The sequence below is a fragment of the Lathyrus oleraceus genome, chromosome 7 (assembly GCF_024323335.1).
Source record: "Lathyrus oleraceus cultivar Zhongwan6 chromosome 7, CAAS_Psat_ZW6_1.0, whole genome shotgun sequence".
In the NCBI taxonomy this organism is placed as follows: domain Eukaryota; kingdom Viridiplantae; phylum Streptophyta; class Magnoliopsida; order Fabales; family Fabaceae; genus Lathyrus; species Lathyrus oleraceus.
In genome coordinates this window covers 135,038,087-135,110,175 of record NC_066585.1, presented here as the reverse complement: position 1 = coordinate 135,110,175, position 72,089 = coordinate 135,038,087, and the positions used below count along the sequence as shown (strand labels likewise).

At 36.0% G+C, this 72,089-nt stretch overlaps 2 protein-coding genes and 1 non-coding gene across 4 annotated transcripts; 2 read left to right on the top strand and 1 right to left on the bottom strand.

Moving 5' to 3' along the window:
- The first annotated feature begins 39,085 nt into the window (after positions 1 to 39,085).
- LOC127109489 (small nucleolar RNA R71) lies at positions 39,086 to 39,192 on the top strand. Its single transcript, XR_007796767.1, has one exon. It is a non-coding gene; the product is annotated as a small nucleolar RNA R71 (small nucleolar RNA).
- A 5,401-nt stretch (positions 39,193 to 44,593) lies between these two features.
- Positions 44,594 to 46,367, top strand: LOC127101172 (uncharacterized). The gene is made up of 2 exons (XM_051038510.1): positions 44,594 to 44,769; positions 45,230 to 46,367. Exons 1-2 carry the CDS (start codon positions 44,743 to 44,745, stop codon positions 46,076 to 46,078), a joined length of 876 nt encoding a protein of 291 aa, XP_050894467.1. The 5' UTR covers positions 44,594 to 44,742; the 3' UTR covers positions 46,079 to 46,367.
- A 190-nt stretch (positions 46,368 to 46,557) lies between these two features.
- LOC127101171 (U-box domain-containing protein 6) lies at positions 46,558 to 51,981 on the bottom strand. 2 transcript variants are annotated; one of them, XM_051038508.1, is made up of 6 exons: positions 51,777 to 51,981; positions 50,839 to 50,963; positions 50,019 to 50,204; positions 49,773 to 49,880; positions 48,378 to 49,540; positions 46,558 to 47,571 (listed from the first exon to the last, which is right to left on the bottom strand). In XM_051038508.1, the coding sequence occupies exons 2-6, from the start codon at positions 50,893 to 50,895 to the stop codon at positions 46,782 to 46,784; spliced, it is 2,304 nt and encodes a 767-aa protein (XP_050894465.1). In that variant the 5' UTR covers positions 50,896 to 50,963; positions 51,777 to 51,981; the 3' UTR covers positions 46,558 to 46,781. The 2 variants fall into 2 exon arrangements, with proteins under 2 accessions (XP_050894465.1, XP_050894466.1); XM_051038509.1 differs by lacking the exon at positions 51,777 to 51,981 and adding an exon at positions 51,515 to 51,592.
- Positions 51,982 to 72,089: the final 20,108 nt, after the last annotated feature.

Here is a 72,089-nt window from a genome sequence, read left to right as displayed (position 1 = left end):
AACGAGAATCCAGCTCTCGTTCTTGTTTCTCCCTCACTCGACGATAAGAACTATCACACATGGTCTCGATCGATGCAGATTGCGTTAATCTCCAAGAACAAAGACAGATTCATCGACAGTACTCTTCCCAAACCTGCTGTTTCGGATATTCTATATGCGCCATGGATTCGATGCAACACGATGGTTCTTGCGTGGATTCAACGATCAATTTCTGAATCAATTGCGCGATCGGTACTATGGATTGAAAATGCCGCTGACGTGTGGAAGAATATGCAAATTAGGTTTTCACATAGCGACATTTTTCACATATCTAATATCCAAGAAGAATTGTATAAGTTTCGTCAAGGTACGTTAGATGTATCCAATTACTTTACTCATTTGAAGGTTCTGTGGGATGAATTAGAGAACTATCGTCCAATTCGATCTTGTTCATGTGCTATTACGTGTTCTTGCGGTGCTACTGCGTCCATACGTAGGTATAGGGAACAAGATTACGTAATTAGGTTTCTAAAAGGGTTGAATGAGAAATTTACACACTCCAAGAGCCAAATCATGATGATGAATCCCTTACCTAAGATTGATAAGGCATTTACTTTAGTGATTCAGCAAGAAAGAGAGATGAACAATATTGTTTCTGCTATTATGCCTGTTGTTGGCAAAGGTGAGGAAGGTGTGGCCTTGAGTGCTCAAGCATCTCCTGATGCTCAACCTAACATAAACAATCAGTATCGAGGAAAATATCAGGGTTATGGTGGTCAAAGAGGGCAGAACCGAGTTTGCACTCATTGTGGAAGAACGAACCATACCATTGACACTTGTTTCATCAAGCATGGTTATCCATCAGGCTTTAAGCATAGAAGCAAGGGGAATGTTTCTGGTCCTCAGCAATCTGCAACCATCAACAATGCCTCCGAGCAACTCTGCTAATGCTTCATATGGATTAACTCAAGAGCAATACAACAATATTCTTGCACTGCTTCAACATTCAAAAATCCCCTCAACAACCAACTCCGTCTCCACATCTCCCCTTGTGCTAAACTCTCTCTCTTCCACTGCCAATGGTAAGTCTCTCACTCTTTGGATTCTAGACACAGGAGCCACAAATCACATTTCCTTTAATCTTTTAGCTTTCACTAGTTATAAGTCTATAGTCCCTATTTCTGTGGCTTTGCCTGATGGTTCTCAACTGTCTGCATCCATATCTGGTTCTGTCCACCTTACACCATCTTTGGTTCTACATAATGTCCTCTATATTCCATCCTTCAATGTCAATCTCGTATCTATAGCCAAGCTGTCACAAAATAATAATTGTTCTGTATAATTCAATGCTAATTCATGTTCCATTATGCAGAACCCTTCCATGGAAACGATTGGTATAGCTGAATTGCAAAATGGATTGTATGTCATTAATTCAACTGGATCTCATTCTTCTTGTAATTTTGTATCTGATAATAATTGTAATGTTTGGCATATGAGATTAGGACATCCCTCTCATAAAGGCTTGCAGACCATTGCTAGAATTTTTCCTTTTATTTCATGTAAACACAATTATACACCATGTGATTCTTGTCATTTTGCTAAGCAAAGAAAACTCCCTTTTCCTAATAGTGTTACTTGTACTAATGATGTCTTTGATATTCTTCATGCTGATTTGTGGGGACCCTTTTCCACTATTTCTACATTAGGACACAAATACTTTCTCACTTTGGTAGATGACTATTCTAGGTTTACTTGGGTAATTTTTCTTAAAACCAAAGATCAAACCAGAGATAGCCTTATCCATTTTATATCCTTTATTGAGAAACAATTTAATAAATCTCTCAAATTCTTGAGGTCTGACAATGGCACTGAGTTTTTAACTCTACAAAACTTTCTCTCATCTAAGGGTATTATCCATCAAAAATCTTGTGTTGAAACCCCTCAACAAAATGGTGTTATTGAGAGGAAACACCAACATATACTCAATGTAGCTAGAGCTTTACATTTCCAGTCAAATATACCCTTAAACTTATGGAATTTTTGTGTTCAACATGCTATCCACCTTATAAATAGGCTTCCCACTCCTTTACTTCAATTAAAGAGTCCTCATGAAATTCTATACCAAGAGCCCCCGTCCCTCATTCACCTTAAGGTGTTTGGTTGTTTATGCTATGCTTCCACCATTATGGCTCATAGAACTAAGTTTGACCCTAGGGCAAGCAAAGCTATATTTTTAGGGTATAAGGAAGGCACCAAGGGTTACATACTATATGATTTGAATCACCACAATATATTTGTATCCAGAAATGTTATCTTTTATGAACATCTATTTCCTTTCAAAGACCATTATCATCCTCACACACTTTCTCTTGACATCTCACAATCTACTCTTTTAGGTGATGCCACTCCTTTAGATGATGTTACTACACATACTGAGTCTCCCCTTTTCCCTTCCCAAAATGACATGTCTACCCTCCCTCCTAGTACAGAAAACAGTTGTGCTAGTCCTGATAGTACAGCAGACAGTCCTATTACTCCTGCTAGTATAGAACACAGTCCTGTACCTTACTCCACCCTGGGTCCCTCCTCCTACTTGCTTACTCCTAATACCAATTCTGTCCCCTTGCCCACATCTTTATCTGACCTTGACCCCCTTCCTTTATCCATCAGTCCTACAACTGATATTTCTTCATCATCTCCTCCTCAATATCAACCTCAGTCAAGACAGTCCACACGAATTTCAAATCCCCCTAGCTATCTTGCTGATTATCACTGCTATTCCATTTCTGCTAAGTCTCAACCTTCAAAGGTTCTTTACCCTTTATCCTCTGTTCTCTCATATAGTCAATGTTCTCCTACATATCATCATTTTTGTTGTTCCATATCTACTAATCCTGAACCATCCACCTTTCAACAAGCTAACAAACTTGAATGTTGAAGACATGCTATGAATATTGAATTGCAGGCTCTTGCAGATAATCATACATGGACTTTAGTGGATTTACCACCTGGTAAGGTTCCTATTGGCTGCAGATGGGTCTATAAAGTCAAATACAAAGCAAATGGCTCTATTGAAAGACATAAAGCCAGGCTTGTTGCAAAGGGGTATACACAATTGGAGGGAGTAGACTATTTTGATACTTTTTCACCTGTGGCCAAGATAACCACCGTCAGAGTACTTTTATCCATTGCTGCTATCAAAGGTTGGCACCTAGAGCAACTGGATGTCAATAATGCTTTTTTGCATGGAGATTTACATGAAGAAGTTTACATGACTTTACCTCCTGGGCTAGCTGCTTCTAATTCTTCACAAGTTTGCAAGCTTCACAAGTCATTATATGGTTTGAAGCAAGCTAGTAGGCAATGGTATGCTAAACTTTCTTCTTTCTTGCTTTCTGTTGGTTATTCACAATCTCAGGCTGATTGTTCATTATATGTCAAATCCACACCTGCTAGCTTCACTGCTTTACTTGTTTATATGGATGACATAGTTTTGGCTGGAAATTCTCTTCATGAAATTCACTCTGTCAAGAAACTCTTGGATGACCAGTTCAGTATCAAAGACCTTGGTCAACTAAGGTATTTCTTAGGGTTTGAACAGGCACGATCTAGAAAAGGCATATTCATGAATCAACGGAAATATACTCTGGAATTGCTAGAAGATACAGGTTTTCTAGCTGCCAAACCTTCTTCTGTACCCTTTGATCATAATATCAAACTTTCCACCTCAGATGGCCAACCTCTTGATGATCCCTCCACATATCGTAGGCTTATTGGTAGGTTGATATACCTTACTAACAGTAGACCCGATATTTCTTATGTTGTGCAGCACTTAAGCCAATATGTGTCAAAGCCACTTGTTCCTCATTATCAGGCTGCAACAAGAATTTTAAGGTACCTAAAGTCTGCCCCAGCCAAAGTATCCTGTTTTCAGCTTCAAGCTCTCTCAAACTCTGTGGTTTTGCTGATTCTGACTGGGCCAGATGCTCTGAAACTAGAAAGTCAGTTACAGGATTTTGTGTCCTTCTTGGTTCCTCTCTTATTTGTTGGAAATCTAAGAAGCAAAATACGGTTTCTCGTTCTTCCACTGAAGCTGAATATCGCGCTTTGGCCTCCTTGTCTTGTGAACTTCAATGGCTCCAATATATATTTCATGATTTCCTAATTCAATTTCCTCAACCTGCTTCAGTTTATTGTGACAGCAAGTCAGCCATATACCTTGCCCACAATCCCACCTTCCATGAAAGAAGTAAACACATTGAATTGGATTGCCATGTTGTTCGTGAGAAAATTTTATCTAAGCTGCTACATCTCTTGCCTATTTCAACTGCTGCACAACTAGCAGATGTGTTTACAAAACCACTGCATTCTCCTGCCTTCAATTCCAATTTGTCCAAGCTGGGTCTTTGTAACATCCAAAGTCCACCTTGAGGGGGGATATTAGATATAGGCATTTGTTATAGTTAACATAGATATTATTATGTACATACTATACACTATAGCTTAGCATATACCATACTTGTATATAAATACTGATGTAACTATTATAAAGTTAAATGAAACAGTACTCAATTCATTTTAATCCTTCTTCTCTTCTTGAATACGTGTAACAAACTCTCTCTCTCTCTCTCTCTCTCTCTCTCGTTCTTGAACACGAGTTATCATCTTCATCTTCTTCAAGATGAGTTCCACTTGCTTCCTTGATAATTTTAAAATATACGAAGTTTTGTAAAATCTTTGTGTGTGTGAGAGCGCACGCGTTGCCTTAATATTTTGAAAGCTACTTTTACTTAATTTACACATTAACGATCCAGAAAAGATAAATAAAAATAAAGCACAAGATCATGAGAGCTTCCATGTTAATCTTTATATTTGATTATTTTGCTCTCAACAATAGAACTTCTTTAACGCCACTTTTTAAAAACATCTTTTCTATTAACACAACGTTTATGATTATTTTAACTTTGTTCTTTTATGATAATCAAAACCACAAAACCACACAATGGTGATTCCAAATCAATCATCAAACCTATAAAATATTAAGACGAATAAGCATGAAATAAAACATAAATAACTTGTAATGCATGCAAGAAGGCCACATAACTTATCAATATATGTAAAACATCCTTATTCAACTTATAAAAAAGAAAAAAGTTTACATGAAAATTTTGTTTGAAGGAATATCTCTATATTATTTTTTAAATGAACATCAACCTATGAGGTATATAGATCATTAATTGCCTTTAGAATATGCATACATCAATTATATTTAAGTTGTAATGGGAAAGCATAAACTTTACAATTTACAGGTAGCGTACAACACAAGTAAGTGTTACTTCATAAACAAATAACAAATTAACTAACTAACTGTATTAATCCAAAAAACTTCTCCCGTAAATAAATAAAATACCTAACACAACACACTTAGCAATATAGTTTAATACAAGAATCAAGCAAATTAGTCTAAACTAGACAATTTACGACATGTCCATTTTCTTACTTAGCTTGCAAAAGGTGGTATCTCTTATCTATAGGTTTTGTACCAGCCACATATAACTGATTTTTTGACAATTTTGTTGAGGAGGTGTTGTTGCAAAAGATCATAGTCTTCTTCTCTTCAAATTAAGAAATTTGATCAAGAACTTTTCTGGTGGAAAGTTTTCATAGATGTCATGGCATTCAAAGGAAGCTACTACAACAAATTCAACTTCACTAGTGGAAAGAGTGGCCATGGCTTGCGTCTTATATGACCAAAACATATAACTTGATCTAAACATGAACACAAATCCAAAATTATTTTTACTATCATCAATGTTTCATGAATAACCAGTTCTTATATGGTGCAAGGGACAAGATATTTATGATGGTGTCCCATCTAGAAATTTGGGAAATACTTTATTATAGTATATTCCATGATGTTAAGACTACCATTTTTCCACTAACTTGCTTTGAGCTTTTCAATTACTCCATTTTCGTTGTAAGTTTTTTTAATACTCATTGTACACCAATATTATTTACATTCTAATGTGTTAGCTCCCATATGATATTATAATCTATTGACTATATCTCTTCATCGATAGATTTCCTCTAAACTGCAAGTTTAGTAGCTTCTTCATATGTGTCTGCAGGGTTGTTAAAAAAAATCATGAACCAAACTGAATTTTCTGAATTGAATTGAATTGAGGTTAAAATAACTGAATCGTTATATTTGGTTAGTGAGTCAAATATATCATAAATAAATAGTTTTAGAACCAAATCATATGTCAAGTAAATTGAACCAAAATTGAAACTGAACCAAACTGAAATTGAAAATGAAAAATATTAGAAATAAGTTTTAATTTTTTTTAAAAATTTGAAAAATAGTTTAACGGTTCGATTCTTTAACAAATGGTTCGGTTTAGAAACAATTGTCTTCTAACGGTTCAGTGCGGTTCGGTACGGTTCAAAATTTTGAACCGATATTCAAACTAATAATTTAAATTCGATTCGATTCTTAATAAATTAAAACAATTCAGTTTAGTTTGAGTAAATTTTTAGCATGATTTGGTTCGGTTCAGTTCGATTATCTCATTGAACTTTACCATGAGCCTATGTGCTTGAAACATCACTTATTTATCCACACCAATATTGGTATCTTAATTCTTTGAATCAAGTGCATAAGTCTCATTGTTGCCTTCATTCATTCGTATATTCTTATCGTCCTTCAACGCTACTTTTTCTTCCATGTCTTTCTCAATTATGCCAACTTCAATTTTTTTTCTTTTGTTCATTCTATTTCTAGCTTTTGAATTTTTCGAACTTTACATCTATGCATGTCACAATCTTCACAGTGATTGGATCATATAAGTTTTTATGCCTTAAATTATTCATAGACACCAAGATGGACATACTTGATGCCTTTTTCTTTGATAATTTGTAAACACATGCAAAAATCACAAGCATCTTATTTTGGGACATTTTATGTTGACATAATCAACCCTTTATGTTCATAAAACACCTTGATAATATCAAAGTGGAACACAATGCTCAACTTTTTTTTCTTGCAACAATTTGCCAATGCTCAGAAGATTATTTCTCACACCTCAAGGTAGTAAACATCAATGATAGGTTTCCATCTTCCTCTGCATAAATTCAAGTTACCTCTTCACATGAGTGATACTTTTGGGTTAATTTTATTTTTTTACACCGTTATTTGGACGAGTTTTGATTTTTCTCCTGAAAATTTATTTTCACGATTTCATCCTTGTAATATAGTTTTGCACCATTATTGTAAATATTTGATGATGCGGCAGGGGAAAAATCAAAACCTAGCCCAAACGACATAGGACAAAAGTAGAACTCGCAAAAATGGAAGAGGAAATATTAGGCCCATCAGGGAGAGCTAAAAAAAATTATATAATTGATTGGAATCACACAAAAATTACAAGAGATAAAATAAAAAATCGCCTAAATAGTACAGGGAAAAAGTACCTTTAACCCTATATATTTTAATCATCTCCAAATTTGATTGATTCTTATACTTTCTAAAAGTACAAATGTGTGATAACCTCTAGGGATTAAGGATTGTCAGAGGCTTTAAGATTGTTGTGAGGTTGATAGCTAGCTCACATGGGGTGAAAAGCTATGTATATGTTTATGTCTGTGTCAATCAGTTCTCCCCCTTCTCTATTACGATGTTGGAGGATTATTAATCACTTTCGATAATCCGTCATTGCATGAATTCGATCGAAGAAACGGATCAAAACAAGTTAAGGAGGAGCAAAAATGAAGAACAAGGGCCAAAGAAAGAGGAAAACATAGCTAAGTGTGGGAAAATAGGGACTTAGTGAAAATCAGGTGAAAATAGAGCAAACGCGTGTAGCTACTGGAATAATCGCACGTAACATCATGTGCGATAGAGAAGTAACAACATCATCACGCCCGCGATGCAGATCATCACGCGTGCGATGACCCCTTTTTCTAGGCTTTTCTAACACGTTTTGATCCATTCTGAAGGCTTTTTAAGGGGAATGTTGGTACTTTTTTTAGGGTTACGAATTTCTGCACCAAAAGTGATGATTTGCAACACTAAAAGGCATATTTGGAGAGCATTTGAAGTCATTTGAGGTCAATTCTTTAGGGAATTCATGTAAACCTCTTATTTTTATTTTGGTATTGTAATTTGAACCATGAGTAGCTAATTCTCTCCATGTTAGGTTATGTTTGATGAACCTATTTTGAATTTGTTGGGACATCTGTTTGATTTGATATTGCATGAGTAATTTAATATATAATTCTATTCAATTTCACCTTGTTCTTAATGCTTTTTATGTGAAATACTCTTTTAACCTGATTTTGGGCACATTGGGAATATTGGCCATTAGTCTATGTGTTAGATTTAGGGCAGTTGTTGTGCTTACGCTGGTTGAAAACGGATAGGAGACCCCGAGTTATGGCTTAGGAATTAACTCATTGTGCATTGCCTAATCTTGCTTACGCTAGTGGACTAGGGCTAGAAAAATCTGAGTACTGATTAGTGAGTTATATCGCAAGGGATTGGGTATAACGACTTTGTTAATTCATTGTGGGATTATAGTGCCAATATCATTCATGTAATGCATAGAGCGTTACAATAGATAAATAGGGGATCCTATATACAACCTGACAACTTTCTTCTTATTGTCAAACAACTTTATTTTCTTTTCGCATTTGAACCTGAACCCCCCCCCCTTTTTACTCTTTTATATGCATGGGGACATTTATCTTGTTAAAAAGCAGTCCATATGCATTCGATCTTATTTTGTTATTGCAGTATTATCAGTACACTTATCGAAAAGTCATCGACCACCCAATGACCTAGATCTAAGACTTTCGTGGAAATAGAAACCACTCAGGGAATGGGTAGTTAATTCCCTCAGGAAGCGCAATTAACTTCGATGACTCCCTTAATATGATTGTTTGATCGACGATATGATACATACATGATCATGCCTTATGGACGGAGGGATGAAGGATTTGGGAGACATATCCTAGAAATGGGAGCCCTATCTAAAGGAAGGGTGGTCAAACCAACAAAAGGGAGATCTTGATGGAACGTCAAGCAAAGTATAATTTCTCGCCACACCCTTTTGGAAAATTGTAATTGCACCATTACACAGTCCCTCAAGCATGAGGGTACGCAGAGGCCGAAGTGCTTTTCTCCCTTACTCATCTTTGGGATTTCCAAACCTTAAATTCACGAGGCTTAGGTGATTCTTCCTTATTAGACTTAGTGATGTCCCTCGGGCAAGACTTAATTGAGTCTTGATGATGAGACTTAGTTGAGTTCCACAGAAGAGACTTAGTTGAGTCTTCCTAACGAGAATTAGTTGAGTCTTCCTAGCAAGACTTAGTTGAGTCTTCCTAGAAAGACTTAGTTAGGTCCCGGATGAGAAACTTAGTTGAGTCTTGATGAGACTTAGTTTACTCCCTCATATGACACTTAGTTTAGTCCCTTGGGCGAGACATAGTTGAGTCTTCTTGAAGAGACATAGTTGAGTCCTTCAAGAGAGATTTAGTTGAGTCTTCATCACGGTTTTTGAATACGACCGTGGTGAAATTGTTTACTCATATATAATATAAGTGAAATAGCTCTTGCTTCTTGACATTAACGCCATATCTCTCACAGCAAAACCCTATCACACCATTTCTTTCTTCTTCTTCGTCATTAGCTCTCACTTCATACATAAAGGTAATCTTCTTTTTCTTTCTTGTTCTTTCTTTTTCGTGTATGTTGTTGTTATATTTCACATGATTTTCTTCTCATTCGAGAGTTTATGGTTTTTGTTGTTGTATGTTGTTGTTGTTGTTTTATGTTGTTGTATGTTATTTTGAAAAAGGGTTTCTCTTCTTGTACTGATTTCAGATCCTTCTCTCAAATTTCAAATTCCTCTCTCAATATGAATAGTGGGAGCAACAAACTTATCCACGAGATTCAAGTTACAAATGAGGTTATTGATATGGCGGGGTTATGATTGAACAGAGCCAACGAAGTTGAATCTGTTAGGGATCACATTACTGTTGTTTAACCATTTGGTGGAACAGGTTATAAGAAGATTCTTTTCAAGAATCTTAACCCTGAAAAGATGAAGAAGATAGAGGCTATTATAAACGACCTAATGAATCTGGATGCAACTGATTCTGAATCAGATGAAGACCTTGAGATCTATGAAGATCTTGAGAACTGCACGAATTCAACTAGGCATGAAGATTGAAGATCCTGTTATATTTCACATGATTTATTGTTGGTTGTTGTTGTTGATAAATTTTTGTATGTTGTGGATGTTGTTGCTTGTTATGTTATAATGTACTGCTAGTTTATGTTAACATGCTGATTTTTGTTATGGCATGATTTACATCTTTTTTGGGTCATGTTTCCAGTTATGTTAATGCTAGTTTATGTTTTCAAAACAGTTTAACATTATGAAAGTTGTTTATATTTCGAAATCTGATTCAAGAGAACTCATATTATGAGTGTGATTCATAAATGGTTTGTTTTGCTATGGAGAAATAATATAAGAAGTATGAAGCTATTTTGGAAGTTTCATCTGCCTTGTATTTTTTCTTCATGGCAACACATAATAGATCAACTTCAGCTCATTCCACGAATTTTTTCAATAAAAGATATGTTGTTGTCGTTTTGTTGAGAAATGTTGATGTTATTGTTGTTGATAAATGTTGTTATTGTTGATGTATGTTATTGTTGAGTTTATTATAATGTATGTACATTATTTTTTTCACTAACCTTTCATTTAAAATGCATTCACTTAAAGTGATTTAGAAAATAATAATCTGAAAATTAAGTTATATTTGAAATTCAACTTAGATCAAACATATTTTTTGAATTGCATGCATCTCATAATTCATCTATATCACTCTTTAACATGTAGAAATTGGCTTATTTCCCCATGTTCTTCAAAGAAATGGTTCGTTCTCTATTAATTTACATTGCAACACATAAAAGTTGTTGAAAAATTGAATCATCTCCATCGTTGCCATCATAATAATCTCCATCATTGACTAAAATAATGATGATAATAGCGATGATGATGATTCTGAATTAGTCAACATATTGATCCTTTGTAAAATAAACTAGGAACGAATTGTTGCTTTGAATAACTCGGGACATTGAATCAAATACTACGTTTTAAGAAGAAAAAGATGAATTATGGTATGAATGCAATTTGAAAAACAATGGTTTGCTTAAGTTGTTTTTCAAGAATAATTTAATTTTTCAAATTATCATCTTATGCATCAGTTTTAATGGTTGTATATGTTTAGTGAGGTGTAAGAAAAAACAAGAAATCTACATGTTTTATAATAAACTCATGGTAATTTTCATAACAGTTATCTTTTTAAACTGTGGTGAAATGTTAATTATATTCCAAATGAATTGTTGTTGCTGCTGGATTTCGAACCCATGACCTAAATATATATCACAATGGTTGTTTAGTATAATCTTTGTGATAGGTATTGCTCTACCTAGCCTATAAACACGGTCACGTACCCGTTGTGGAAACCGTCATACATACAATCACACGCTACCTAACAACGGACATGAAACTGTCATTATATGTGTTTCATAACCATCATTATATGTGTTTTCCATAGTAGTGAATATTCATGTGTAAATCATATAATTTATCTACCCTATAAGGTGGAAAGGATCTTCTTATGGAAGTCCAACAAATTAATTACTTTGTAGCGCTACAAAGATCTTTATGTGGAAGTCCAACAAGTTAATTACCCCATAGGGCGACAATGATCTTCTCGTGGAAGTCCAACAATTTATTTTGACAACTAAACCATAATAATCATTTTCAAATATCAGAATCGTTTAAAAAGAGTTTTCATAAATAGGATACTCTCCTTCCCACCAATCAACTATAATAATATCTCAAATTGATTGAATTCCAAGTTTTGGGAATGAGTCTTCCGTCCAACTATTCAAGCTTGTAGGCTCCATAAGACAACTTTTAACATAATGGATACGGTCTCTCCCATTTAGATTATAGAATTCCCTATTAGGTAGGCACGACGGTCTGTCGTAACACTAAATTTCCTTTTTGCATCTCTCTTTGAACCACCTTGGAGTTATATCTTTCGGACGCTATTTGTTTAGAAGCGAACTCTCAAATGTGGGCGACATCTCTCGTCTCATGAATAAGCTCAGTGGCACGTCTCTACCCTACCTCATTTCCCCCTCCTTAAACTATTAGTATCACCATGATGGTTTGTTGATTTCGACAGGCAGCATTTCGTCTGCCTCATACACTAGTGTGAAATGAGTTTTCCTGGTGGTGGAGTGAAAGGTGGTGTGATATGACCACAACACTCTGTGTAGATGCTCGCACCATAATCCCTTAGCATCCTCCTTCTTCTTCTTGACCCCTTCAATATTACTTTATTTGTTAACTCTACTTGCCTATTCGCTTACGGGTGAACAACCTAAATGAATTTAGTTTATACTTCCAAGTCATTGCAAAAAATAGACAACAACAGCACTTGAGAAATGAGTTCCATTGTCTGAAATGATAATTCCTGGTAAACTAAACCTGCACATAATCCCATGTCAATAAAAGCAAAGGACCCTCTCGTTGTAATCTTGGATACATCTTCTTCATTTATCCATTTTGTGAAGTAGTCTAATCCCATAATTAAGAACTTTAGTTAGTTGAGAGCTATAGGAAAAGGTCCTAAAATGTCCACATCCCATTGATAAAATGGCGAGGCTGTTGTCAAATAATAAGTGATTTTAGTTGGTAAATGGTATAGGTTAGCATGCCTCTGGAATTTGTTGCATTTTTTTACAAAAACCATGTTGTACCTCATTAGTGAAGGCCATTAATACCATATTCTTAACAACTTGTGGGTCATGTCTAGCCAACCAATATGGCTGCCGCAAGCCACTTTATGAACTTAGGCTAAGACCATGGTGATTTCATGTTCACCCATTCAAATTAATATAATAGAGGCTCTTACAATTTTATAGAGCTTTCCTAACATCAAAATGTACTTCGTTGCACACTTGCGGGTCTTCTTCGCTTCTTATTCGTTTTGTGGTAGTTCGCCTAACTGTAGGTAATGGATTATATGCATCATCAAACTTCTCGTTAGGGTTTTATTGATAGTGTTTGTCTCCCCTCCATCTCTATGCTAGGGATGGCAAGTGTTTCTCATATTACAGTGTAGTTGAACCCTGTTTTCTTAAAATTGGCAAGTTTAGACAACATGTCGTCCTTGAAATTATGTTCCCTAAGTACATGCATTATCTCAAAAGTTTTGAATCGCTTGAAAAAGTCATGTACTTTATTGAAATATTTGATTAGTTGTGGTTCCTTTTCTTAATAATCATAGATGACATGCTTCGTCACCAGCTGAGAGTCGCTTTTGGCTTTCAAAGTTAACTCACCTACTTTAGGGTAAAGGACATGCCATCAATTAGAGCTTCGTACTTGGCCTGGTTATTGCTAGCCTTAAATTCAAACCTTAGTGATTTCTTGATCAATAGGTCATATGGTTCTTCTAGAACTATCTAAACACCGTTCCCTTTCACATTAGAGGCTTTGTCCATCGAAAGGATCTAGGTGGGAGAAATCTCCTCGCCAATTGGCGTGTTGAACACTGCTATGAAATCTGCCACTACCTGTGGTTTGATGATTCTTTTGGGAATGTACTATATGTCATATTCATACAACTTAACTTCCCAAGACCCAATTATTTTGGCTAGATCTAGATTCTTGAAGACTTGGCGTATAGGGTAGTCTATTTTTACCAATATCCAATGTCTCTAAAAATACGGCATGAGCTTTCTTGCAGTCACCACTACCCCCAGTGCAAGCCTTTTTTATCTTCTGATAACGAGCCTCAGTGCCCCTAAAATTTTTGCTCATGAAATAGACAAGTCATTCCCCTCTATCTCTTTCTTGGATAAATACTGAGCTCAATGTCTGGTCAGTAACATACAAGTAGAGATATAAAGGTGAACATGGTGTCGGGCATGTCATGATGGGTGATAATGCTAGTAACACCTTCAGCTTTGAGAAAGCCTCATCACATTCACCATTCCATTTAAATCTCTCTCTTCTTTTCAATGAGGCAAAGAAGTGGAAAGCCTTTCACCTGCACGGGAATGAGAACGAGAAAGGGAAGCTAAATATCTGGTTAGCTGTTGAACCTCCTTGAAGTTGGAGGGGCTCCTCATGTCTATGATGGATTGGAATTTGTATGGTTTTTCCTCTATGCCTCTTTTGGTGACCTTAAAACCTGTGAATTTTCCTGCTTGTAAACCAAATGAGCACTTGGCTGGATTCAAATGTATGTTGTAGTTCCTGACTGACCCCAAGATAATTTTAAGTCTTATACATATGTCTCGTCTTCTGACATTTTCACTATCATGTCATCAATTTAAACCTCCAAGTTAGGCCTTATTTTATTTTAGAACATCATGTCTATGAGCCTCTGACAAGGGGAGCCAAGGTTCTTAAGCCTAAAATCCATGACGTTGTAATAGTAGTTTCCATGGTTAGACATAAATGTTATCTTGGTGCATCTGTGGGGTCCATCTTAATCTGGGTGTACCTTGAATAGGCATCAACGAAACTCAATGTTTTATAATCCAAAGATCCTTTGACCAGGCGATCTATATTGGTAAGAGGATATGGATCATTGGGACATGCATCATTGAGGTCGGTGATATTAACACACATACACTATTTGTTTGATATTTTTCTCACCAAAACCATGTTATCAAACCAAGAAGGGTTTTGACCTTTTTTTATTAAACCAACACTTGTTAGCTTCTAAACCTATTCTTCGATGGTCGTTATATTCTCCTCTCCAACCTTGTGATTCCTCTTAGACACTTTCTTGACTGAGGGGTCTATGGTGAGACGATGACATGCCAATATGGTATCTATTCCAAAAATATCTAAGGGCGCTCAGGAGAACATGTTGATGTTCTTCCTGAGCAGGGGGGCCAAATCCTCTTCAGAATTAGATAATGAAGTGCCCAACTTAGTGACTTGGTGGTGCAAAAGCCCATTATGTACCTCTTTCAAACCTTCTGTTGGGATAAGTTTTTTACTTTTTTCCCTTAACTTGTGTCCCAGCTGGTTGTATCAACGTCATCTATTTCTGGATAAGGGATGGAACCCGAGGTGGGGGATTCCCTAGTTAAATCCAAGATACTCTGGTAACGTTCTTGGTCAATCGCCAGACCCCATTTGGTCGTACCAACGTGCTTGTCAAGCAGTGGATATTTGAGACTTAAATGAAGGGTGGACAAGACCGTCCTATAGGAGGTTGAGACAAGACCTTCATAGGATGAAGTTGTAGAGGGATGTGGTGTATACCACTAGATACTTCACTTTGATGGTTTCTAAATATTGTTTCAAGTGTAATGTGACCCTTGACCTGCACCTACTCGCCTGAAAGGACAACCATGGATCCTTGGAATGGTCCAATGTTTTTAGCATCAATATGGATCCCCTGGAAGACGCTCTATAACAGGATGTATGCTGAGCCGCCAGAGTTGATCAACACTTGCTTCATATCCCAATTGGCATATTGAACTATGGCGACAATGGGATTATTCTTGTGGGGGAGAACACTGATTTCATCTTCTCTTGAAAAGGTGGTTTTGGGTTCTTGGTCCCTTATTAAAGTTGTGAGAGCTTTTGTGGGTGCGTTGGTTGCTGTTAACACTTGTTGAGTGTACTTTCTTCAGGAGGAGATAGATTCCCCCCCCCCCCGGTGAAACCTCCAGTGATGGTGTTGGTGGTCTTCTCAGAACTTTACTCGAGCACCCTCGTGAAAAGATGGTGCAAGCAAAAGTGAGTAAATAATAATTATGGCCCAAGTTAGTTTTACCATGGCCCTTTGGTGGGCGCCAACCATACTTGTTAAAAGTACAAATGTGTGAATCTGTTGCTTTCACCATCTAGTGAAAAGTCTCAATTCATAGGTGAAAACCTTATATCCTGGGATAGTAAAAGACAAGCAACTATATTTTGTCTACAATAGAAGCATAATATATCTCAACTACAAGTTGTTGCACATAACTACTCTGGATAAAATGTCAGTTGGAAGACTATCAGATATGTGGAGGTAGTATTCCAATCTTTTGTAATGATACTGTTGTTATTTGTTTGACAAAGAATCTTATTCAACATTCAAGAACCAAGCACATAGAAATAAAACATCATTTTATTAGAGATTATCTTCAGAATGGTGTGGTACATATACAGTTCATTGATATTGATCATCAATAGGCTAATATATTTACCAAGCCTCTTACTATAGAAAGATTTGATTTTATTAAAAAGAATCTAAACATGCATTTTGTAAAAGAATAGTGCTTGCTTCTGAATGGAGGATCAGAGTCTGGTGATGATCGGAAGTTATTATGATCAGAAGCTCAGAGTTAGCTTCTAATGAATAGTAGCCTCTAAAGCATCTCAGCCTATGATGCTCAGAATATGATTAGTTTCCCATGACAACATATAAGTGGAAAAGTTTTTAACTGCTTTTTCTCACACATGTCCACTCATGTGTCACAAATCTGAAAGGTCTTCTGAGAAGTGGTTTTTGAACTATTGAGTATTAACCTTCAGAAAATTGTCATGATTATATTATATATCTTTAGGTTGTATAGCCTCTGGATATTTAATATGTGACTCTAGGATATTTGACTCTGAACTAGTTAGTCCTCTAAGTGGGAAGGTTCTCTGGATCAGAAGGTCCCAAGTCAGAATCCCTCTGGAAATTTTCTGTCTTCTGGACTCTTAGCTAGATTGATGGGTATAACCAAGCGTTTTTTGTTAACGAAAAGAAGTGTGACATATGTCATATATATTCTTACTACTGTAAAAAAAACATTGAGTAACCTTTGGGGGGTTGTTTTCTTGGGTAAAATAAAATCATGTTTTAGCACCCATATGTCATCATTACTTGTTTTTTTAAATGTTTGTGTGATTAAAACATTTTTCAAAACTCACTATGTCACTCTTTCCACACACAACACAACTCACACTTGAATCTTTTCAACCTTAGACCCTAAAGTTTTAATGGTTGTTCAACAAAATATGGATGAAATTGTTGAAAACTTCTATGTAACATCTCTACCATTACCTCATTCAAAGTATGTTAGTGGAAAGAGAATCATAAACAAATGCAATGAGAAAAGGATCAGTTATTATTGATCAAGAAATTATTACAAGTCCATAATCATTCACAAAAGCTAACAAATGCACTACAAAAGGTTACATCTTTCAGACTTGGACAATAGTCCAACCACCTGACCTGATGAAGGTCCTCTAGTCATCATCAGTGTCTGATCCATTGTCATCAATTAGATTATTCTTTTTCTTAAGATTCTTTATCATTGACACTAAAGTCCTTCCTATCACAGATGCTTCAGCAGATGTGTCAGCTTGTGTTCTCGCACCTTCAGAGGAATTGATCCTATCATATTTATGCCTCTCAATGGCCTTGCTGAATTCCTTGGAGGAGCCTCTCTTAGAATTCTCATATGATTTTCTCATATTGTCTTATATGAGAAGAGATAGATGGGATAAAGAGGAATGTGACCTTGCTAGTAACGAAACCCTGCTTATATAGAGAGTTTAGGATAAAGAAAGATCAGCTTTATTTATTATGCACCAATGGACATAGGAGAGTGATATATTATTAGTCTTCAAGCACACATCCCCAACTTTGACTTCTATTGTTTCTCTCAAATTCTTAGTTGTCAGATCAAGAATGGACCATCTCGAGAATTGAAGAGTTGTTCACAACCATTCTATCCAAATTACAACCACATTTCTAAAAAAAATGGATTGATTATGTATTCAAATGATTTCTATTCTTTGATGACAAAAGGAGAGTGATAACACTGAAACACACCATATATTTGGCTCGATTTGCACATATTTTACTGTTATTTTAATTTCATTTCTAGTATTATGGTGGTACTTTGTCTGGATTTCAGGTACTTAACCATTTGGAAGTCGTACATGAAGAAATGAGGCAAATCAAATGGAAAATGGAGAAAAATGCACATTTTGCACTCACGACGACCAGCATGGGGATCGCCATAGCGTTAGCCACAATGTGGATGACGTGTCATGTGACCCAACGGTCATAAACACCAATTTCTCTCATTTTGTGAAGGTGGCGTTCGCCACAGGGGGTATGGAGATCGCTAGTGAAGCGGTCAAAGGGCTGAAGCATTCTTCCCCCACTTTCTCCTTTTTTTCTCTCACACGATTTAGCCACATTGACTTGGTATCCAAGGTTTTATAACACTATAAATAGAGATTGGATTTCACATTTTAAGATATCCAAGCTTAGTACAACTTAAGCCATATATTCATATTTTAGAGAGCTTTACTTCTTCACATCGGAGGGTTATCGCATTGCGGTTGTCATTAAGTTTGGAGCACTTTATTTTGGAGTACTTTTAGTTTTATCTTTCCAGCATTTATTTTCCCGTTCAAGTTTTTCTTCGATTTATTTCTGTTCCAGATTCAAGACTCCGTTTGGAGCAGGTTCTTATTATTATCAGCTTTATTTATTTCTTTTGTCTATTTACTTCTTATTATCAGAATTATTTATTTCTTTTAGTCATTTACATTATATGCTCGTTATTTTTCTTGCCTTACCTTAAATTCGAAGTTAAATTTATTTCATTGCACGTTCGTAATTTTAATTGAATCGCTTGTTATGTTTAATTTGCAACCCCTCGCTTTATTGTTTACTATAACCATGTCCAGCTACTCTACTGGTGCTGGAATGTGAGGACCGTCGACTTGACGGTACTTGATATGTTATTTCTTTAGGATTACTATCAGGTTATTTTGGGTTTTATCTCAATTTTTCATAAATTAAATTGGCCAGGTTACTACGAGAGTAGGACCGTAAATATGTCGGATAAGATTCAAAGTCGTCTGGTACCTAAGATAAAATTATTAAGTTTTTTTATTAATAAATACCGCGAGAGAACTTTGTTAATTAATTAGGAGAAGTTAATATTTTTAGAAAGTGATTTTAAAACTATTTTCAAACGCATTTATAAGTTTAGAATTTGGTTACCCGAGCGAAAGTAGGGAATCCTTTAAAGTCAAATTTTCCAACCAAAATTACTATTTTTACTAAGAAACATAATCTAATTTCTAAAAAGGGTTTTCACTACTTTAACGCAAAGTGCATCAGGCACGTGAGAGAGAACAGTCTACTTTAGAGAGTAAGACCTGGTTCTGAATACGCGAGAGCGACGATTCCTTTTTAATTAGTTCTTTTATAGGGAAGTAAACATTGCCCCGTAAGTAGTTCTACTTAGGAATAATAAGAGTATTGTTGATCGATGATAGCCATATTCCGGTATTACATTTCTAAATTTATTCAAGTCTATTATTTTTACTTTGTTGTTCCTATTCCTAATCTTTTACGACCGGCTTAGATAAACACCGTACCAGTAGAAAATGATAGAATGACCATTAGGTCTCTGTGGGTTCAATAAACTTTTATACTACTTTGATACACTCTGTATACTTGCGGAAAACGCCCATCAGGGAGAAACGAATATGATTTTAATTCATTTTTATTCAAACTTGATAAAATCCCCAACATTTAAGTATGTGGTTTTTATGATAAGATTATTGTGCTTCTGACAATTCTCTTTTGAGTTTATAACTTTTTTCTTCAGTATCTTTTATTATTTCCCTTATTCTTTTTTTCTATTTTTGTTGATGAAAAATGGGAAGTAAGATAAGTATTTAAGCATCTGAATCTAATAGGTTAAGAACCTTTTATTGCTTAAAATCTGAAGAATCAATTGTCATGTTTTTTTATAAAATTTAACTAACCTGGATAGTACCTAAGGGGAACTTACAAACCTCACCCTTAGGAATATTAGACTCAGGGGGAGCTTACAAACCTTAGACCCTTAAGTCAAATTATTAATTAAATTAACAACCATTATTCTTAAATACTTGTGTTTGTCATCATCAAAAAGGGGGATATTATTGGAACAAAATTGGTTTATACAATATCCCTTAGGTTTTTATGATAATAAAGTATTTAAATAACAATTGGGTATACCAATATTTATTCATGTGTCCAGTGTGATAGATTAAAATTTCAGGAATAATCTAAGTATTGGTTCTGTTAGTGAACATCTAAAGATAAGCTTAAAGATCATAATCTAAAGGATCAGAATGAGACGCTGAAGAAGTCTACTTCTGAAGATCAGACTCTAAAGAGGTCAGCTTCTGAAGACTATACTCTGAAGATGTCAGCCTCTGAAGACCAGACTTTGAAGAAGTCTACTTCTAAAGATTATAAATTGAAGTCATTCAAAGCGCAAAGATCTATGTGACTGTGATAGGTCACTATCAGACTCTGAGGCTATTTTGTCTTCTTTTGATCACGTGAAGACCTAAGCTATTTTTCATATAGACAGTTGGGATGTAACTGATAATTCCTTTTAAAGCAAAGGAATTATAAATTACCTTTCAACGACATTAACCATATCAAGAAACATCTCAAAGTCTCTAAATCAAGCTCCTCAAAGACTCTATTGTGCAAACTCTCCAACGACTATTTTTCTTCTCTATATAAGGAGGTGAATACTTGAAGAACAACAATGAAATATTGACATACAAAGAGTTATTACTCTATCAAAATATTAGCACAAGTTTAACTTAGGATTTCTTATCTTTGTATATCTTAGAAATTCCTAAGTTTTAAAGAGTCTTCTTGTATTGTATTTTGTCTACACCTCTAATTATATATCAAGTGTATTACCCCAAATAATCTTTTATCTGTTAGGTAGATTGTTAGAAGTCTCTTACTTAGTGTTTAGGAATTATAAGTCCCTTGCTTATGTGCTTGAGCATTATAAATATCTTGCTTGTGTGCTTGAGCATTTGAAGTCTATTGCTTGTGTACTTGAGCATCTGAAGTCTCTTGCTTGTGTACTTGAGCATTAAAAGTCTCCTACTTGGTGTTTGAGCATTGGAAGTCTCTTGATTATGTGCTTGAGGAAGCTGTAATCTTGTGTGATTATAGTGAAATCCCTTGGAAGTGCAAGGGGGACTGGAATACTCTCGGTTTGTGAGAGGAACCAGGATAACTTTGTGTGCCTCCTTCTTTCTTTCATTCCTTATCTGCTACTTATAACCCACCTCTGATTCAGACTCTAGACTTTGTGTTCAGAATCTGACTAGATTTTTAAAAATAAATAAATAAACTAACACAATTCAACCCCCCTTTTTGTGTTTCTATCACCTTCAGAGTTCCCAGAGAGTCTTTGCGACATCTGTTCTAGGCCCACTCATATAACCCGCTCCATTGAGCCCAAGGTATAAATATAGTTACAAGAGGCTTTCAGGTACATAATCTCTAATATCCATTCTCATTATGATTATCTTGAACCTTAAACTGACTTGAGCATTGAGTGCTAACCATGCAGACACCCCCTTTTGGTCCACCGTACTATATATTAGTAACACCATTTCAATATCAACGTCTTCGATTCAAGATGTGTCACGACCGCAACCTTTGGTCTAAGAAATCACATCATCAAATCACTTATGAAGCTTCATTCTATCATAGCTTCCACAATCTTTTCCATTTATGGTTCTGCAACGAAACATTTTTCTTCTTTTCCTTGTCATCTTCTTCGTCATCATCAAGTCTTTTTAGTTACATCTTATGTTACTGAAATTTTGCAAAAAGTGTGTTTTTGTGTGTGTGTGTGTGTGTGTGTGTGTGTGTGTGTGTGTGTGTGTGTGCGTATGTGTGTGTGTGTGTGTGTGTGTGTCTGTGTCCATAGTCGTTAAATCCTTAGGTTCATAAATCAAAGTGATTTTGGGTTTCCAACTACGATTTAGGTATCTAAAATTTTACAACTAATTCCTTATTTGGAATTTTTTTCCTAGAGTTCTCATATGACTCACAATATTGGTGAATCGTGTTTGCATTTTATTTATGATCTCTTCAAGTTTCATTCTAAATAATTCAGTCTTATGGGTTAATGTGTACAACCTTGCCCTCTTTACCTCAGTAGTTCCTTCACGGGTAATTTGGAGGATGTCCCATATTTTTTTGCCAATTTCGTAATGAGATACTCACAAAAACTCATAAAGACTGGAAGCGGTAATGATGATAGTTTTTTCCATAAAACTGTACTTCACATTTTCTTTATCATATTAGATTCAATACTTTTTTAGCTTTTTCTTCTAAAACACTATTAAATTTTTATGTAGGAACAAATGGACCTTCATTCACAGCCTTCCAAAACCACGACACATCCCTTCTATGAAAAACTTCATTTTCTCTTTCCAAAAATTATACCCTTCTCTATTAAATAATAAGGGTTTGTTTAGTGAATAACTTGAAGTTGTTTTTTCTCCTGCGATGATTAGTCTTTAATAGGAGTTAGACTCTGATGACACTTGTTGGACAATTGACTTCAAGCATAATAAGGGGTGATTTATGGTATTTAAAATTCACGATTACATTTATACTTTTCTTGATTAAGATCGTGTAAGTAGTTTGGTATGAGTGAATTACAACGGAAATAAAAATAAAAGTAAAGAGAAGAAATTAAAAGGATATGGTTAGAAAGGTTGCACCATAGATTTAGAAAGCTTTGGCCGGACGTTGGCCTAGTCTTGTCCCCACTTGATGTTCTTGAGAGTTTGACTATAAACTTTGAGCTTTTGTAGGTTATGCCCACGAATCTTTCACAAGTTGATCTTGAGATACTTACAAGCTTATTCCCAACCAAAGATAGCTTTTCCACAGTCTAAGCAAACGAACCATCTTATAGATTTTCAAGTTGATCTTAATATGCAAAGCAGAACTTTTTTCGGCAAAAGCTCAATAAACCAAAGCAGAGATTTTATGATTGGTTTATCTCAAAAACCAAACTCAATCTTCTCAAGAGTATCGCACACACAAGAATTAAACAAATATCACAACCACTTATAAAACTTTTCATCGCAAGTAAACTTTCACTCACAAGCACTAAGACAATTTTGAATGAAAGAAATATCTTATAGAGAGAGGGAGGAGGGGGAGGGGAGAGCAATTAGAGATATAAATTACATGAAAAATGTAAATCATTGGAAAGTGGTGTGATATGAAGAGGAGGCGAGCCTCCTTTATATAGGAGTTGAAAAAACCCAAAAAGTAAATGATTCATGGGCTGAATTAATAAGCCAATTGATTAGCATAAAGCTCCAATCGATTGGATAACTCATTTTTAATCGATTAGCATGCCCAAATAGTGAATATTGGGTATAGAGTCATTTCAAGTCATTAATGTGGTGTCCTAATCTCTTGGTTAATTGATCAGCTCTTCTCCAATCAATTGGCTTAATGCTCTAATGGATTGGCTGGCTTAGAAAAGTTTTGCCAATCAATTATCCCAAGTTACAAATTGATTGGTTAGTTCAAAAATTGTTCGGAAAAGATTTGGATAACTTTTTAATCACTTGGCTTGGCTTAGAAAATAATTTTCAAGATAAAAGCATTTAAAATATATATTTTAAGGGTGTGTGTGTGTGTATGTGTGTGTGCGTGCGTGTGTGTGTGTGTGTGTGTGTGTGTGTGTGTGTGTGTGTGTGAGAGAGAGAGAGAGAGAGAGAGAGAGAGAGAGTGTGTGTGTGTGTGTGTGTGTGTGTGTGCGTGCCTTAACACGCTGCAAGTGCACGACTGTGTACATTTGTAAAAATATCGAACCATAAAGACCAAAGGTTTAAGAACCAAATTCTATCATATTGGTGTCTATCTAGAGGAATCAATAATATGAGTTTTGGTGAAAACAACTTATTTGCAAAATCACTTAAATTTCAATTGAGACAAACATGACCTAGGGTTATGGTTCTCACTCTAACACCTTTGTACAATCCAAGTCACTTAAATTATGAGAGTTCGACATAATTTATAGAAAATAGATAAATGTGGGCAATACCTATTTTCATCAGCGTATTGCCCTATCAATTACGAATAATTCATCTACTTTCACACGGATGGATTATTCATCAATGATTCGTTACTTTTGCTCGGCTATAAAATTTTCTCAAATCCGCCTAAGCGATTTCGTTGTATTTGACGTGTCTATTTAAAAACTTGTGATGTGGTATCGACATATATCCTTTAAGTCTCTTTTTTCAATTTTTCTTTTACCGATGAATTTACACACTTTTGTGTGCTTATTTGTCTACTTTGGGACGACGTTTGGGGTTCAACCATAATTAGGCTAAATAATCGGGTGAGGGTTACCCAACTTAAAAAGAGTAGTTCCCTTTTATTGTCCTTTCATCAATTTGGTGCCCAAAATTATTTATTTCCCAACCAATCATACATGCACGTGAGTCTAAATTATGTTGGACATTCCTTTTTAACTAATTAGGGGTACTTTTCAGAAGCCGAGTACTATGGCACAAATCTAAATGTTGGAATCGCATCCTACTTCGGGGGACCTATAGTGTTCAGGTAATACCTAAGTTGTCAAACTTTCCCAATGTCCCTAGCCCTAAAATTTCATCCCTCCAACTCTATATACTTTTCCCGTTTACCCTATACCCGAAGCTTTTCATGAAAAGAAACTTTGCACAGTCCTAGCTTGACAAAAGCTATGAAAAAATGGTCTTTTGAAACAAATAATACGGAAGTAGATAAAGATAAGAAAGAAAACATGAACATGAACATGCAAGAAAATAAAAATAAAAGAAAAGTGAAGAAGTACCCGCTTAAACTTGAACCAAACACTATCCTCAATGTTTTATCGCAAGCAAGAGGGAGTTGTTGGTTCTGTGTGTTGGCAGCAATTTTGATAAAACCTAGAATGTTCACAAGATGTCACAAGTGTTGTCTTGACATAAGATAACATGTACCGGCAAGATGTTTAAAATGTGATTATGCAGGATTTTACTGAGATGTCAGACCCAATGTCATGACATTTGTATACATAACATTCAGTCTGAATGTTATGTATTATGTGATTGCATTTTTAATGCTAATCTATGTATGATTGATGAGATGATTGAATGCGCTATCAATCAGTAATTATAACTAGATTGACTTATTTTCGAAAGAGATATAATCAACTATCATGAGAAGATATGAATGGAAAATAGTTTTAGGGTTTTATGATGTCCAAGCCCAGCCAATTGCTTCTATATAAAGGACATAGAAAACCGGGTTTTATACACAAGAAATAACGAACGAAATATTGAGAGAGAATAAGGGTTTTAGTCTTGTGTGGTCGTGTGAATTGTAAGTCATTCAATTCATCCATAGATGATTGAATTGGTCTAATTTTTGAGTTGTAATTTGTCCACTCTAAGCTTTGAAGCATGAGTGTGTGTTTTTACTTGATTGAAGCTTTTAAGTAAGATCAAGTATGTGTCTTTGAAGAATGTCTTCTTCTCATTGTAATTCTTGTTTTATATCACTGTTGTGATTAAGGGGGGTGAGTAGGATCTCATATCTAAGAGTTCTTAGGTAGAAGTCACACGGGTAGAGATTAGGTGAAAAGACTGTAACTTGAAGTTGTTTACTGAGAGTCTTTGAACTGATTCTGTTTAATGGATTTCCTTCCTGGCTTGGTAGCCCCCATACGTAGGTGAGTTTGCACCAAACTGGGTTAACAATTGCTTGTGTCTCTTGCATTACTGTTCTTTATATTTTATCCTGTTTGTATTGTTCAGATATTAGTGTCGTGACATTACCTTCAATATCTCATATCTGATACCAGAATTTCAATTGGTATCAGAGCAGGCATCCTGCTTTGGTTCTGGGTGAGATCTGGGGAAGTTACTTTCTGGTACTATGGAGAGAGATGGAGGATCTGTTCACAGACACCCTATTCTGGATGGATCCAACTATGACTACTGGAAACCTCGAATGGTAGCCTTCCTAAAATATTTGGATAATAAGGCTTGGAAGGCTGTTTTAACAGGCTGGGAACATCCAGTTATTACTAAGGATGGAGAAGCTACAACTGATAAGAAGGCTGAGGAATAATGGACCAAGGAGGAGGAGGATCTAGCCCTTGGGAACTCTAAAGCATTGAATGCTATATTCAATGGAGTAGATAAGAATATCTTCAGATTGGTAAACAATTGTGAGGTGGCTAAAGATGCTTGGAACATTCTCAAAACCACTCATGAAGGCACCTCTAGAGTAAAGATGTCTAGACTGCAGTTGCTCACTACCAAGTTTGAAAATTTAAGGATGAAAGAAGATGAAAATATTCATGAATTTCATATGAATATCCTTGAAATTTCTAATGCCTCAGGAGCCTTGGGTGAGAAGATGTCAGATGAAAAACTAGTGAGGAAAATACTCAAGTCACTTCCTAAGAGATTTGCCATGAAAGTGACAGCCATATAAGAGTCTCAAGACATTTCCAATATGATAGTTAATGAGCTCATTGGATCCCTCCAAACATTTGAGATGGGAATGTGTGATGGATCTGAAAAGAAAGTCAAAAGCATAGCTTTCATGTCAAACACTAAAGAGAAAGAGGAAGAAAGTGGTCAAGATACTGATGATGATCTGGCAAATGATGTAGCATTACTGGGAAGACAGTTCAACAGACTTCTGAAAAAGATGGATGTAAGGTCTAAGTCTAATGTCAAGAAAATCTCATCTGACATCAGTAAGTCCAATAATGCTGGAAGAAGAACAAGATTTGATGAAAATACCAAAGAAGGAAAAGGAGTTCAGTGCCATGAATGTGATGGGTATGGACACATTAGAGCTGAATGTGGAACCTACCTCAAGAAACATAAGAAGAGTCTTGTTGCTACTTAGTTTGATGAAAGTGAAATAGAAGAGTCTGCAAATCTTGTGACTGCATTGACTGGAAGATGGGGTTCTGATGAAGACTCAAGTGATGATGAAGTAACCTTTGATAAGTTAGCCACTACCTACAGAAAGTTGTGTCACAGAAGTGAAGAAGTGTGTCAACAAGTTGAAAGTCAGAAGAAAGTGATAACACAACTGGAGAATGAGAAGGTAGAACACTTGGAAACCATCTCTAAGTTAAAGACTGAAGCAGAGTTCTTGAATTCCAAACTGGATGAGATGACAAAGTATGTCATAATGCTAAACAATGGATCTGACACCTTAGACAAAATTCTCCAGACTAGACAAATGACAGTAGACAAGTTTGGCATTGGGTTCAATGAATCCAAACCTGAGTGCAGTCACACTGGTAGCAAACCAAAATCCAAACCTGAGTGCAGTCACACTGGTAGCAAACCAAAGATGTCACATCATATGTCACAACATCATAAAGGAAGACAGCATAAAGGGAAACATCAAAGATGGAGATGTCATTACTGTGGAAAATTTGGCCACATAAAACCATTATGCTATAAGTTATATGGCTATCCTAGTCCTTCTCATCATCAACCTAGACCCAAACATCACATACCTGTCAACAGAAAGCAATGGTTTCCTAGGACTGTTGTTACAAACCTGATAGCTCACACTTCCTTCAGAGTTTCAGCCAAAGAAGACTGGTATTTCGACAGTGGGTTCTCCAGACACATGACTGGAAACATAAACCTGCTAACTGGCCTTCATCCTCATGACACCAACTATGTAACCTTTGGTGAAGGAGCAAAGGGTGAAATCAAGGGGATTGGTAAGCTTAACTGCCCTGGAGTCCCTAACCTTGACAATGTCCTACTTGTTAAGGGACTGACTACAAACCTAATAAGCATCAGTCAACTGTGTGACCAAGGTCTAACTGTAAACTTCACTAAAACTGAATGTCTGATTACTAATAAAGAAAATGAAGTGATCATGAAAGGAGTCAGGTCTAAGGACAACTGCTACATGTGGAGTTCTCAATAAATTTGTTATTCTTCAATGTGTACTCTAGCTAAAGAAGAAGAAGTGAAGATATGGCATCAAAGATTGGGCCATCTGCATCTTAAAGGTATGAAGAGGATTATATCTGTTGAAGCTGTTAGAGGAATTCCCAACTTGAAGATTGATGAAGGAAGAGTTTGTGGAGAATGTCAGATTGGAAAACAGACAAAGATGTCACATCAGAAGCTCAGACATGACACCACTTCCAGAGTGCTGGAACTTCTCCATATGGATTTGATAGGACCCATACAGGTGGAAAGTCTTGGTGAGAAGAAGTATGCTTATGTAGTAGTGGATGACTTCTCCAGATACACCTGGGTCAATTTTATAAGAGAAAAATCTGATGTATTTAAAGTTTTCAAAGATCTTTGTCTAAGACTCCAAAGAGAAAAAGAAAGTCAAGTTATCAAAATCAGAAGTGATCATGGGAAGGAATTTGAGAACAACAAATTTGCTGGATTCTGTGCATCAAAAGGAATTAGTGATGAGTTCTAATCTCCCATTACTCCCCAGCAAAATGGTGTGGTAGAAAGGAAAAATAGAACTCTCCAAGAATCAGCCAGAGCTATGATTCATGCCAAGAAATTTCCCTACCACTTCTGGGCTGAAGCTATGAACACAACCTGCTATGTTCACAACAGAGTAACCTTGAAAAAAGGGACTCCTACTACTTTATATGAAGTCTGGAAAGGGAGAAGACCTACAGTCAAATACTTCCATGTGTTTGGTAGTAAATGTTATATCTTGACTGATCGTGAACAAAGAAGGAAGATGGATCCCAAAAGTGATGAAGGAATATTTTTGGGCTACTCAACAAACAACAGAGCATATAGAGTCTTTAGTTCCAGAACAAAAGTAATGATGGAATCTATCAATGTTGTGGTTAATGATCAACAGACCGATGTCACAGACGATGTTGAGACATCTCTAAATGATCCCCCAGCTGATTTCCCAGACAAAGATAATGAGAGTGAACCTCCTCAAGCTGAAACTGAAGCTGACAAAATCAACAAGGGACCCTCCATCAGAATTCAGAAGGATCATCCTAAATATCTCATTATAGGAGACCCAAATAAAGGGGTCACAACTAGATCAAGGGAAGTGATCTCACATGGGTGTTTTGTGTCCAAGATTGAGCCTAGGAATGTCAAAGAAGCCTTGACTGATGAGTTCTGGATCAATGCCATGCAGAAAGAGTTAGACCAATTCAAGAGAAATGAAGTATGGGAACTGGTTCCAAGACCTAAAGGAATAAATGTCATAGGAACAAAGTGGGTGTATAAGAATAAATCTGATGAACAAGGGGTGGTTACTAAAAATAAAGCAAGATTAGTAGCACAAGGATACACTCAAGTTGAAGGAGTGGATTTTGATGAAACATTTGCCCCTGTAGCTCGCATTGAGTCCATTAGACTATTGCTTGGAGTGGCACGTATTCTGAAGTTCAAACTGTTCCAAATGGATGTAAAAAGTGCCTTCTTGAATGGCTACTTAAATGAGGAAGTTTATGTTGAACAACCTAAAGGATTCATAGATCTAAATCTTCCAAACCATGTGTACAAGTTGAGGAAAGCCCTCTATGGTTTGAAACAAGCTCCTAGGTCTTGGTATGATAAACTCGCAGTGTTCCTCACTAACAATGGATACAGGAAGGGAGGTATTGACAAGACCCTATTTGTTAAGAATGAAGGAGGAAAACTCATGATGGCTCAAATATATGTGGATGATATTGTGTTTGGTGGGATGTCAGATCAGATGGTCGAACATTTTGTTAAACAAATGCAGTCTGAGTTTGAAATGAGCCTTGTTGGAGAGATGACCTCTTTTCTTGGGCTACAAGTCAAGCAGATGGAAGATTATATCTTTATATCTCAAAGCAAATATGCCAAAAAAAAATTAAAAAGTTTGGCATGGAGAATGCAAGTCATAAAAGAACACCTGCTCCTACACATCTGAAAGTCTCCAAAGATGAAAATGGTGTTAGTGTAGATCAAAGTCTCTACATAAGCATGAGAGGAAGTCTGCTATATCTCACAGCAAGCAGACCTGACATTGCTTTTGCTGTAGGTGTTTGTGCTAGATATCAAGTTGAACCAAAAGTCAGTCACATAAACCAAGTGAAGAGGATACTGAAATATGTCAATGGCACCAGTGACTTTGGGATGTTGTATACTCATGGATCTGGATCTATGCTGACTGGATACTGTGATGCTGACTGGGCTGGAAGTGCTGATGATAGGAAAAGCACATCAGAAGGATGTTTCTTCTTAGGGAACAACTTAATATCATGGTTTAGTAAGAAACAAAATTGTGTGTCCCTATCCACTGCTGAAGCTGAATACATAGCAGTTGGGAGTAGTTGTTCTCAACTGGTTTGGATGAAATAAATGTTGACTGAATACAATGTCACACAAGATGTCATGACATTGTACTGTGACAACCTGAGTGCTATAAATATTTCTAAGAATCCTATTCAGCACAGTAGGACAAAGCACATTGATATTCGTCATCACTTTATTAGAGAACTAGTGGAAGAGAAAATCATAGCCCTGGAGCATGTTACTACTGAAATGCAATTAGCTGACATATTTACAAAGGCTTTGGATGCTAATCAATTTGAATGTTTAAGAGGGAAATTAGGGATTTGTATCCATGAGAATTTATAGCAATTAATTTGGAGTGGAAAAGGTAATAAAAATATTGTCTGCCCACTTAAAAGAAAGTGCCCCATTTATGTTAAATCATTACCTAGTATTGGAACTACCATCTATAGCATTTTCACACGCTACCTCAGCTCAACCACTTCCATCTTCCTCAAACTTTATCGACCATCTCTGCTAGGGCAACAAAAATTCTTTCACAAGCTCAACAAGATGTCACAACATCCTTCATCTTCTAGTTCTAAAAACACCAAACCTGCGTACAAAGCAAGAACACCATCCATGGATTTTCTTCATGAGGACATTTTGGAAGTGATTCCCCTATCAGTCATCCCAGGCGACGCTCCTAGTCCATCCTCCACTGCTGGACATACTCAAGGTAACAGTTCTGATAACCCTACCTCTAAAGATGACATGCATCATACTGATCGTGTCATTAGAAATTTGGTCACGAGGATCCTAAATAAAGGACACTCAGTCAAGGGAGTTTCAACTCCTATATCTAGAAGGGACCCCTCACCTGAGGTGGAACCTCACAATGAGAAAGATGATGAATCATCTAGGTCTGAGAAAGATATAACTGCTGAGGGACTGTGTTCTTTAGGGAAAACCTTGCCTAGTAAGAAATCTGTAGATGCTTCTCAGAAGCATGACTATGGTAAGAAGGTGATTGACTTGGAAGAAGAAAGCTCAGATGATGAAGATGACAACTTGCTTCATCACTTGAAGCCAAGTGTTGCAAAGAGAATGAAGACCAGAAAAGGGAGGTTTGTGGCTGAGATGATGACAGCCAAAACTAGTAAGAAGGTTACTACTGTAGGCCCTTCAAAGTCATGGAGTAAAGTGGAGGTAAAGAAGAGAAAGGTAAGAGAAAGTTCTGATTCAGAGGATGATGTTGAAGACGATGTCCTAGATATCTCTCCTATCAAAAGGTCTACTGTTAGAAAATCTCCTGCTAAGGTTGCTGCTGTACATTTGGATAACATTTCCTTCCACCTGGAAGATGGTGCAGCCAGGTGGAAATTTATAATCCAAAGGAGAGTGGCTGTGGAAAGAGAACTGGGAAAGGATGATGTGGAAGTTAAGGAGGTCATGGACTTGATCAAGTCTGTTGGTTTAATGAAAACAGTTACTGGGTTACCTCAATGTTTTGAAGGTCTTGTTAAAGAGTTTGTGGTGAACATCCCTGAGGACATTGCTGACAAGAACAACAAAGAGTTTTGTAAGGTGTTTGTTAGAGGAAGGTGTGTAAGGTTTTCTCCAACTGTGATCAATAAGTTCCTAGGAAGAGAAACAACAGGTGTTTTTGAACTAGAGGCCACTGACAATGAAGTCGGTAGGAAAATAACTGCTAGTCAGGTCAAGGAGTGGCCAAGCAAAAAGCATCTCTCTGCTGGAAAATTAACGGTGAAATATGCTATCTTGCATAAGATTGGGTCAGCAAACTGGGTACCAACAAACCACATCTCTACAATCTCTAATGCTCTTGGAAGGATCATATTTGCTATTGGAACCAAGCTTAATTTTGATTATGGAAGGTTCATGTTTGAACAAATTGTCAAACATGCTTCCACAAATGCAGTGAAGCTGCCCATTGCTTTTCCCTCAATAATTTGTGGGATAATCCTAAGCCAGCAACTTGGAATACTGAGCACAAGTGATATCCCTAGTAGAAGAAAACCTCCATTGTCAGTTCATTACAAGTTATTTGAAGGCAGTCATGTCAATGACATTGTCATGACATCTGCTTTGAAGAAGCCAGCCTCTCAAGGTGGCCTGATTGTTGAACTGAAAGAGACCTGTAAGGAATTGGAGACTGGGATTAGGGTGGCTAAAGCTAGGAAAGAAGCTCTGGAGGTTCTGATTAATAGCTTGGAGCAAGAAGGTATGGATAACATTGGTGAAGCCAAGGAAACAGATGTCCACACCTCAAGTGAGAGGTCTGAATCTCAAGATAAATCAAGTGGCAGTTCTGGATCTGAAGCTGATGGAGATGCTAGCTCCTCTGACTGAGTTGTGGTGAAGATGGTCCCCCTGTTATGATGATGTGTTGTTCTGGAAGCCTTGATGTTTTTTTTTTGCAGTCTTATTTTGATGCCTTGATGTATTTTTTGGGTTCTTTGTGATTTCTCTGGATTTCTTTTTATCTCAGCTTATATAGCTGTGTATAATTGTGGTTCTGTAACACCTGACATTATGTTCTAACATTCTATATGTTTTAACATTCTTTGTGACATTCTCTGTTGGACTAATAGACATTTATTTTGTCTCATTGGTCTCTTTGGTCTATTTTGACTAAAAAGGGGGAGAAGTTAATATGTGGAGAGCTGCAGTTAATATGTAGAGGAGAGCTGCAGTTAATATGTGTTGTGAAGTAGCTAGGCTATAAACAGATGATAGCTGATGTTGAACAGAATGATGTTTTGTGTAGTACAGGTGATGTTAAAGGAAATGTCAGATGGAGTGATGGATGTTACAAGAGATGTCTGTGTTGAACAGACTTAGGTGGTGAAGAAGCACCTATGTGCTTAATGTGTGTTTACCAATAGCTATTATAGCTAGTAAATGTGTGGTTTATTACTCCTGATGCTGCTTAACTGCTGATATGTTTTTTACTCTTGTGAACAAATGGACTGATATATGTTTTAGCCAAAATTTGCCAAAGGGGGAGTTTGGTGGTTTTGTGTGTTGGCAGCAATTTTGGTAAAACCTAGAATGTTCACAAGATGTCACAAGTGTTGTCTTGACATAAGATAACATGTACCTGCAGGATGTTTAAAATGTGATTATGCAGGATTTTACTGAGATGTCATACCCGATGTCATGACATCTGTATACAGAACATTCAGTCTGAATGTTATGTATTATGTGATTGTGTTTTTAATGCTAATCTATGTATGATTAATGAGATGATTGAACACGCTATCAATCAGTAATTACAACTAGATTGACTTATTTTCCAAAGAGATATAATCAACTATCATGAGAAGATATGAATGGAAAATAGTTTTAGGGTTTTATGATGTCCAAGCCCAACCAATTACTTCTATATAAAGGACATAGAAAACCCGGTTTTATACACAAGAAATAACAAACGAAATATTGAGAGAGAATAAGGGTTTTAGTCTTGTGTGGTCGTGTGAATTGTAAGCCATTCAATTCATCCATAGATGATTGAATTAGTCTGATTTTTGAGTTGTAATTTGTCCACTCTAAGCTTTGAAGCATGTGTGTGTTTACTTGATTGAAGCTTTTAAGTAAGATCAAGTATGTGTCTTTGAAGAGTGTCTTCTTCTCATTGTAATTCTTGTTTTATATCACTGCTGTGAATGAGGGGGAGTGAGTAGGATCTCATATCTAAGAGTTCTTAGGTAGAAGTCACCCGGGTAGAGATTAGGTGAAAAGACTGTAACTTGAAGTTGTTTACTGAGAGTCTTTGAACTGATTCTGTTTAGTGGATTTCCTTTTTGGCTTGGTAGCCCCCAGACGTAGGTGAGTTTGCACCGAACTGGGTTAATAATTGCTTGTGTCTCTTGCATTACTATTCTTTATCTTTTATCCTGTTTGTATTGTTCAGATATTAGTGTCGTGACATTACCTTCAACATCTCATATCTGATACCAGAATTTCAGGAGTAAACTGACAAGAACCTCACTCGGAAGGTGGGAACCGTAACATGAGTTATTGCATCAAGGTACCTGCTAAAAAGAAACAACAAAAAAAGGCGTAAGAAAGAAAGAAGTGTGGGTTATCTCCCACTAAGTGATTTGTTTAACATCGTTTTAGCTTGACGGTTCATGAGTGTAAGCACTCATGGTGGTTCCTTCAAAATGAAGCTTGCTCCTTGGTATATTGAATCCTCAATGGTATAGTGTTTCAGCCTCTACCCATTCATAGTAAATTGTCCCATAGGCTCACTTCAAATTTCTACTGCTCTGTACAACGTTACCATCTTTACAACAAAGGGACCAAACCACCACGACTGGGAGTTTTTTCGGAAAAATATTAATTATTGAGTTAAACAAAAAGACTAGGTCTCCTTCTTTGAATTCTCGGTTTAAAATCATTTTATCGTGCCACCTCTTAGTCCTCTCTTTGTACAACTTTGTGTTCTCGTACACATCAAGATGTATCTCTTCCAACTTACTCAACTGTAACTTCCTCTTTTATCCCGTTGACTGGTAGTCTAAGTTGAGGGCCATAATGGCCCATTAAGATTTATGTTCTAACTCAATAGGAAAGTGACATGATTTCCCATAAACTAGTCTAAGAGGGGTCATACCTATATGAGTTTTATAAGCAGTCTGGTATGCCCAAAGTGCATCATCGATTTTAGAGGACCAATATTTCCTAGAGAGGAAGATCGTCTTTTCTAATGTGGTTTTTATCTCTTTATTAGAGACCTCGACTTGGCCACTATTTTGGGGGTGACAGGGTGTAGCGACCCTGTGACACACCTCATACTTTTTAAGCAAATTCTCAAACTGTCTAGCAATGAAATGTGACCCCCATCACATAATTTTTGAACATTTTTATCACAACTCGTGCATCATTAGTTGGATAGACAATTCCCTCAATCCTTTTTTACACATAGTCAACCGCCACGAGGATACACTAATTCCCCAAAGATGAGGGAAATGGTCCCATAAAATCAACCCCCTCGTACATAATTTTTTTTTACTTCAAGAATGTTATTTAGAGCCATCTCACTTCTTCTCGAGATGTTTCATGTGCGCTGGCACTAGTCAAATTTCGTTATGAAAGCATGAGAATATTTGAATATAGTGGGCCAATAAAGGTTGACTTACAGAATTTTTGACACAGTTTTGTCAGTGCTAGAATGTCCATCGTAGGCGGTGGCATGGCAGTTAGTTATGACACTTTTAGTTTCCTCTTCATGGATACATCGTCGGAAGATTCCATCGGCGCCTCTCTTAAAGAGCAAACGCTCATCCCAATAGTAATTTTCAAATCAAAGAAAAACTATTTTTATGTTGATAATTCAAATCCTAAGGTAAAACTCTGGTAGCAAGGTAGTTGGCAAAGTCAACATACCAAGGCGATTCCTTACCAATCAACGCAAAAAAAAATTATCATCTAAGAAAGAGTTATCAAGAGGTAACTCATCCTCTTTCAAATCGGTCAACCTAGACAAGTGATCGACAACCACATTCTTCGTTCCTTTCTTATCCCTAATCTCAATATCAAACTCTTGTAGTAACAAGATCCATCCAATGAGCTTAGGATTGGCGTTATTTTTGCTTAAGAGATATCTAATAAACGCATAGTCCGTATAGACAATTATCTTCAACCCTACAAGGTAGGAGCAAAACTTATATATGGCAAAGACAACAGCTAATAGTTCCTTTCCGATGGTCACATAATTGATTTGTGCCATTCAAAGTCCTACTAGTATAATAAATGGCATGCAACTTATTGTCCTTTTTCTGACCCAACACCATGCATATTGCATATTTATTGGAGTCACACATGATCTTAAAGGGAGCACCCCAATCCTGGGGTTGCATTATAGGAGCGGAGATCAAAGCATTCTTCGAAGACGAAAACGCTTCAAGGCAATCATTATCAAAGTTAAATTCAACATCTTTCGTCAATAACTCGGTTAGGGGCTTGGGAATCTTGGAGAAGTCTTTAATGAACCAGCGATAGTAGCCGGCATGGCCTAGGAAACTCATAACCTCTCTCACAATGGTGGGTGAGTTAGCTTCTCTATTACCTCAATATTTTCCCTATCGACCTCAGTTCCTTTTTCTGACACTAAGTGACCGAGTACAATGCCATATTTTACTATGAAATGGAACTTTTCCCAATTAAGCACGAGTTTCACCTTAACACGCCTCTCTAAGACTTTTTCTAGATTTATCATACAACTATCGAAACTAGACCCATACACATAGAAGTCATCCATGAATAATTCCATGATATCCTCCAAGAATTCCAAGAAAGTTATCAACATGTAGCGCTGAAAAGTAGCAGGCCAATTGCATAGCCCAAAAGGAATTCTCTGATAGGAAAACATACCCTAGGGGCAAGTGAATGCCATCTTTTCTTGATCACTAGGGTGAATGGGGATTTGGAAGAACCATGAGTAACCATCAAGGCAACAAAAGTGGGAGTGTTTGGTCAGACACTCAAGCATTTGGTCAATGAAAGGTAGTGGAAAATGATATTTTCGGGAAGTATTGTTGAGCTTCTTATAGTCAATACACATTCTTCACCTCGTAACGGTTATAGTGGCAACATGATCTCCCTTTCCATTTTGTATAACTGGCACCCCACACACACGCACACCCTCTCTTAGGTACAACTTGAACAAGACTAACCCACTTACTATTGGAGGCGGAATAGATTATCCCGACCTCAAGAGTTTAAGCACCTCATTTTTAACTGCCTCCTTCATATTGGGATTTAACCGCCTCCGGTGTTCTCTAGAGGGCTTATAATCATCCTCTAGCATTATCTTGTGCATACAAATAGAGAGGATAATATCTTTCATGTCATTTATAGTGTACCCCATGGATTTTGGGTACTTCTAAGGACGACAAGGAGTTTCTCGGTCTCTTCCTCTCCTAAACTAGCATTCACTATCACAATCGGGTTTCTCTCTTTGTCTAAAAATGTGTACCTGAGGGTATGTGGGAATTGTTTCAGTTATATTTGGGGTTTTTGTTGCTCAGGCTCGTCGCCTTGTGTTACAAGTGCTTCGAATATTTATTGAGAGGAAATGGGACTTTTGTCCAATATTTCCTCATAAGCTTTTTATCGATGTTTTCTTTACTTACTTTGGCACTATCAAGTAAACATACTTCCAACTTATCAGTCGGAGGAAGTTCAGTTGCGCTCTCTTGAACACAAGTGTCAATAATATCGACTAAGTAATAAGAATCCCTCAAAGAAGATTTTTTCATGATTTTTTCTAGAATAAACTTAATATTCTCCTCTCCTACCTCAAAAGTCAACTTCGATCTCTTGACATCTACGATGGCCCCCGCCATAGCTAAGAAATGCCTACCTAAAATTATCAAGATTTTGGGATCCTCATCGATGTTTATTATGATAAAGACAACCGGCACATAATACTCTCATCGGAACATCCTCTAACAAACCTATGGGATGCTTAACCGATCTATCAGCAAGTTGCAAAGACACATTAATCGGTTTCATCTCTCTCATGTCCAACTTCTTACGCATAGACAAAGGCATTAAGCTAACACTAGTCCTAGATCACAAAGTGCTCTCTCAAAGTACATGGTGCCTATATGACAAAGGATAGAAAAACTTCTCGGATCTTTGAGCTTAGAGATCACCATGTTTTTAATCACAACACTACTATCAAGAGTCATGGCCATAATTTCATGGTCCTCTAGATTTATTTTATTGGAAATAATCTCTTTTAAGAACTTAGCATAAGAGGGCATTTAAGTCAGTGCCTCGGTGAATGGCACGTTGAGGTGGGTCTTTTTGAGAAGTTCCACGAACCTTTTGAACTAGACCTTCACTTTGGCCTTCACAAGCCTTTGTGGGAAAGTAATAATAGGTTTGTAGGGAGGAGGAGAAACATAGGGTTCTTCCTTCTCAAGCTCTTCAACAACCCCTTTTTTCAGGTGGTGTTGGAACACTCTCTTCAACATCTATCTATCTCTTGCTAGAACTACCCATTTGCTTACCACTACGAGTTGTCACAATATTCAAATATCCCATGGGATTTTTCTCGGGTTGCCCCATAAATAACCCGGAAGGGATGAAGGAAGCAACTTGTGGTTGAGCTACTTGGGAGATTTGAGTCTCCAATAATTTGGTATGGGTGACAACATTGTTAACTTTAGTATTTAACTACCTAAGTGCCTCATTGGTGAGGAGGTTTTGATTTCTAAACACATCATTTTGATGGTTTTGCGTCATCATGATATTTTCCATCAAAAGTTCTAGATTGTATTTCTTAGGCTCGATTGGTGTAGCTTTTTAGAAACTCGGTGGTCCCATAGCTTGTTGGGGTTTGTTATTCCTATAAGAGAAATTAGGGTGATCACGCCAACCTGGGTTATAAGTGTTGGAGCACAAATTGTTCTACTGGTTGTTATTCATAAAATTGGCATTTTCTTGGGTAGATCCTCCGAAGAGGATCACTTGGAAATCTCTACCGGTGTGCCCATTAATTTTATATATCTCACATTAGAGAGTGGTGGGGGAAACATAAGCAACAAGGGCAGGAGAATGGGTGTGGAAGGTGTGATGCTTAAACTATCAATCTTTTGGTAAAAGGAATCCACCTTATCATTCATATGGTCAAACACATTAACCTCATAAAGACCACTAGTCTTAGGGGTAGACTTAGAAGCAACTTGTCGCATGCTTTCCCATGAGTGGTGGTTTTTGGCCATCTCTTCTATCAAACTATAGGCTACATGTTGAGGACTATTTATTAGGGCTCCTCCATAAGCTGTGCCTAAGGTCATCCTTGTGGAGTAAAGGAGACCGTTGTAAAAGGTATGAATAATTATCCACTTCTCAAGCCCATGAAAAAGGAATAGTCTTAATAAATCTTTATAATGCTCTCATGCGTCAAAGAGTGATTCCCCTTCTTCTTTCCTAAAATTGTTAATCTCGTTCCTAACTTGGGCCATTTTGCTTGGCGGGAAGTACCGCGCAAGAAATAACACTTTCAATTAGGTCTGGGAAGTAATAGAATTAGCAGCCAATGATTGAAGTCAAGTCCGTGCACTATCTCTCAAAGAGAAAGGAAGCAAACGAAGGCGGGTAGCGTTTTGGTCAACGCCATTTGCCTTATCAGTACCACAATTATCTATAAATATCGAAAGATGAAGGTTAGGGTTTTCAAATGGTAACCCAGAAAATTGATTTTGTTGCACCATATCGATCAAAGAAGGTTTAATTCAAAATTATTTTCTATAATTTGTGGGTTCCCAATACTATAGTGCGGATCAACCATAACTTGTTTTCTAATATTTCGGCGTCTTTCTTGTAAGAAACGCTTGATTTCATTCAGAGACTCAACTAAATTTCCAACATAACGAGTTCTTTGCATACAAGAGCCGCGAGAACCAAAGCAAAAATAAACACAATAAAATAAACAGAAAAATAAATCTCTAGTCTATACGGTGAACACTAACTCAATATTAAACATAATTGGTCTCCGATAACAATGCCAAAAACTTAACATGCCGCAAGTGCACGGTTGTGTGAAGTAGTAAAAAGTTATCGAACCATGGAGACCAATGGTTTAAGTACCGAATTTAGTCCTATCATTGTATATCTAGAGGAATCAATAATATTAGTTTTGGTGAAAACAACTTAAATGAAAAAGCACTTAAATGAAAATAACTTATTTGCAAAATCACTTAAATTCCAATTGAGGAAAATAGAACCTAGGGTTATGGTTCTAACTCTAACATGTTCGTACAATCCAAGTCACTTCTATTACGAGAGTTCGACATAATTTATAGAAAATAGATAAATGTGGCCAATACCTATTTTCGCCAGCGCATTTCCCTATCGATGATGAATAATTCACTTGCTTTCGCACGACCGAATTATTTGTCAGCGATTCGTTACTTCTGCTCAACTATAAAATTTTCTCAAATTCGTCCAAGTGCTTTTGCTATATTGGAGTTGTCTGTTTAAAAACGTGTATTCCGGTATCGACATATATCCTTTCAGACTATGGTAGATACCTGAGAACAGTTTACTTTCATACAAGAGTTGGAATGCATAACCTCAGGAAATAAAATGAATTTAGGCCAATAGTTTCTTAACCGACATGTGATGGATCATACAAAAGATTATAAGATGATCCCTATAACCCCTAGTCCCTAATGGATTACTCACTTATGCTGAGGGCAGACACAATCAATCAAATGATCACAAATGAATTCATAATAATGAAATTGAAATAGACAAACCATTAAATATGAAAACAAATATAAAAATATGAATTGATAGCTTTGATCCAAATTGCTCCAAATGAGACTTGAGTATATAGACAATCAAAATTACGTAGAAACTTTGTAGAATAAAAGATGGGATCCTAAACTCATGACCAACTATGAGTTTTATAGAAAAAAACTAAAATTAGGATAAAATCAATACGAGAAATAACACTTTTTATGATGAAGTTTTCACCTCGAACATGCCAAAAATCGAGCGTATAGGTCCTGAGAGTGACATGTTAGATTTGTTTTATAAAATAAAATAACATTTTCCCTTGGTTTTATAAAAAACCAAAGTAATAATATAGCTATAAGTAAGCGTCGGATTTTCTCCATAAAAAAATAGTAAACCTATTACCTCAGTGTTTTTGAAAACCGAGGGAACATAGTTATAGGGGAACATGCTTCGAATTCGTGTAACTCCATTTAAGGTTTTTTTCAATGATTTCTCACTTGGCGTCTTCCAATCTTCCCTTTTTTTCTTAGTTCTTTTTTTTTCTTTTTTTTTCTTGTTAATTAATAATTCTCAAATATTTTATTATCAATGAAAACGAATAGGAAACAATATGAAAAAAAATTCATTAATTAAAAACAGTACAACAAATAACTATTCCACATATTCAAAATTCTGACTCTACTCAACTTCAATAGTATCATTATTAACTATCTCTAACTGAAAGGAAAGTTCAGAAATAACTCTTTCATATGGTATGAGGAAAGTCATTTTCTCCCTAGAGATGATTATCATTTTCTATAAGAAGTTAAAAATGGTAAGAGGAAGATTAACTCAGATATTCTTGGTAAGGAATAACAAGAGATGCTTGTCATCCCAAGTAAGTGTTTCCAGTTGTTTTTATCTTTAACGGAGATTTGAACTAGAAGTTGATACAAAACTTTTCCAATTAATAGTAGAGTAGCAGGACTGCTGAGATTATCGTAGTTGACATAAATTAGGAGAAGGTGGTCTTAGTAGACATTGTTGAATCTATAATATTCAACGCAACAACCTTCCTCTTTATAGTTTATTGTCTTAGGAATAAGTGACTAAGTAATTATGATAGGAGAGGCATTGAGATAAGACTGGATTAACTCAGGATCATGATCATATGGCCTAACGGAGGCATTTAACGAGGTTAATGTAGATAGGTCCATGAAGAATATCAAAGTAACCATTCAAGTTTTGTTAGCGGATAATTTTCCTTAGATCAAAACTTTTGTCTTTCAAATCAACAAACTTTTCATTAATAATGAACAAAAGATTTTCATCTAAGATTGTTGAAGACATTTTGAAAAAAAGAAAAGACTTTGAAACTAGGTTTGAAGACACAAAGAGTTGGAAATGAGACGTTGAAACTGAGAATAATGTTTAAATAAAGTGGAGAATAGGAAGTGAAACAACCAGAGAAGAAGCTCAAATGCCTCCTTGAAAATCTAAAAGATATGTTACGTTTTTTAATATGGATGATCATTTATATTCTAATGATATGATACTAATGCGCGCCATGATTTTTTTTTTTGAAATAGAAACCACATATTACCTCAGTTTTTAACAAAACCGAGGGAACAATCAACTTATTATCTCGATTATTCAAAAAACCCGAGGAGAAAAACAATTTAGGAACTTTTTTTTATTATTATAATTTTTTTGTAAACTAAATGGTATATCTCATCAGTTTCCTTAATAATCGAGGGATAAGATAATCGGATTTTACTATAAAAGCACTATTAAATATATTTTACATTAATCCTAACTTATATGTAGTCGCTCTAAACTCGAACGCGTCATTCTTTTGCGATTCATCTCACAAAATGGTGATGATGTTGTTGTTGTATTTAGAAGCTTGAAAAAGTTCTCTGATGGATTGCAAGTGCAGAAAAATATTTTTTTCAATGTCGGAACAAATAATTCCTTTAGAAGGTGAATGCATTCAATGGTTGGAACAAATAACTCCTAGAAATTGGATGCATGCAGTATTTGGAACAGATAACTTCTTACAGCAAAATTCTTTTTTGTTGTATTATTGTTTTTCAATATTTTGTATAAACAATATAATTTTAAAAAAAAATCATGTTCACCTTGGTTTTTAACAAAACCGAGGGGATAACTTAGCGTGATGATTTTAGATATTGATCACCGTCCTTAAACAAAGCTTTGTCGTCCATTTTATGATTATCAACACTCAAGACACTACCATTAATGATTTGCATCAAACCTAAAAAAATAATTATAAAGGTCTTCTGATATCTATAATTGATAAAGAAACGTCATGAAACGCTTGAAACTATCTACACCCTCCACTTTAACTTTTTTCATTAAGAGTTCTCTATGATGGATTGCAAGTGCAAAAAATTACTTGGGTTCAAGGTTTGTGTTTTTAAATATTCACTTAAGTAGAAAATAATTTATTTTTCTAACCCTTTGTTTTTCTAAACCTTTTTTTGTTTAGTTTAAATGCACTTTTGATCCCCATAGTTTGGGTGTTTTAAGTTCCCCTATTACAAATCCAGCGATTCTGGTCCCTTAATTTTGATGGTCTTTGGATTTTTATGGTCTCCATCCACTTTTACATATGCGGCATTGATGATTGGGATAAAAAATAATTTTTAATGATATGTCATTGATGACTATGATAATTAATTAATTAATATTTTTTATAAAATAAATTAATAATTAATTGTTTTAATTAATATTTTTAAAAATTAATTATTTGAAAATTTGAAAAGAATTATTGACCCATAACCCAATTCATTATTGCATATATTTCAAACTTGAGCCCAAGAAGAGATTGGATATTGCATTGTTGACATTTATAAACACTAAAATTATTTATGAAAAAAATAATGTGGGACTCTAATGCAATTGCAATGCCAAGACATCCTGATACAAAAAACCAAGAAAAAGACAGATACAAACAGAATTAAAAAAGATCAAAGAAACATCAGTACTGGATAAAATAGAACACTCCTAATCTAAAATAGCAGGAATAATATCCCCAAAACCAAAATGCTCCACTCCACCAATATCGGCTAAATTTGCAAGGAAAAAAGCAAAAACAGACATAAGCCAAATTGGAACAACAATGCCTCACTACACTGCTATGAACAACAACTCCAACAACAAAAATCGGAGCCAACATTAAACCAAACACACCACAAAAAACAAGAGCAGGGGATTCCCCAACAAAGCAAAAACAAACCAGCATGCCTAAGATACACGCCAAAGAAACAAAATTAACCATCGTCAGGACTGCAACCTGAACCGAATGAACAACATCGAACCAAATACCCGAGAAACTACAACACTGACAGGACCCTTAGACTAGATTTCCCAAGTATAATTCCTTGTTACGAAACAGATTGTCACTCCTGGATTTCCAAATACTCCACACACGCGAACCAAATCACACTAACTTTTGAATACAATTCCCTTCGCCTCCAACCAGCCCTTCAAATTGAGACAGGTGAGTCAATCCTTCTATGTGCAGTGTCCTGTCTATCCTAAACCAATTGCAAACGTTCTGCCACAAACCTGGAAAAAAACGACACAAAAAAAAGATGAGAGGTTGTTTCAACACTCTGTGACACAGTTGAGAACACCACTCCCGATAATACCAATTCTGAAAAGGTTATCCTTAGTAGCAATTTTGTTTTGGAATAACCTTCAAACAAGGCAAGACACTTTCAAAGGGATTCAATTGTGTCAAGCCTTAGACGATAAGGGGTTAGTGAAATTGGAAGCAGAAAACATCATAATAATGAGGGATCAGAATCGTTGATTTGTAATAGAGGATCAATTATTTAAAACGCTCCAACTAGAAGACCAAAAATGCATTTAAATCTATAATCTTTAGATCTTAGATCATTTAAAGTGCATTAACATCATTTTGGTCTTAGCTCCCGGAGCTTTTGGCCACCCATAACAATACCCTTGGAAAAAAAATCATTATGTCATATTTTTAAATTAAATATAACATATATTTATTTTTATTGTGATATCATAGCTACAAAATCCAGCTGCCAGAACTATTTTCCATTATGGGGAATATTAACTTGTTTTTCCATTTACACCTTTATTTTCCTTTTTATATACACTTATATACATATAGTTTGCTATCTATATCACCAACCTAAATCTAACAGATCTATAAATTCTCTCAAGCTGCAGCTTAATTACCTGCAAATTTATTTGTCTGTGGACTCATAATTAACATCTCCAATATATGCCTACCACCACTTCTTTTTCCCAGGTGAGTTTCCATTTTTTTGTAACGTTGTTATTTTAATGTTCTTACCAGGAATTTCTGAATATCAATATTGTTATTATTGTTACTACTAATCTAAAATTGTTCTTCAAACGTTACATTTCTGATGTTTTTAATCAGATCTCTTTCACAACAAAATTTATATCCACAAAACATAATTCAAGCCATGCATGCATGTAATTAATTAAAGAAATTAGCTATGTATAAGCCTGAGTTTCGCCGTAAAACATAATGATATCAATTGTGTTTATAAGATCTTTTTTCGTTTTAAGAAAAACAGATCTCCTAAACATAATTGATATCATAAAAAAGAAGTGAAAATTAAATTTATATGATTCTTAATTAATAAACTTAGGCGTGATTATAATAATTAATGATATTAATTTCCAATTTTTAGGGGATGTTAATTTCTTTCTCATGTTATTGTTTTAATGTGATTTCTCAGGAGGCAAAAACAACAAGAAGAATGAGTTCAAGGCAACGTCCCTTGCATGCATGTGGAGTTTCAATCTTAACAATTGGTGACATTGCCATAGGAAAAACCCAAAATATCAATGGACCAATAGGTTCAACATTCAGAAACATTGGAAATTTGGCCAAATTTATCACACCTTTAATCTATACAATTCAATACCAGTGGCTAACGATCCTCGCCTTCATCGACGATCGCATCCTAGCCGCTGAAAACTTCACAGAGAAACTGTTTCCTCCTTCAAGGTACGTGTTCGACAAAATTGACGAAGTCGTGTTAACGATACTTTCTTTGCCAGATAAATTCGATGGAGCAGTGAACAAGAATGTGCCTGAAATAATCCACCAAGTTCCATATTTGGAAAGGACACTGAAAATTTTAAACTCGAAAATGAATAGTTTGGTTTCGACATTGAGGCGTGAAAGTTCATGCGTGGATGAGAAAACTATTGGTGTTGATACAAATTTCTGCAGTGATAATAGTAGAGGGATGGAATCGGGTGCGACTGAGGAGTATCTTGACTTTCCAATGGATCCATCAAGTGTGGAAGGTTTTCCTCCTATACCAGAGGCTGAAAATAAAAGTGCTGTGGAAGGGTCTTGTGCTAACAATAAGAAAAGTTCATACAAAGAAGTATTATTGGAAAGTAGTGAGAAGAAAGTAGATAATGATGAATGTGAAGATGAAGGAAAAGAGAAAAAAACTGAAAAGTGTGAAAGTGATGAGAAATTCCAAGGTTATAAAAGTGAAAGCAAACATGAATATGATCCACTTATGGATTTGTTTGAGTCCGCATGGCTAATGAGTCCTCGTCGCCGTTAACTTCAACTTCACGACGGAAACCAAGCACAAAAATAACTTATAGCTCTGGTGACTGATACTTGCAAGTTACAAGTTAAAAATCAGTTACCAAACTGAAAAGTTACAAGTTAAGTCTTACCATGCAAGAGTATAGCACTTATGATGGCTACTTCAAATGTGAGTGTCTTTTTATTTTGTTTTGCAATTTAACTTTTTAGTTGTTAATTGGGAATCTTGAAAGAGACTTGTTAATCAAGTCCATTTTTGTTTTTATGCAAATCAAATATCTTTCTGGTTGCCTAAATTTCAATGATATGTATATAAGTGTATATTTGGATTGACATTGTATTTGGCAAAAGATGTGTCACTGTCATTTGAATCTTCAACAATGTTGATGTTCTATATGGAAAACAGAATAGCCATATGGCATAATTCACATTTTAGGCAAAACAAGGGCAAGCTTTAAAGTTAAAACACTTGTGGAAAACAGAATAGCTATATGACATAATTCACATTTACATTAACTTCAAAAATGCAAAATCCAACACTTATGATTGGAGAAATTTATGTTACAAAGAGAAAAGCGAATGAAGAAAACAAAATCCATAAATTACACAGGCATGTACAACTTTTCTTCGCATTCGAAACCAAAAAGTAAGCTAAACCCACAGAAACACATGAAGGGCAAAGGGATATAAAACAGATATTTACAACCTACTGAACTTCAACACTGGTACACGGAATAGCTCTTGCTTCTCCAGAAAAAGCCAAAACCTTTCCCTGTCTTTCTTCTAGTCATCGACTTACATAAAGGTTTCATTTCAGCAGGAGGCACAGACAAATCACTACTTTCAGGAGGACACTCGTGAGTCTCAACAGGTGATTCATCTCGTCGCTGCTGTCGGAACAGCATCAGGAGTTTCTGAGCTTTTTCTTGTCCTCTTGGGGTCCCATTCACTGATATTGATACCAGCGCAGGTATAACTCCTTCTTGCAAGACCATATCGGAACACTGCTCACTTCTATTGCACAAAATTAGGAGGCAAGAGACAGCTTGCTCCTGCACTTCGAGCTCATCAGTGTCCAATATCGAAGCTAATGCACTAATGAGTCCAGGAGTTGATACCATTTCCTCCCTTCCATCTTGAGAAGTAGCTAAATTTATCAAAATAGCTATGCATTTTTCTGTCCATGTACAATCATCACCCTGGTCTACAAGAAGGGATTGTAGGCCATTAACAATGCCAGATGAAAGTAAGTATGGAATATTGGAGGGCAAAGTAGAAAGATTATAGAGAGCGTGGAGAGAATCATGCTTGTATTGAATGTCATAGTCAGATTGAAGGAGCTGGCTTAGGAACCGTACAGCCTGGCTCATGCCAATCATAGGTTTGGCTTCTTCGAGGCAAGAGAGATTCAGATATAGAGCAGTTGCACAACCATAAGAACTAGTGTTAGAAATCATTTCCTCCAACAAAGATAAAACTCCAGCTGATAACATAATCTCCTTATTTCTGTTCACAGGAAAGGGGGAAAATCCAGTTAAATGATGCGCAGAGATTAAAAAAATTTAAAATGAGTTAAAAGAAGAGTTAATGAAACATCAACTCTACTATATATCTTGGGAAACTTAAGCCATGTTCAATATATGGATAACACATTAACTTCAAGAATGGATCAAATTCAGCCATAATTTTCTATCCAAGACTATGTTTCTATCCAAATTGTTATTCTCAAGATCTTTCTTAATAGTTTATCTTATAGTTTTCTAGGTCATCTTCTACCTCTAGTTGTTTGACTTCTCTCCATCTAATCTACTTTCCGTACAACAGAATCTATTAGTCTTCTCTCTACATGCCCAAACCACCTACGCCTATTTTCCACCATCTTTTTCTACTATAGGCTCTACCCCAACACTCTCTCTAATATTGTTATTCCTAATATTATCCCTTTTTGTTTAAATAAGCCAATAAAAACACAAGAGCCTAAAAATTAACAAAGTATGTATGTCATCAAAGTTGTAGTGATGCATTCAATGTAAGGAAGCAGTAAGTTCTCAACATCCACTAGCACTGTATATAATTCTTTTTTTATCGCACCATGCATTCAATTCAATGTAATGCAGCAGTAAGTTTTCAACATCCACTTGCAGTATATATTTCTTTTTTATCGCACCCTCAATGTTTCAACAAAACAAAACACACAATGTGCAATTTATTTTCAATGGTAATACCAAAAACCGTTTTGATTTTCCAACCACGTGAAAAGAAGTTCTACATAATGATTCAAAATAATAAAAACTACAGATGATAATGCAAACCTGTCATTATTCACAGCTAGGTTGAAGAGAGCCATTGCTCCGCTTTCCTGAGCCATCAAATTCCTTTCATGTAAAGCCGATTGTAAAAACTGAACAAGTGCTTCAACAAACCCATTAGCCCCCATAAGAATCCTAGCTTCTTCATCCTCCCTCAGCAACAGCCTCAACTGTTCTACCACTTCATATTTCCTCTTCCAATTGTTGTCCTCGGTCAAGACTTTCAGAAAACTAAGATACTGCTCAGTGTCTTCCTCTTGCGCAGATACACTTTCAGCTTCATTTTCCCCATATTCCTTTGAGATACAACTCCCTTCTAAAGGAACCACTTTGACACCCTGCAGCTTGCAAGAGCTGACACTATTTACAGATCTTGAATTTGCAGACTCTGACTCTGATATTACCAATCTCCAGTAGTTAAGATCAAGAGACTCAGGAGGGCCTTCGGGAATAGGAATTCCATTTTGTTCACACCAACTAGCAACAAGACCCTTAACACAGTAATTAGGAGTCAAGCAAAGATGTGGAAGATTCTGTTGGGTCTTTGGGCAGTTGTTGTGCCCATCACTGAACCATTTCTCTATGCAAACCCTTTCATATGTTTGCCCCGAAGCAATAATAACTGGATCATACATAAGATGCAGAGATATTGGACACCTTAACTCTTCAGGTGGTAGAGCCATCTGCCCTGGCTCCATATTATTATTTGGCGTGAAACTAAAGGAGCTAAGTTTTGAAAGCTGTCTGCCAAAAGCCTGACTATGACAAACAGGAACACCATCCTCATTAGATCCCTGAACAGTGGGAGAACAAGGACCAGAACCCTGAGAATCATTGTCATCTGAAAACTCATTTCTGAATAACTTGGAGTATTTCCTCATAAGATGCAAAAGATATGCAACAATTGATTCCTTTCGTTTGTCTTCCTCAGCCCGAGCCTTGTCTATAACTTTCTTGAGAGCTCTTCTTTCAGCAAGAGCTGCTCTAGAAGATGTGATTCCAAGTCTAGTAGCAGCCTGGTGAAAAGATTCAAGCTCATAACTTTCACTATCGTCGTCAAACTTCTTGCCCTGCTGGAGCAATGCAATTAGATCATCACCAACTTGCTTCTCTAAGGGGTCAAGTGCAAATTCCACACTTGCAAATTCATTCACAATCTCCTGAACCTGAACAGGTAATGTCATACGCCAGACTAGGTTAAACATTGACAAACAATTAAAAAAAAACATTTGTGCATGTGTATAAACATACAAGGGACGGTGTTAAAGAAAACCAAATCCATAAGATCACAAACGAGGTGTTATTCATTAATTTTGGAATAAAAATTTAAAACAGACCCCTCAATCATATGCCAAAATAGGAAAGAACAGTATCGTAATAGCCTTAGAAGTTTATTACCTGATATCCAATGGATTGTGGAACAATATCTTCCACCCGCCTAAGACTATCTTCAAGAGCACATTTAGCCTTCTCAAATTTCAGGAGAACGGAATCCCCAGTTACAGCCTGCATCACAATCAATCCCAGGTAAGATAATCTGCATAAGGATAATGAACCTCCAACCAACAACAGATAATTGTTTAATAAGATAAAGTCCTTGCAAACTTAATCAGCAAGTAAAGCTAAAGAAGAAATGAATCATACCAGGTAAAGTTTACTGCACACTGAGCAATGATGGAGAACATTCTTGGCTTTCTCCAAGGCAACATGCAATGAGCATAATGCCTGAATTCCGGTTTTACTCCTAGGCCTAGCTGCTTCTAAAGAAGGAAATACTGACAATACTTTGCAATATACTATAGAAAGAGCCTTGCACATTTGCCCATGTAACTGCAAGAGAACCAGATAGGTATTGGTTAGGTTACATTGCAGAGAATTATGGGGTGTGATGTAATAATACGATTACGGGATACAATGGCACAAAACAACAGACCAGGAAGAGCATAAATAATCTACTCTTTTCCTTTTTTATTTGGCTAGGTAGGAATTTAAAAAATAATAATGATAATCAAATAGCAGTGTTCGTGAGCCTTATTAGGTACAGCAGATTTAATTACGTTTCTCGGTAGGTAGAATTCATACTACATAACCTCATTAAAACATCTCAGTTGATAGCTGTGTAGGGATATCCGACTGCAAGGGCACGGGTTCGAACGTGCGACATCTCACTTATTCACTTTTAAGGGGTGAAATTCTAGCCATTAGGCTACTAGACCAAAAAAAGGAATAATACATATTACATAGAAAATCTTGAAAAGAAAAATAATTAATACAATTTCCCTATTCCCTCCCTAGCTAACCGAAGGAAAGAACATAAAGAAACTAATATAAAAAAATTTGAGCCCTTAATTATACCTTGATATAAGAATTACACATACTGTAAAGGCAAATGATAATTTATTATACATAACGCATTAGAATTTCCAAAATAACGTACTAACCAATCAAACATATATAATAATACCTTGGCATCACTAACAACAAATATATTTTCTTCAACCTCAGCTGCAGCATCCATCATTTGTATCCACTATCCGTGCAAACTCGGGAACTAAATGATCTCAATTAGCAACAGCATACGTGATCAAACTGGAAAAAGAAAGAAAGTTAGCAAAAATGATCAAAACTATCATTTTCGAAACAAAACAGCATCATTACTACTGCTGCAGCCAATCTAAGCTTTTACATCCAATTTTATTAACCCTATAAAGTAAGCAAAGCAAAACACTTATTTATGGCCAAACATATACAACAAAATTCAGTGAGCTTTACGAAATCAGAAACTACAAAAACAATAAATTCAAGCTAGTTTTGCATACAGACTATAAAATCTCATGTCAACTTAGAAGTGAACTTTTCAGAAGGAAAAAAAAAACAAAAAACAAAAAAACAGGGACCACCATGCAACCAAATTGAGAAAATAATATCAATTAAGCCTTAGATTTATCATAGCCTTAAGTTTTTTTCCTCAAAATAGGAAACAACTACTTTCTTGACCAAACTTTTCCATCAAAAGGAAAAACGACACGTGTTGCTAAAGTTTCAAAATCGGCTTTGTAAGCCAAGAGCACTTCATAGAATAACATCCAAAATTGATTCAAATGATACAGCAAGTTCATCAACAAATTTTTGAACAGCACCTTAATTTATGAACCATGATTCCAACAAAAATACACATGATTTAGGAAACATGATTTTCCAGCTATGATCTTCATTTCTACAAATTCAATACCAAAAAAAAACAGAGGCTACATCATCAACAACAGATAAATAAATTAAAAATCTGATTTCAGAATCATAAGCCAGTTATTAACAAATTCAAAGAAGCGCGAGAAAACAGTCGAATTAGTAAAAATAAGGGATTAAAAGAAGGTTTTAGGGTTTTGAAGTAAAACAACGTACCAAGCGAAATCAGTAGAAAATAAGCTTCATGAAAATGAATAAGGAAGTTGAAAAATCGCAGGATAGGGTTTGAGAAGATCTAGAGTTATTTGAGAAGCAGAGTTGAGTTGAGTCGAGTTTGGAATCGGAACGAGTCGAGTTGAAGCACTTGCACGCAAGGTAGAAGGAGAAAACTGAGTGGGAGAGAGATGGATATATATTATTTATTTTTTATTCTAAAGTAAAATGGTAAGAAATGACGATGGAAATTAATTAAATAATTTTAATTAAACCTGGAAATATTTTTATAATTTTAATAATTGTTGGAAGTTAAAACTGAAGTGTCAATTATAATTATGTTTTTTAATTTTATTTTTGTAGGTAGGGTAGAGGGTTATTTTGAGGATGAGAGAGAAAAAATGAATGTTTTTTTAGTTTGAAAAATGATTGAAAGCAGGAAGTTATAATCTTCGCCGCTTTTATCTCTCCAGGTTCACCGGCCGACAGTTGCTGACCTGCTAGTTCGTTGCATTTCCAAGGCCTGTCACATTTGTGAGATTACTAATTTATCCTTATATATTAATTCATCTTTGCGAGGTTTTGAAGGTTTATAGATTGTTTTAGTTTTATTTTTCTACTCTCATTCAAATATAACTATGACCATTATTCTTCCTCAACCAATTAGTATACGCATTATTATTATGGTGCCTTCTATACATAACATTTGGAATCTCACTATCGATATTTCATCCTAATTATTTTTCCTCAACCAATTAGTATAGGCATTAATATGTAATGATGGTTACTTTTCAATTATATAATTATTACTATGAACACTATTTTTAATGTATTAATAATGTTAATTTAGTAGTATCTATTATTCCATCCATTTCATAATGGAGGACTCAGTTGATCATTTCACATGTATTAAAAAAAGTAAATAAAAGAGAAAATTATATTTTTACTAAAGTATCCTTATCATATATTAAAAATGATAAAAATAATATTAATTAGAGAGTAAAATTAGAAAAGATTCATTGGAAATTGAAATAAATCATTTATTTTGGGATACTCTTTTATTCTAAATGGGTCACTCATTATGTGACCGAGAGGTATTATTTTATGACAATATTATTAAATTCTTTAATTTGTGTGCAAAAACCTTAAACGACAAACATTTTGAAATGAAGATAGTAATACATATGTTTCTGACTAGGTAAGGATCCATGTGACTGGGAATGGGTGATTTAGAATCTCTTAAGAGATAGGGGATCTTCTGTGAGTAGGTCTCTTTGATTTGTTAGATAAGAAAATCATATGATTTTATGACATTGTCATACGAGAGAGTTGTGTTAAAGAATGTTACAGGTCTTTTGTAGGAATGATAATAAAACTCCTATCAATATTGACGGGAAAATTTTGTTTTGATTGAGTTCGGATTTGGACTTTTTATTACAAAATATAAAAACGAGATGAGTAATGGAGACACTAGTACCCACTCTGAATCCGTTTCGTTTATATTAGTTTGTACTTTATTATTTAGTTTTAATAGTTTGAAATTTAGTTGATAATTTAGAATATTAGTTGTATGATCAATTCTTTGATATTGCATGGTAGATTTATTGTTTTAAGTAGTTTGCATGTTTTAATGTTCTTTTGTTTTGTTGTTCATTGAGAGTTATTTTCTAAGTGTAGCTTTGTTTATGTTTAGTCTTCTAAATTTATATTATTGTTGATTATATTGAAAATATTAAATATTATAAAAATTAACATTTTAATAGAGGAGTGCGAGCTCTTCCGTATAGAACTTGGAGAATTCATGGCTTCCATGTATATGAGTTCTCCCATATAATCAAAAAGTTAGAATTTTGTGTAAGATCATGTTCAATAGGATTGTGCTAATAAAATTCTAATGTCTATATGCAGGAAATGACAATCGAAGATGACTGTCATTAAAGAGTCTCAAGACTTAAAAATATTATACATGTCCATTATCTTCGGAAAGGTCGTCGAACATGAACATGAGCTGAAAAGACATGAAGAAAGTGAAGGCATTGCTAAACGGAAAGAAAAGAACAAAGATGAGAAGAAGAAAATTCATTGAAGGTCTCATCTTCCAAGGCCACAATAGAGTAAGATGAAGATAATACTAATGAAGACTCTTACAAAGGTGACTCATTGTTTATTGTGTTTAATATAGTGTATCAAAGAAGATAATGTTAAACAATATAAGGGTGACTCATTCTTTTTCTTGCGTTTAATATAGATATAATTGGAAAAGAGTAATTATATACATGATCATTATCATAGAAAGGATATGTTATATTACATGACATTCTCGTCAATTGGATAGTAGTGATGTGTTGTTACATAACGCTTTATGATATTAAATAAGTGATTTAATATTATTGTCAACGTTATGAGAACATATAAGACCGCACATATCAAATACTGATAATAGAATGATTTACTAAATTAAATAAGATTTAGTTTAATTATGTATTAATTATATCTAACATTATTTAATATATTAATGTGTATATAATTTATTTGTTTAAATATTATTTTATTAATAAATTAGTATTGACAATTAATTAAATTAAATATGATCTAATTTAATTAAAATTTTATTTTATTAAAAGAGTTTAATTAAATATAAATAATGTTAGACTTATTTGGAAAAATTCAAAACTAGAGCATTATGGTCTCTCTCTCTATCTATCTATCTCTCTATCTATCTATCTATCTATCTATCTATCTATCTATCTATCTATCTACCTCTATCTCTCTATCTCTCTCTCTCTCTAAATAAAATAGAAGTTTTTTTCGTGTTCCATTTTATACTTGTGTGGACTTTGTAGAGACGTTGGTATTTTCTACGTTCGTGATCAAACCTAAAGCACACTTCAAGAGGTATTCCTAGAATATTTACTTTAGTGTTTTATTTGTGATTAAATATTTAACTAAGATCCATTCATCGAGATTGTTTCGCTAAGAGGATTAAATTTTAGAAAAACCCCTTAAATCCCAGCATTGAGATGATAAAAAGAATGGCAAAATGCAAGTAATTGTTGAACATGTGACTGCACACAATAGTGGATGAATTGTGGGGGGTTGAAAAACATTAATTTGAAACAAACTTATTTTCAAAATAGAGTTCGAAAACATTTTTTAAAAAATGTTTGGATATGCAACGGAAAATTAAGATAAAGAAAGTAATAGAAAAGTAAAAAGTTAATGGACGAGAGATAACATTCGAAATTTATAGAGGTTAGATCTTAAAGAAGTGACATACTTCTCTCCCCAAAAATTGATATTAAGAGTATTCAATAATACTTGAGATCTTTGAGAAGGTTAAGCCTACATACCCCCTTATACAAGAAAAAATGAAGTTTCAGAAAAACTTCCAATCAAACAGTGAACAGAGGAATGATGTAATTAGTCTTCACACTAAACAACGAACGGAGCTTCAAGTGGTTAGTCTCTAATTTAAAATGATATTTAGTACAGATTTCTCTCGAATCAAGCTATAGTTTTGAACTGACTATCCTCCTAACAGAACCTAGGTTTTACACGAGCGGACCATGAACCGAACTAGGCATTGCAACGGGGGGAACGAGGATGAGTTTTTCCCTCCTCGTACTTAAAGTTGAATCCCATTTAAATACTCATTCCCCTCCTCAACCCCAAACGAAGATAAATAACTAAACTCGAAACCCGTCCTAAATGGGTTCAGGTATCCCTGCCCGGTCTCATTATTGCATTAGAATCTATTTTTTAAATTGAAATAGACATTTTCCCCAAACTAATCATTTCTCTCAAACTCTAAAAAACTTTAAAAATATATAAATTAAACAATAGTGAAAATTTTCTAACATACATTTTAAATATTTTAAATAATATAATACAAAACAAAATATCAATGTACTAACAAAACAATTATTATTATAAAGTATCAAAAAGAAATATTTCAAATTATCATTAGGGCAGCTTCAGGGATAGGTTCTTTGGGGGTACTATTATCCTCATTATCTGCCTCGTACCCATTTTTTAAAATCGGGAAAAACCTGAACCTATTCAAAACGGTTTTCCCCGTCAAACTTGAGGTGGGTTTGGGAAGGTACTCGTGGGTACAGGTTTTGTTATCATGTCTAAATTGAATTGGTATTTTTACCGAGCTAATGTCGAACCTACTGAGCTTTTACACATGAACTTAGAAACCATCTGAGATTCTATATCGAGTTGATCTTGAACCCTTATGAAGATTTTTCTCTAGTTATTCTTCACGAACCCAAAAGGAGAGCTTTTCCTTAAATGGCGGAACTCGCGAACTAAACGGAGACTTAACATTAATCTCCCCAAAAGACCTTTTAACAAGTTTAGCTCCAAACTTTAAAAAAAACACTTACTAAAGAGGATAATTCAGTTAAGTGAAAAAAGAACTCTTGGTGAATTTATAATAATGTCGATTTCCATAACAATTTCCTCATTAAACACAAGAATATTTTTCAAAGCGTTATGACTAAAAATATGTGAAAGAAACAAAAATATTTTATAGAGATGTTTACAGAGATGAGAGAGTGAGATATCTCACATTTTAGGTTGTGTATAAATGAAGGGGAAGACCTTTATTTATAGGCCATAGAATAGTTTAAAAAAGAAAATGATCCATGGGAAAAATTTATTACCTAATTGATTAGGTCCAAGGCTAATTGATTAGGTACCACAAATAATGGACTATTTGAGTAGAATTTGGCAGTTTTTGACTGAGAGTCATTACGACTCATTAAGACACTGTCATAATCAGTTATAGATTCAATTTTCCTTGAAAGTATATTCTACTCTCCTTGAGAGTATACTTCTCCCTCTTTGTCATAATCAAAAAATGGGTAAAGATGCAAGACAAAAATTTAAATATGCACGCTCATAGTCAAACATTAAAAAAAAGGAAAATCAAACATTTCATTTTATTGAAAAACTAGAATTCAAAGTACAAAGTAGAAATTACAACATGAAAGAAAAACAAAAAAGAAAGAACAATTAAGCAAAAGACTAGTTCACCTCTTCATCATCATCCTCATTGGACACCATTGGAGATATGAGATTGGATTTTTCCAATTTCTTGATGAGGTACAAAGCTTTTAATTTGTCCTCCAATGCATACCTATCATTCATTTCTAGTTTTCACGGATGTCGTTGATGATGTTTGAGGAAGATGGAGGAAGGCCATTGTTCGGTGCTTGTTGTCTTTCTCTTGGTGGTGCCTTTGGAGGCAGAGAAAGGATTTCCATACCTTTAATTTTGTACCTCATGTGACTCGAGGTACTTTTTCCTACTATTGATCGTTTGATCTCCAATTCTTCCTCCTCTAAATCGTAGCTAGAGTGTGTTGGGATTTTTGAGACCAGTTCGTTATGGTAAAGTCGTGTTTCTCTCTTCATTATCCATCATATGACGGATAACAACATCAATCCATTTTTCTCAACTTTGTTTTCCAAAACTAAATTGGAGGTATGTCCAAATTATTTATGATGCTCGAGTTGCTCTTTCTTGGGAAGAAAATGTGATTTACCGTATAGTTAATTAATCGAATATTCGGGCATACCAAGCCAATGGTGTAGGGAGTGAGAATGATTAAGGTTCAATCAATCAAAAATGAGTTTGCACCAAAATCATAGTTAAATTGACTACCTTCATCACTTTCATCATACACTTGATTGATGTAAGGAAGGTTGCAAACTTCAGTGAACTCTTCAAGGCTTAATTGAATTGGATGTTTTTTTACCTCGGAGCTAAGAACTCCATTTGAGTACGTGAGGTTGGAGTAGAACAATCTCACTAATGAATAAAATCTCTTTTGAGGTACTTTGAAGACAAAGTTCCTCAAGTCAAATTCAGTAAAGGCTTCAACAAAATTGCACTCTTTGAAGAGTTGGCCATCCAAGTAGTGAGATATGAATATAGATCTACCGGCGTAGTACAAATTGAAATTGGTTTCTTTCTCTTGAGTTGAAAAGATGTCAGGGTGGTAGGAGGATGATTCTTGGGAGATGGGAGCTCTTTTGAGTGCCATTGTGATGATGATGATGAAGAGATTAAAAGCTCTAAGAGTACTACTACAATGCACAAAAGAGATGGTGGGGTGAGATGAGAAAGATGAGAAAACATACCTCTTTAATACACAATGCCTAACCGATTAGATGAGGGTTCTAATCAATTAGGAGCTTTCAATTTAAGCAGGTGGACTTGGGATTAGCTGTTGTGTTGATTTTCAAGGATCAAATTGATTAAGTCATGTCCCTAATCGATTATTTGGTGCGCCAAAATTTGAAATCATATGATTGATTAGGTCATGAGCATGATTGATCATTTAGGAAATTTTCAGCATTTTTGGACTTTTTTGGGCCTTATGTTGAAGTTTAGCTTTTTCTCACTACTTTTTGCACCTTTTTCCAATTTGTCAGCACCTTTTTCTTGACAAAAACTTAAAAAACTCATATATTTTATTAGTACAAATATTTTTAAGGTATGAGTGAATATTAAAGGAACTTATTTAAGATTTAATTAGAAAGATTATTCAACCTTTAAACAGTGTACTACCTTGATTACCAAGTAACCTTGGGAATCTCCCATTTCAAGGAAATGACAACACAATGTTGTAAATCCTTCTATACGCATTGTTGGATACGAGATTTGGTTAAACACGAGATGTATATGTCCACTATAGACTTTATTTTCTCAACATACCTAGAGTTAGTTGATCATCACAAATCATAGATGTTGATACCATCCTCAATGAATATTTGCTTTGATCACGATCATTAATATGGACCATCAGTGAGCATTCTTGGATCAAAAGCTTCAATTCAAAACATATACAATTGTATACTCTAGGGTATACACTCTGTTTTGCACAACTTCATTTAGTATATTTTAATACTTCGTTAAAGCTACAAAGCACACTAGGTTTTCACCTTTGGTACCCAAATTTTCTTGGGTTTTGGTGTGTTAGTAGTTATGAGAGTGAAGTTAGCGAAAATATACCCGAACGTATTGCACGCTCAAACATACAACAGAGTCGCCATAAAACTTTATTTATTCTCGAAGGAAAGGGAAAACATTGATAAAACCCGGGGAAAAGAGATATGTTGGGTAAGGAAGTCGGTTATGCAAGGGGAAGGTATTAACACCTCTAACATCCATGGTACTTCATGGGAACCGTTTTGATCGTTCTTGTTCGAATAAGTGTGATAACTAAAGATTACTCGCAAAAGAATGGGAAAAGGAAAAGAAATAGATAAAGTGCTCGGTAAGGATTAGGGACCTCATGCCTACGTATTCTCATAGTGCAATGAGGAATTCAGAGCTCTGTAGTTCAAAGAACTAGTGGTGGAAGATGAAAAGAAGTTATGATCAAAGTATCGTCTAAACCAAAGAATGATGTGATTTAAAATCCAACAAGGGTTGAAATATGAATCCAAGAGTAAAACTGATGTTGACCGATATGTGGACTAGCCGGAAGCGTCTACCACTATGTGGTATAGCTGAAAACAAGGAGAATTAAGTGTTTGGGTATGAGCCAAACAACTCTTGGTTCACAAGGTGATACAAGATGGAGCTTGTCGTATCCTAAATTTTGCCCCACCTAAAGTCATTCATTTGTAAACATTCATTCACCTGCATCTCATTGTCTGAATTGATGATCATTTAGTCATGAGAGTTTCATGTTCCGTATATAATTCAGGATTAATAGTCAATTTGCTTGATTTATTTATTTTGATCAATCTTGCATTTTTTATTATTTTTTATTATTCATTACGTATCCATAATCATGATTTCCCATTAGGTTTCCAATTTAAAACCACATCATTATGCATTCATGCGTATACATTCATACATTATGTTCATTCGTAAATTTGTGTTTCCATACTATAGAGGTAAATTCATGACCATTAAGCTATGGATAAGCTTAACGTCAATTAAACCAGAGTCGTCACCGCGCTTTTATTGTTTCCAAGGGAAAAGGGAAAAGTACGAATAAAACCCAAAGATAAGAAGTTTTCAATAGGGAAGGTGTTACCACCCAAAGTGTCCTAGGTACTTCTAGGGAGCCCTTTTTGTGTGTACATGTGTTTTGGTATAAAAGATGTTTGCAATAAAATAGAGTGTGGGGATGAGAAAAGAGTTCATTAATTATATTTTTGTGTTTGACAAGACCTTCGGACTTGTGCCTACGTACCAACATAAAATGAGAGATCAAAACCTCGTAGTTCGTGGTAACATTTTCAAAGTGAGTGAGTTGCTTTTAACAAAATTTTAAGTTTGAAGGAGGCACAAAAGGTCCAAAAGAGTTTGAATGGGCGTTAGTTCTTTTTGTCTTTTGAATTTTAAGTCAAGTATGGTTAAGTTCATTTACAAGTTTGATCAAGAAAAAGAGTTTTAAAATGCAATGGCATAATGCCAAAGTTTCTAATTTGCAACCAAGTCATAGTTTAGAAATCACAAGCAAAGAAGATTTTGAAAGGAGGGAGAGATTTGAAATTAAAGAAGTGGGGAGGAGATGAAGAGACTAATCCTAAGCAAAAATTAAAAGTTAAGAGTTCAAAAGATCTGACCAATGGGATACAATCCAATAGACAGGAATGTCATATAGAAACCCAATTTTCCCTTGGACTTTAGAATCAAGCAATATCAATACACAAATAGCAAGATGAAGAGCAAGGCATCAAATAAAGATAGCCACATCCAAACTAGCAACTTCATAGTCTTCTTCATAATCTCCCATGTATCAGATGACATACTCCTTGAATGGCTCAGAATAAGGCATTAGACACAGGTTCAAAGTAACAACTTCATCAAGACCATGTAGCAGATGAACTTAAAAGGGATCTCAATACTTGCTTCAGATGAAACTTCAATTCACAATGACTGGCTTCAAAAAAGTTGGCATTGGCCAAGTCCTTTTTGCATAGGGAATGTTGCCTAATTCTAAGTCCAATGTCTCAGATCAAATCCAACAGTCCACACAAATATTTTTTAGGGTTTTTGTTGTTATTATGTACATTAAGGTCAAAAGACCACAAACACAAACAAAATACACAAACAAGTATATACAATAACAATATAATTACAAGATATGGCTCAAGTGAGCAAAGTGAAAATGACATTAAAGTAAACAAGTTAAATGGTATGGATAATGTCAAATGATAAAGACTTGGATTTAAAGTGAAAAAAGTAAATGACTTGAAATTAAAAGTTAGTTAAATGTTAGTTGATTAGAAGTCAGTATTGCTTTTGCTTTTTGTTGTTTAAGTCATTCTTTGGAGAACACTCAACCCTCTATTCACAAACATGGATCCTTGAACCAAGACACTTCCAAAGGAAATGAAAAAGGCCAAGTTTCCACACAATACCATGAAAGGGGGAGACTTACAATCTCACTTACTAGAATGTTATGCTTTTGGGTCCAAATTTAGCGCTATGTTAAGCAATCGTAATTGGACTTATGTAGAAGTCACAACTATTTGAGATCGGGCAATAGATATTTTAGTGTTAATGCATGTTAGATACATGGTATTATGAATCATACTCCTAAAACATACCACACTTAAAAAGAAAATGACAAAGGGGTGGACCTAATCTCGTGCACACTTATGTTGATTTTGCAATCAACTAGCCTTAGGATATAGAGATATCATAGGTCAAATGAAATGGATGGGATAGAATGGGATTGAAGATGAAGAGGGAGGGGAAATGGAACAAACACAAATTGGTCATGGGAGGACTTTTATCAAATTAAAATCATTCATTCATTTTGGGAGATGAAATATACATTCCATCAATCCCTTAATCCAATGATTTTAATCCAACAAAGTCAAATCAACATTGACCAAGGCCTAACAATAAATGTCAAACTCAACAAGTCAACATAAATAGCTCACCACAATTTATTTACAATTACACAATTAAAAATCAATTAAAAATGCATTAAATTAAATTATGGTTGGTCAAAATCCTAAAACCTCTTCAAAACACCAAATAAATGGCCAAGAGATTTATCATAGGTCAAACAAGGTCAAAGGACCTTGGAGAAAAAATTTCATTATTTTTGGAAACTTAAAAGTATTTTTAAACAATTAAAAATACAAATAAAAACAATTAAATCATGAAAAATATTAATATTGATCCAAAAAATAATTTTAATTCAGAAAATGAAAGAGAAAAATATTTGAGAATTTTTTGTGAAAGTCCCATATTTTTTGGATCAATATTAAAATTAATATGAATTAATGAAAATAAGATAATAAAAATAAAAGTTAGAAAATGCAAAAATACGTGGACCACTTGATCTCCCTCATTAATTGAGGTGGCAGATCAAGTGGATCAGAGCGCGCGTTCCATGGTGAACCTTAGTCAATGTGCCACATGCGGGGTAATCAGTTTGGACACTCAAGATTAAAACAAAATAAGAGGATCATGTGGTCTTGAGACACGCCAACGCATCGCCGGAGCCAAAACTTCGGTCTTCTTCTCCGGTGGACCTCACCGGACTGGTCCACCTTTAACCATCACCAAAATAAAAAAGGAGGACATGAATTTAAATTAAAAATGCTCAAGAGCTCGAATATGGCCTCAATTTTACCTAACTCCAAGTATATTGAAAGATACAGGGAGTTGAATTTTGAGGATCATATTTGAGTTGCTTCGATTTGACCTCAAAGCAACTCAATCTTGTTACCTACATTGGTAGGACTTCAGACAACCAGAAATCAATAAGAATAGTGGAGAATTGAGTGAGAATCAAAGAGATGTAAAATTCAGAAATTCACCTTCACTGCAGGTTCAGATGGACACGATCTTGCTTTCAATTGTACTTGGCCTTGCTTCTGATGCTTGATAGAGGGGAAATGGATCAAAGAAGAAGAAGGACTCTTGGAGTTTTGAATCTCAAAACAGTGGGAGATTCAAACTCGATTTTTAATGAAAATCCTCAAGGTTATCCTTTGAATGTGGAGGTTTAGAGTTGTAGCTTCAAAGCTGGCGCGCAAGGGTCCTTAATTCTGAGCATAGACACTTCTATTTATAGCTAAAAGCCTTTGATATTTGCACACTTCTTTCAAAAGTTCAAAAATAGCAAAATGCCTTTGCATGGATGTATGCGTGTGTGATAGGCCCACGTAATGATGCATTCAGGTCCAAAGTCATGTGTAAGCATTGCTGGAGTCATGCGGAAAGGCCATGCAATCGTGTATGAGAAATGGAAGTTCAAATATTCCAAATGGTCATTCAACTTTAAGCCACGCACAAGTCATTCATACTTTATCCAAATGGGATGAATTTGGACTTTTTGGAAAGGATGGATCAAGAGGAACAACTTTCATGTTGAACACTTTTTCGTTTGAAGCTTGGATCATGATGAATTTTGAGGTGGAAGTTTGGAAAATCAAACATATCAAAAAAATTCCTAAGTACCAACCCATATGTTCACTTCTTCCATCTTGAATAACTTTTTCTATGGGCTTCAAATGACACAAGTTCCTTCATCAAAGATGTATCTATCTAAACTTAATTCAAATTGGTCACAAATTTGACCTAATTTAGATTTAGAATGAAGGATTTATGCATTTTAGAAGTTGAGGAAAATCACTTGTTCAATGGTATTGGCCCAAAATGACCTATAATGTTTCCTCATATCACATGCATGTAAAAGTTGAATTTGCACTTCCTCCCAACATCAAAGTTGAAGTAGACATATTGAACTTGATCATGCAACTTTAATGGATTTCATCTCATAAAAATTGAGCAAGTTATGGTCTTGGGAAGTTGACCTCCAAATTAAGGTTTAGACAAAATGACTTATAATCTTTCACCATAAAAAATGTCTTTCCGAGCAAAAATAGTTCTTGACCTCAACATGAAAGTTGTTTGAAATGTCATCTAGAGTAACTTTTATCTTATAATTATTTTCATATGACAAAAAGTGTAGGAGATAGGGTCTAGGGAACCCCATTTTTGACCAGTTGAATTTCTCTAGTCAACCACCATGAACCAACTTTCTAGCTTGATATTATCTTGACTTTTGGGACTCATGGAGGATAATATATGCATAAGATAATGTAATGTGAAGTATACCTTTAAATTTTGATCCATTTTTGAAGAAACTTATTAAAGAAGTTACATAAGATACCCAGATGAATTAGGGTTTCCAAGGCAAACCAACTCCAAACTCTTGATGATTTCTTGATCAAAATATCATGTGAAGAACATGGGGATTCATATATGATCCTTAGAGCCATAGTAAACCATTTCTTGATTGAGCTCCTTGCATTGAGGGTCTTAAACCCTAGATATGAACTTGATAGAGCATAGATGAGCATGTGCACTACCTACAAAAGAGTTAAGCTATACAATGACATATTTTTTGTATTTTGGTTAGTAAAAATAAAGGAAAATGAAGTATGATACAATCACATGGTGCTTGGTGATCTCTCCCAATGCAAACCCAATGCAAGAGGGGTAAGGAGGATGCCAAGGTGCGATCCCAATGCTAATGTATATGATGAGAATAACATGAGGGATCTTAGGGTCAAAATTGGGGTCTTACAGCTGCCCCTATTTAAGGACATTCTAGCTGAGGAGGTGAAGGTTAAAATCTTTGTATCGACTTAGTAGAATGGACTTAAAGAACAACATATATAAATAAATTTTGATCCCTAAGAGACCTCATGATGCATATGATATGAATATTAAAATAATCTTTATGGGGAGAATATTGCCACAAAGGAAAAGAATCTGAAGAGACCGAAAGTCCACAAGAGTATGCTGCATTCCATAAGGAAAACTCATTGGGGAGACATAGTTTATGGGGGGAATAAACGGGTTGTGCGTAGGCCAGGCTACGACTTAAAACTGTTGGGGGACACGAGGGATTCCATGAAAATAAATCAAATGGAAAGACTCAGCCGGGGAATAAAAGGAACATCTAAAGGGGAAACGGGTAGATCAACATAAAACTGAAATACTCGACCCAAGCAAGAAACGATGATTTCACTGAGGAAATACGCGCTCAAACTCAACTAGGGAAGAAACGATCTTCAACACAGGAGGAACATAATTATATTATCCGCTACCGGTTACTGGGTAAGGGGATAACAAAATCTGACAGGGAGAACATCCGTTATCGGTTAGGGTAAACATATCTGTCGCATCCTGCGAAAAACCAACCGGCGAGCCTAAAAATAAAAACACACAGAGCCGCCACTAAACGTTATTTATCCCAAGATAGGGAAAGGAAACGCTCAGAGAAACCTGGAAAGACATGGTCTCGCGACCAGAGAGAAAAGGTTCGGGAGTCGGTTACGCAAGGGGAAGGTATTAGCACCCCTCACGTCCGTCGTACTCGACGGGATCCACGTCCTAGAATAAAGAAAAGGTTGCTAAACATCACACACACACACAGGGAACGCAGGTGGGGTTAAGAGAAACGGGCTCGATAAGGCGTCGCACCTTATGCCTACATATCTTGTCTGGAACAAGAATCAGAGCCACTGTAGTTCGGCTTACGCACGCCAAACAACACAAAACAACACAAACATGCAAGGGTGGCAAACATGGAGCCCGACAACCACTGGATGGAATTACGTCGGCATCCGAACCAAAACGCACTCAAAGGGGCAAACGTGGAGCCCGACTGCCAATCACTGGGCTTACGTCGGCATCCGAGCCAAAACACAATCAGATAACAAGTAAACACACGCAAAAAAAAGAAAAAGGTTGCCCGGAGTGGTCTCGCACGACCACCTGCCTACATACCTCGTCTGGCACGAGGATCAGGGCGATGTAGTTCCCCTAAACAGGGGAGAAACTCTCTCCTAACCAGAAACAGAGGGAAAAACACGACACTAGGGAGCTGAGACTCGAGCCTAATGTTGTCATGCAAAGTTAACCCTAAGTTCGGTTTTCTATCCTACTTGCATAAGCAAACTAACCTAACCAGGAAAGAAGCTAGCACACAAGCATACAATCATATATCATCAAATGAGAACAGGTATCTCAAACAAGCATGTCAATCAGATATCCACATAACACGCACTATAGCCAAACAAGGGGGCTCAATCAATCAGGTTTGACTGCCTAAGCAATCGTCTGTACAGGCTGTGTTTGCTCTTAACCTTGCCATTACGAGGCTAAGGTGAAGCAGATGAAAGGATGAAGTGAGGATCAGACCTCACAGCTCATATCCCTAACCAGGGAGAGCTGACAAATGAGCATGGGTCCAGAATAGGGGAACCCTTCTATACTCGATGACTCTGACACAACAGATCTTGGGCTTTTGATCTCAATGCTACAACCATGTAATGGGAGCAAGGAGAAGACTCAACTGAATAGTGGGGGACAGGTTGCTTGTCCCTACCTTCCACCAATTGCCTTACTTGAAGGACTTTTCCTGCTTGGGCTTAAAATAAACAACCACAATCATTGCCTCTTAAGGAGGACTTCAGACATTTATTGCCCGGCCCGGTAACAGCCGGGTCTCCAGACTACATGAAGTAAGAAGGTTATACCTCAAATGCAAGTTGCTTAAGCAAAGCAAAGCAATGGTTCACAAGGAACTGAGCAACTAAAGTACCTGGAAACAATCAAACTCAGTCAGTATTCAATCAGACAAATTGTACAGCAAACAGTTAAACAGTCAAACTATACACAACACAAGGCAAGCTCAAGGCTTAAACCCAAACTCCAACACCTACAAAACAATGTTATGTTAGTGTACAAACATCCACAACATCAATTAAAATCAACTTGTATCATTCTCCATGTACATTGCTTTTTTGATCCTGAAAAATCAAGCAAATATTAGCAACTAGACCACTAGGCCAAGCCTAGGGTCCAAAAGCAAGAAAAAATCTAAAACAGCAAGGTATTCATCAACCAACATCAAATTATCATCAAACACAAGCAAACATCATTGGTCTCATGTTTATATCATCCATCATGTTCAATTCATGCACAAAACAATCCATATGAGGTCAAATGAACCACCAAGCATACAAACAGAAGTATTGCATTCAAATCCCTATCAAAATAAATCCAAAAATTCTCAAATTAAATACACCTAAACAGGGGTCAATCAAGGTCTACCATGTCAAATTTGAGCTCAATTGGGCAGATGGAACCATGTCAATGAAAATCAACAAAAACAGACACAATTTCATGCTCCAATTCACACCATCAATGCATACATCCACTTCAAAAATTCATATCTCATTGAAAACAAAAAAGAAATGGATGAGACCAAAACAGGGAGGTCCTAACATGTGTCTAGTTCATGCATATCAAATTTCATGGCCATACAATACAATATGAGGATTTCCCAATCAATCTACCAACATGTATCACATGAGCTTGCAATTTCAACAACCAGAAATGAAAAATCAAGATTAAATTGAAAATACAGTGAAAAATCCTACAAAAATTCATACAACATCCTAACATATCAACAATTCACCATGCCAAATTTCATTCAATTCTAACATGCATAGGTCATCCAATTAAATTCAACAAGTTGACATCAAGAGGTGTGACACAAATTGTCACACCTAAGTTCCAGAATTTGCTGCTCTCTAACCAGGTATCAAAAATTCATGAAATTTACATATAAATGACCATCAACCAGTCAGGAATCATCACAAAAAATTGGCACAAATTTATTTTATGATATGAGCATTTCATGGATCAATTACCAAAATGTATCAAAAATGGACATACATGAGAAAACCCTAGGCAATTTATTTTTCTACACGTGAAAAAAATATTAAAAATCACCATAAAAAACTACACATCACAAGGAGAATAATGCAAAGAGTCTCATCAAATTTGGACAAAAAATGAAGAACTTATGAATTTTTGAAGTTTGGAAAACAATGCATATGGAAATTGTAGGGAAAAATAAAATGGATTTTAAGTTTGAAAACATGCTGCAGGTGATACGCGTATGGCGCACAGTGATACGCGTATGGCCAGTGGTGGCTCAGTGATACGCGTATGGCGCATAGTGATACGCGTATGACGCACAGTGATACGCGTATGGCGCATAGTGATACGCGTATGGCCAGCGGTGGTTTCCACCATCTTCTTCGCGAAGACGGCGGAGCTGTGTTCAGAAAATTTTCTAGAATTTTGAGATGCATACATCAACAGAAAGCTCTTTCAATGTAGATTACAGATCAATCAATATCTAAACCTAACAATCCATGGATTAAGAGATCCGAGCAAAAACATTTTGACATGTCAAACTTTAAGCAAGCATAACTCATTCATTTTTTATCCATTTCACACGAATTTTATATCAGATTAATCAGCATGAAAAACTCTATCTAAACATGTTAATGGAATTAAGAATTGAGAGATTCGAAAACTGAACCTCTTGAAGAGCAGTCCCTAAATGTGCATGATCCAAGGCTTTAAATGATCCAAATCAACTCCTGAGATGATAACTTGAAGCTTTATGTGTGAATTGAAGCTTGAAACGAACTAGATCTTGATTAATTTTCCACTTCCATCTTCATGAGTTTGCTTGAAATGTACACAAATTTTGCTCGAATTTGATGATCCAATGCTTGATTCTGCATCCACTACACTCAATAAACCAGAATATGGAAGAAAAATGCTATGCTATGTGGAGAATTTTCAAGTTTTGATTGAGAGAAAATTTGGAGGGAAAAAGTTTCAAGATCCAAAAATGGTGAAAAAATGATTAACCTCCCCAATTCTGTTATGATTAGAGTATATATATGCTCTACTAATCACTCTCTAATCACACTTAAGCCAAATGTTAATGAAATGAATGAATTAGGGAGTGTTTTGGCAAATTGAGTTTTCACCCTATGCATGAAAATGCATGGTGAATAGTGCATGAATTTTCCTTCAAATTTACTCAAAAAATATGTTTTGAAGCAAGTTTCAAATGATGTTTGTAAGCCAATGCAAGTGAAATTATGTGTAAACCATGAATATTTCTCAAAATCACTTTTTCCCTCCACTTTTTAAAATTAAATCACTTGAAAAATGGACTTTTTATGTGATGAGTTTTCATGAAATGTGATGATGGATTATGATAGTACATGTCAAATGGAGTTTGCTCAAAAAAAGAACCACATGAATTGGCCTTGTGAATCAAGAGTTATGCCACTTTGAAATTCAACTTTTTTGTGCTTAGATCAATCCATAACTTGCCAACCACAAATGAGAAATTCATGTTCTTGGACTTTTTGGAAAGGTGAGAGCAAGATCTACAACTTTCATGTTGGACAAATTTTCATTTGAAGCTTCCTTGGACACGTGGCTTTGAAGTCCAAAACTTTCCATTTTTGGAAACTTCAATTACAAGTCACTTGCTATTTTTGGCAGTTTTTGTCCTGACTTGATTTTCTTCAGTTTTAAGCTTTGAGATGTCATTCAACACTTGTTCCAACATGAATGAAATGTATCCAACTCATTTCCACCTCCAAATCCATCAGATCATGTACAGTTGACCACAGTTGACTTTTTCATCTGACAGATGAATCTGGCAATGCACAGATCAATCTGAGCCCCAATCTTCAACTGAAATGGCTCAAGGGTGACACCCTAGCCTCAATAATCATCATATAATCACAAAATGAACCTCATAACCATCAGAAACCTCATCTCCTGATCCAGCCCTGATTGGCCCAATGCAGCTGATTAGGGTTGACCAGTGGTCAAAACCCTAATCTCAAGGAATCTTCTTCAACCACTTGATGACATCCAACCCTGATGATGATGATGTACCACTTCAATCAACATGAAGACCAATACCCTTGGGAATCATGCAACCCTAATTCACAGCCCAATCCTCAGATGGCCAATGATCAATCAGTAAAACCCTAGCTTGCACTTGACTTCCTCCTCTTCTGATCAAGACTTGGGAAGATGGCTTGCATAATGTAACCACATGATATGCAACATGAAATGCCTAATGTCCTAAAATGAAATGCAAATATGTTAATGCTAGTCCCAAGAGAGGAGGGCAAATTTTGAGGTGTTACAGCTGCCCCTATTCAATCCACTGTGAACCTGTCGATACGAAATAGCCTCGGCTTTCGGATGATCAGGATGAAAAGTGATTGAATACCAAGAACAGACGAACAATTTGCACTCTGATGGGATGATAATTAACAACGCCTGTCAGCATCGGCGAAGAAACAATCTCGAAAAACGTCGACCCGGATACCGAAATAAATGGTAACACAGGGATAACCATGGCCTGAACACCACACATCCACGCGGGATTCTCAACTCTTCTTTTTCTTTTGCTTTTCTTGAACCCCGAAAATTTTCTCTGCGCAAACGATCCTCAGATCTCTGCATTTGAACCCCGGAAAATGCCTCAGCACTCCTTTTTGCCAACATAATGAACCCCGATCTCCAATTTGAACCCCAGTCGCCTGACGATAACTCTCGATCGCCAGAATGAACCCCGTTCTCCAGAAAATGTCGCAACATCTCCCTTTCTCCGTTTAAACCCCGGAACATGCCTCAGCATTTCATTTCTCCATTTGAACCCCAGAACATGCCTCAGCATTTCATTTCTCCATTTGAACCCCAGAACATGCCTCAGCATTTCATTTCTCCATTTGAACCCCAGAAAATGCCTCAGCATTTCTTTTCTCCATTTGAACCCCAGAAAATGCCTCAGCATCCCCTTTTCTCCATTCTCGTGATAATTCCGCTGGCAACGTCGGAAATAACACCAAACCACTCTGAGGGCGACATGTCAGAGGGTAAACCTTCACAAAAGGAAGGTAGCATGTGTACCTCTTCCTCAGAAGACACCTATAACGACCTCCATCGGCCTCAGCCAAAGTCTAAGGCAACACATGACCAGAAGATAATCCTAAGGACCTCATCCCGGATAAAATCTTCAACTCCATCTCCATTTGAACCCCAGAAAATGCCTCAACATTTCCTTTTCTCCATTTGAACCCCGAAAATTGCGCTGATCGCAAAACGTCCTTTGATTTCATCTCCATCTCTGCTCGACGGAAACATTTCCTCCAATATCGCACTATTGGGGAACCTTGCTGCTCTGCCGTTCTGATGCTAGACTCCTCAGAGTAACACCTTCACCATCTGTCTCGCACGACAGAAACCTCCCCCAGTATCGTACTACTGGGAAAATACCTTTGGTCAAACCATGAGGCTAAACTCCTCGGAGCAACACCTTCACTGTCTGGCAAGAACCACTTCTCAAACGGTAACCACGGCTTGAGACTAGCTTATGCTTGCAATGATGCATGATTGATTTTTTCTGCGTAATGCTCCATAAACATGGAAATGCCACGCGATTATTCATTTCTCTATGCAATATGCCATGTTATTTTTTCATGATGAATGCATAAAAAACAAAAACATCCCCCTCAAGGGACCCTTCTGGGGAATACGAGACACTCTGCTGAGAACTCGCCACCACTCGGATTTCCACCCTGCTGGGGAATAACGCTGCTGCGGGGAATAAGGCAACCCTTGCTGGGGAAGAACCTCCTTTGCACCCAATCCACTCGAGAAACTGCTGGGGATAAGCACCACCAACACTCTGTGGGGATACAACAGTCTTTGACTTGCTGGGGATATCAATCCTGACTCCGCTTCGGGAAACCCTCCCAGATACTTGCCGACTTCACTGGGGAAATACTCGCATAGGCCCTGCTAGGGGAATAGCAACCTCCAGGCTCAACTGGGGAAACATCAATATATCACCTGCTGGGGATAACCATCCTGATCCTGCTAGGGAACCGCATACCACTCCGCTGGGGACAACCCATGCAATCCATAGGTAGAATCAACTCAGCTGGGGATGCAGAAATCCCTCCGTCCGCTACGGAAACTTGTTCAATCTACTGGTAGGATGAACACTGTTGGAGATATATTTCATTGAAAAAGACCCGCTCCACTCGGGGATAACAACCTTCTGGCCTGGCTGCTGAGGAAACATCGTCGTAAACCCGCCAGGAATAACCATCCTGACTCGGCTGGAGAAGTCCACAGACATTGGAATCCGCTGGGAAGCTAGTCCTATGACTCTGCTTGGGGACCTAGCCGGGAAATGAGAAAAGTTGGTACAGAACACCCGTCGACTCGTCGAACCACGGTATCTACCTTCCAGCCTCGCATCAGCTTTCCACTTTTGGGGAATTTCCAGACTCGTCTGGACCTTTTCTGCTCCATCATCTTGTATCCCAAGGTCGCGCCGCGCTCGACGAGAAAGCGTATTCCTGGGAGTTATACATTCTTTTCAATTTTCCGACTTTGAAG

Coding starts and splice junctions, on each gene's coding strand:
- LOC127101172 (XM_051038510.1), top strand. CDS start 44,743: ATGCCTACCACCACTTCTTTTTCCCAG. Junction 44,770..45,229: donor CCACCACTTCTTTTTCCCAG/GTGAGTTTCCAT, acceptor GTGATTTCTCAG/GAGGCAAAAACAACAAGAAG.
- LOC127101171 (XM_051038508.1), bottom strand. CDS start 50,895: ATGATGGATGCTGCAGCTGAGGTTGAAGAAAATATATTTGTTGTTAGT. Junction 50,205..50,838: donor TTGTTGTTAGTGATGCCAAG/GTATTATTATAT, acceptor GTTCTCTTGCAG/TTACATGGGCAAATGTGCAA. Junction 49,541..49,772: donor CACAATCCATTGGATATCAG/GTAATAAACTTC, acceptor TTACCTGTTCAG/GTTCAGGAGATTGTGAATGA.